The sequence below is a fragment of the Humulus lupulus genome, chromosome 2, assembly GCF_963169125.1.
Source record: "Humulus lupulus chromosome 2, drHumLupu1.1, whole genome shotgun sequence".
Lineage (NCBI taxonomy): Eukaryota > Viridiplantae > Streptophyta > Magnoliopsida > Rosales > Cannabaceae > Humulus > Humulus lupulus.
The window spans coordinates 163,112,904-163,184,992 of record NC_084794.1 but is presented as its reverse complement, the minus strand read 5'-3'; positions in this window follow the sequence as shown (position 1 = coordinate 163,184,992).

Sequence of the window (72,089 nt, the reverse complement as noted above, 5' to 3'; positions counted from 1 at the left end):
AGTGGTGAGAAAGTGTCAGTAAAACCTTGGAAATAAACAATAGATGGAAGTCGGTATCTTTGATGGACTAGAAACTATATGTTAGTCTTTTCAGGTGGATCTTTGTACCTGTTAGGCTACACATATTCAGATTTTAGACTGATGTTGATGACAAGAAGTCTACTTTTGAAAAATGTGTTTACTCTTGGGGGTGGAGCTATGATTTGGAGAAGCGTTAAGCTATCTGTCATTTTAGAATCCACTTTGGAGGCTGAGTTCATAGCTGCATCTATGGTGGCTAAGGAAATAGTCTGGCTAAGAAAGTTTATACGAATCTTGGTGTTATTCCAGAAATGGATAAACAACTCATTTTGTCTAGTGATAGTAATGAGGCAATAGCGAATTTGAAAGAACCTCGAAGCTACAAAAGAGCAAAGCATATAGAGAGAAAGTACAACACTATCGAGGATGTGTGGCAAAGGTGTGAAGTGAAGGTGATGAAGATAGCATTGTAAGGCAATCTTTCATATCCCTTTACAAAGATATAAGCAGAAAAAATAATTGTAAAGCATGTAGAATGCATGGTTTTGAGAAACATGTCCCATTTATTTTAAAAGGGCAAGTGGGAGTTTGTTGGGTTTTATGCCCTTATAAAACCATGTCGGACATGTAGCACGATTTCATAATATCAATAAAAGTAGTAGAAATCATTTAGTTTGACAACTGTGTTGCTTTCTTGTTTTATTACATGATTATTGAAATAATACAAACATTTATAAAATCCTGAACATATGGATAGTTACAATTATAGTGACTAGGTCACAATGGATTATAGTTGTAATTATATGTTCAAAAGAATGAGTCCTAAGATTAGATCAGTGCATTGGATTTTCTCTGATTAGGCAATCTATGATATGATCTACTTACACATTCAGGGTGTGATGTCTTGTCCAAGGCATCGACTAAGTAGATAAGATCGGATGTATTTAGTTACATCGGACTAGGACCGATATTGATTATTGATTGATAAATAAGTATCGTTGTTATCAAATCTAATCAATGTCACAACGTTGACCATATATTAAGTCGATCTTAATTCTGAGTGATAATATTCTGCTAATTATATTATTTAAATATTTTGACTTGTTCGTTACCAGCTTACCCTAGGGTCTAGCCCATACATACATCTTGGAGATTTACTAGTGTAATTGAGTGGGAGTATTATTCATAGATACGAAATCTATAACTTCTGTATGAGAAGTGAAAAGATGATTTCCTTAATTGCTTTGTTCAAAAGGTTAAATGATTGAGATCTCATTTCTGTGATTAAGTTCACGGAAATATCATTTATAAGGAACTTAGTGGGAGTTAAGGATAAAATACTGATGAGGGGTAAAACGGTAATTTGCACCCAGCTCGTTAGTAAGTCATCGATAGAGGATTGACTAATTGTAATGGTTATAACAATGGATAACGTATTTATGGTTTTGAAAATACGTTCTATGAATTCAAGAGTTCAATTCCGAGTCTATAGTGGAGTCACGAGGAATTAATAAGGTAGTGAAATTATTCGTAAATAAATTCACGGTAACTTGTTGGAGCTTGATTTCATGGATCCATGGTCCCCGCATCACCTTTGAGTAAATCATCTAGAATGTCTCAATTAATTGATTTAATTATCAATTAGGATTTTTAAAAGTTGGCTAGGTCAATTTTGGAAAATTTACAGAGATATGAGATTTAGAGAATAAAAGAGAATCTTTGGGTAAATTTATTAATATTGATAAATTGGTATCAATATAAATAAATAATATTAAATCAAGTTTCAAATTATAATTAGTTAATTTGAATAAGAATTTAATTAATTAATTCAAATAAATAAATAAATAAAAGGTTTTGAATTTAGGCCCAGTTGGGATTTAAATTCAAAACAAAGAGATTGGGCCCAAGTCCATTTATGGCAGCCCAAGGCTTTTATTTTTGTTTATTATTTTTTAATTAATTTAAATTTAAATAAATCTCATTCAGTTGCCTATATAAGGAATATGATATCTACGGTTTTCAAAGAGAAGCAAGTCAGTCTCAGTTGATTTGGGTAAGTGAAAACCTAGACACTCTAATCCTTTCTTAGCCACTCTCTCTTCTTCTTCTCTGCAAGATCTCTATCTCATGTGTTGAGAACCAGCCCACACTAGTTCTAGGTTGATCAAAGGCTTGGTGAGGAAGACTGTGTTGCTGATGTTGTTCAATCTCTTGATAATACTCTGCTACAGAAAGGAATCAAGGGTTAGAGAGATTGAAGGATGGAGTTGTTCCAGTTCCGCTGCGTAATGTAAGTTTTTACTTTACTTTGTATTTGTATCAATTTCATAGGAGCATGTTCTAGGAATTTGCATGTGTTGTTTGATAATATGTAAATTGCATGAAAATAAATAAAGATCCTGCAATGAGTTTTTCCTACAACTGGTTCTTTTTTTTATATAATATATATATATGAAAAAAAAATGGGGCAGCCAACTACCAAAAAAACAAAAAATTGTGTAATTTTTCAATGAGCATTTTATCAAGCATCAATTCAGATCTGAAAATGCATGAAAAAAAATGACAACTTAAATTAGCAATATGACACATAAACATTCAAAACATTCATATCAAATTTCATGTACCATCCAATTAAACTTTTAAAATCAAACATGTCAACAAACATATATAATCATGCATTCTTAACATCTAGATCTAGGCAACCTAGGCTCTGATACCAATTGTAGGATCTTGAAATTTAAATCTAGATGCATACTTCCTATTATTTTTCCAAACACATAATAGAAACATAGAATAACACGACATACATATGAACATTAGATTCGTAAATTAACATAAACACAATGATGTAGAAACTTACGAATACGCAACGGAACTAGAACAACTCCTTCCTTCAATCTCTCTAACTCTTGATTCCTTTCTGTAGCAGAGTATTATCAAGAGATTGAACTAGATCAGCAACACAGTCTCCCTCACCAAGCCTTTGATCAATCTAGAACTAGTGTGGGCTGGTTCTCAACACATGAGACAGAGATCTAGAAAAGAAGAAGAGAAAGTGGCTAAGAAAGGATTAGAGTGTCTAGGTTTTCACTTACCCAATGAATCAACTGAGACTGACTTATGAAAACCCTAGATATCATATTCCTTATATAGACAACTTAATGGGCTTTATTTAAATTTTAATTTTAAATTAATTAAAATAATAAACAAAAAGATAAAAGCATTGGGCTCCCACAAATGGACTTGGGCCCAATACTTTTACTTTGAATTTAAATCCCAATTGGGCCAAAAGTCAAAACCTTTTATTTATTTATTTATTTTAATTAATTAACTAAATCCTTATTCAAATTAACTAATTATAATTTGAAACTTGATTTAATTTTTATTTATTTATATTGACACCAATTTATCAATATTACTAAATTTACCCAAAGATTCTCTTTTATTCTCTAAATCTCATATCTCTATAAATTTTCCAAAATTGACCTAGTCAACTTTAAAAAATCCTAATTGATAATTAAATCAATTAATTGAGACATTCTAGATGATTTACTCAAATGTGATGCGGGGACCATGGATCCATGAAATCAAGCTCCAATAAGTTACCGTGAATTTATTTACGAATAATTTCACTACCTTATTAATTCCTCGTGACTCCACTATAGACTTGGAATTGAACTCTTGAATTCATAGAACGTATTTTCCAAACCATAAATACGTTATCCATTGTTATAACCATTACAGTTAGTTAATCCTCTATCGATGACTTACTAACAAGCTGGGTGAAAATTACTGTTTTACCCCTCATCAGTATTTTATCCTTAACTCCCACTAAGTTCCTTATAAATGATATTTCCGTGAACTTAATCACAGAAAGGAGATCTCAATCATTTAACCTTTTGAAGAAAGCAATTAAGGAAATCATCTTTTCACTTCTCATATAGAAGTTATAGATTTCATATCTATGAATAATACTCCCACTCAATTTCATTACTAAATCTCCAAGATGTAAGTATGGGCTAGACCGTAGGGTAAGCTGGTAACGAACAAGTCAAAAGATTTAAATAATATAATTAGCAGAATATTATCACTCAGAATTAAGATCGACTTAACCTATGGTCAACGTTGTGATATTGATTAGATTCAATAACAACAATACTTATTTATCAATCAATAATCAATATCGGTCCTAGTCCAATGTAACCAAATACATCCGATCATATCTACTTGGTCAATGCCTTGGACAAGACATCACACTCCTAATGTGTAAGCAGATCATATCGTAGATTTCCTAATCAGTGAAAATCCAATGCACTGATCTAATCTAGGACTCATTCTTTTGAACATATAATTACAACTATAATTCACTGTGACCTAGTCACCATAATTGTAACTATCCATATGTTCAGGATTTTATGAATGTTTGTATTAATTGAATAAACATGTAATAAAACAAGAGAACAATGCAATTGAATAAACAAAATTATTTCTACTTCTTTTATTGATAATAATAACGTGTTACATAAGAAATATGGTTTTATTAAGGGCATAAAACCCAACAAAAGGTGTGAACAAGAAGACATCCGAGATCGCTTTCGATGCCAGATTGACAAGGTCGAGGAGAGAAAGAGGAAAATACTCCGGGTTGCAATTTACACAAATCCAGATCACAAGGTCAGACCTGTCTCGCTCGATCCTAAACTCAAAGTCACCATTGCCTTCAAACCTGGTGCCCTGTCGTTCTCACTGATGGAATATTCTTCAAGCCGCCCTTCCACCTCGCAAGCTACTTCCATTCCTACCTCCAGAGAGGAATTCTTCGAGGCTGAGTATTATTGGAGCTCAGTCACATCCACATGCCAGATATCTAGTCTGCTAGCCTATCATGTCCTCAGGCTTTCGGCCTGCGAATGGAGCTGCCTCCCCCCAGGAGATGGCAATCCCAACAGTAAATGTAGAGTCCCAAATTTGCTAATAAGGCTTATGGCTTTGATTAGCGTGTCTGGAGGGAAATAATTGATTTGTTATCTTAATATGTAAATTTAATGAGTGTGTGATTAGAAATGCATGTTTAGGTGAATTAAATATGCATGTGGGCCCCATTTGGTTATTAGGGGCATGTTTGTAATTTTAGCAGTTGAGGGCATAAATGTAATATTTGTGTAAATTGTGATTGACACCACGTGTGAGTGGTGATATATTTGTGATGCACGATCCGAGACAGTCCTAGGGAGCAGTTTAGTTAGAAAGTCATAATGGGGTCAAATACCCGGCTCAGGAGGAGCTTAGGGGTATTTTGGGAATATTATAATGTGTTCGGGAATTATTGAGTAGCGGGTAGTAATTTAGTAATGACTGGGATATGTTGGGATTAAACGGAGATTTGGTAAATGACTCAATTTCCCTTGGGGTTACTTAAGGGTTAAGGATAGGTTTAAGGAGCAAAAGGGTAATTTGGCTTTAAGGATGGATAGACTTGGCTGAGGAGAAGTCATTCACGTTTTCTTCACTTAGGCATATATCTGATTTTCTGTTGGAAGTCTAGAGAAAACCAGAAGCTAGGAAAGGAAGGAGAAGAAAGTTGATATTCTTTGTGATCAAGGGAGGAATTCAAAGCTGGAACTTTGGGGGCTAGAAGCTTAGAACTTAGAGGATTAATTCAGAGACTTATTCAGGTTCAAGGTAAGCTTTTAAACCTGTTGATCAACTAAAATTTTGCTAGTTTTGATTGCTAGAATTTAGGGATGCATGGATTGGTTTCCAAGATTTGTTTTGAATGTTTGATGGGTGTAAGAATTAGTTTATGAGCTTGTTGGGATGTTTAGGCCATATGGATATGAATTCTACACTTAATTCTGGAGTTGGCTGAAGTTTGGGATGTGAGAAATGGAATTAAGCTCGGGGAAAAACTTGAGAGAAAAGCTAGTTTTTCTGGGTTTGCAGGTCGAGTCGCGGCCCTTGAAAGGGCATGTCATGGCCCGTGTGTGCGTGAGGCCTGGGGAGGCCTCTATTCTTGAGGTGTTCCGCGGCACTGGGCTAAGCATGTCGTGGCCCGTGTCTCCTTCCAGGGAGGCATTTTGCCTCTGTTTTGAGGCATGTCGCGGCCCTTTAGGGGTTGGGCCACGACCTTAGTTCAAAATGTTGGTTGTTTTGTAGGTTTTTGTCTTGGGAACCCAATAGTTAAGGCTCGGGATGGATTTTATCACCCGAATTGATAGAATCCAAGTTTCCAGAAACTAGAGTTGTAGCCCAAAGTTATTTAAGGGATTAGAACTGGATGGATAGACATTGTTGATGCGTTGTGACTAGGTTTTAAGCAAGGCTTGGACTAGGGGACTGTGCTCGGGACATCAGTGCTTGGAAAGCTTGGGACGCAAGTAAGAAGACTGTTGTACCCGTAGAGCAAGGCGAGGCCCTATAGTTTGTGTTGCAGAGCATGGCCCTATATGATTGTATTGCAGGGCGTAGCCCCATTGAATATGTTTATAGGTGTTTAAGTATTTGTTTAATTATGATATATGTGCACATATGTGAATGAACAGCGAAGGCCAAGAACGGCAAGGGTCGGGAACAGTGAAGGTCGAGAATAGCAAGACCGAGTACAACAAGGGACCAAGAGCAGTGTTAAGCACACGGAGTGCGAGTTTCCAGGGTGAGACCCCTATAGGATACCTGGGATATCCTCACGATGTAGACCGCGAACCCAGAGCCTGGTAAAGCACCTGGGACGGCATGGTCGTATGCGTTTAGCCTGTTGGCGGTTTTGTTATGTGCTGAATGATGCTTATGCATGTGTTATTTGCTTGTGTGGAGTTTTCTTGCTGGGCTTCGGCTCACATGTGCTCTATGGTGCAGGTAAGGGCAAGGGAAATTCAACCAACCATGAGTATGGGGAGCGTGAAGCGACGCGTACATGTTTGGCCTGCCTGGATGCCACGGCTACGGGTATTTTTGGGAGATGTTTGTATTAAACTTAATTTTGTCGTTTAGTCGAATTTAATCATATTGTGGAGTTGTAAATATTTCTAAACAGTATTTTGGGATCCTAAATGTATATCGTTTTATAATTTTCAATGGATCATGATATTTTCAAATTGTATAACTCTTATTACAGTTTAGCTACACTTTTAACCTAAAACCTCGATTAGCAAGTTAATTGCATGTTTTAAACTCACGTAGTAACGACTCTAAGGAAGTAGGGCGTTATAGTAAAGTCTAGCTCGCTGCATGGAGTTGCGAGCAAATGAGGGCAAGGGCTCTACACCCCCTGATGTCCTATTTCAAAGACTTTCTGGACTTCGTTGGACTTGCTCCTTTCCAACTCCAGACCAACTCATACAGGGTCCTCTTAGCCCTTAAGTCATTATATCACGAGCTGAAGTGGGAAGGAACCTCACCTCGAGAGATCTTATATCTCTTCTGCCTCAAGGGCAACCCCTCTCGAGCTCAAGGAGGAGATGGTTTTTATTACCTATCGAGCTATCCAAAGGAGAAGAAGCTTTTCGAGGACATTCCAAACCATCCTCCGAACTTTAAGCTTGCTTTCTTCTGGACGGATGCCCTCACTCCTTCCAAATTTTACTCCTTTTAGCGCAATAGTAAGTACCCTCAAACTATCCCCTTTTCCTTCTCTAAATCATTAGGTTTGGAATACTGATATGTAGTTGTCTCTATAGCCAGTTACCACCGTCCCACCCCCTCTGAATTGATGGTGGAGCATAAGGTAGCCCTGCTCCAACTACCTTATGGTTGGAAATATCTGTTGTATCTTCTCCATGAAGATCAGCTTCGAGCCTGCATCCTTTTGGAGGAAGGCCAATCAACCGATGACTCTGCCTACCGCAAATATTTCCAGTGGGAACACGTGCCCCTTCCTACTGACAAGCTTCCTCCCAGGAGGAGATCTTCAAGCTCGCGGGCTCGCCCCCTACAGCTCACCATCAGGACTGGCCTGCCCCGTGAAACGAAGTCCAAAACGAAGCTTCGCTAAGCTCGGGTAGTGGAGATAAAGTACTGCTTAGCTCCAATATGTGGTCCCCCTCTTTACTTAAGCACAAGCCCGATACACTGACCCTCTTTCCCGATCCTAGGGACTACTTTTATGTTTTGTGTTGGATAGATCATAGGGTGCGTAAGTTTGATAGCTAGTTAGGTCAGTTTCAATCCATGTATAGTCTGAACGAGGTCTGGGACGGGATCGTTGTTTAATACGGGACCAACATATATAGAGACCTCTCGAGGCTAACTCCTACATATAGAGAAGGAACTCCCCCAGCGTCCTCAAAAGATAGGGGAATTTCTTGGTCGCCGAGCTCACGCTCTATAAAGGATACCAGTTAGGTTTCTTTTCTCCTTAGTTTTGCTTCTTTTAGTGGCTTAGGCTCGATTACTAAATCATAACTTGTATGTTTTGCAGACGACATGGACTCCGACCTAGACAATGTGCTTAACCGTCATTCGAGAGCCAGGGGAAGCAAACGCCCAAGGGTATCGCAGAGAAGGGGGTATCCCTCCAAAGTCTTCAATAAATATGAGGTGCCTCCTCCAGCCTCGGATATTCAAGGCCCGAGCCTAGCTGCCGACTTAAACCCCGAGATCAGGGTATCTACCGAGGTCTCGTACCCCCCGCCTCCTCCTGAAGTACAGGTTTCCCAACAAACTACTTCGACCCCAAATAAATAGGTTCCCACATGGGAACATCTGTTGTCGGTCTTTACCCACATCCCCGAATATGTGATCGATAATGCTGCGGGGACAAATGGAGTCAGTCTGGGCTCAAATGTATTATTTCGAGTCGGCCAAAGTCTCAGCAACCTTGGCACTCCTCAATGGCAGTTCCTCACCTCTTGCCACAACAACAACACCATGTTTGACAAAGGCAGCGAACTCTTCACCTCGGTAAGTCTTTTTACTCTGTAACGTTGCTTATACGGACTTATCCTGTATGTTTAATAACCCATTTTTGTTTATACGCACAGACTTTCGCCGTGTTTTCTCAACTTAACCTAAAATTGAACAACGAGGTTTACGTGAGCCAAGCCTACGCTCAGGAGGCGAAGAATCTCTAGTTAAAGCTCGCAGACGAGTTCAAGGCTGTGACGTTGAGGATATCTGAACTCGAATCAAAGCTGGAGACCAAGGATTTTGAAATCAAGGAGAAGGACTCCAGAATCAAGGAACTTCAGGAGCTGAATGCCAAGCTTAAGGAGGATAAGAAGGCAACCTTTGATATAATCGAGGGTGAGAAGGCTCGTCTTCTTGGGAGTTCAAGAAGAAGAAGGATCATGCTGTTGACATGGCTATGTATTGGATCTGGGTCAACAACCCTGAACTTGACACCAGCTTCTTGGGCAACCTCGAGGATAAGTTCAATGCGAGGTGGCAGGTTCACCGCGACGAAGAGAATGCCAAGGATGAGGCAAAAGAGACGGCAGGAATGTCCAGAGCTACTGAGAGGGAGGTGCCTGCTTCATGAAGGTAAAATTATGGGTTGCATCCCATCATTATTTTTGTAATATTTTATTTACTTTATATGTGGCCTCGGGGCGAAGACAATTCACAGCTCGATTTTAGAGCAATTTTTTACTAAATATTAACATTTTTCCTTTATGCATACAATTTTGGGCCCGAAAATCTTTTGATGCATTTGATTTTGTTCTTAACTTCTTGCCTTAATATATGCTTTACATTTCTGGGTCGAAATATTTTGAGCATGTTATATTAAAGACTTGCTTTTATATTTCTTTATTTGTACAAATACTTATATTGGATTTAGGCTCGAATTTCAATGCATTCATGCACAGTTTATTCGAAATATCCATGTTCGACTTCGTTAATATCAAGGTCGAACCTTACTTTTACCATGTAGTCGAAAGTACTTAATTGGCGTGTAATTTTTAGTAGTTTAGTTATATTTTACTTTTCTAGTTACTTTTTCTCATCCTTGAGTAGCTCCTTGAGGTTGTGAGGTTGAAACTAATTTTTGTAAAATTTTCCAGCCTCGGGATCGACTTAATTTGTATTTGATTTATTCTTTATTCCAACTTTCTTGTTTGTTGATTAGTTTTAGCTGGTTTGTTCCAAACTAGTTTAGCTCGCTTTTGGTTTGTAATCCATCCACTTATAAAAAAAATTAATATGGTTAAGTCCAGATATCTTTACCTCGCGTGTTTGGTTATTATTCCATACACTTTTAGTTCTTACGCTGGGTTAAGTCCGGGCAATTTTAGCTCGCGTATACACTTATATAGTTTGCGTGTATACTTAAAATTTTCATGTTAGGTTAATGATCCAGACATTTTTATTCTATGTTATTTATTTTTTCAAACTTATGGTATGATTGTATACCACTGATGCCCCCTTAATATCCTATGAGTGTGACCATGGGTTATTGAATTAAGAGAGTTTGCAAAAAATACAACATTTATTAAAGATGTCAACTTTTGAACGAAACTTAACATTTTATTAACAAAAGTCTGAGAAATAAACAAGCTTGGTTACAATGAAAACACCATTCCTACATTATTGATAATAAGGTCGTAGGTGTTCACCATTTCAAGCTCGCAGAATCAACTCTCTGTTCAATCTCGCCAATTTGTACACCCCGGGTGGGATGACAGACTTGATCTAGTAAGGTCCTTCCCAGTTAGGTCCGAGTACCCCAGCAGACGGATCTCGTGTAGCCAGAAATACACGTCTTAGTACCAGGTCTTCCAATCTGAATTTTCTATCTCGAACCCTCTTATTGAAATACCTAGTAGCTAGTTGCTGGTATGCAGCATTTTTCAATTGAGCTTCTTCTCATCTTTCTACAATGAGGTCTATAATTTCTTTGAGGTGGGATTGGTTCAAGGCCTTATTGTACGCATGGCTCCATATTGTAGGGATTTCGACTTCAATAGGCAACATGGCCTCGCACCCATACGCTGGGGAGAAGGGAGTATGCCCCGTTGAACTCTGTGTTGTGGTTCGATAAGCCCACAAAACCTGAGGTAACTCCTCGGGCCACCTTCCCTTAGCCTCTTCTAACCTTTTCTTTATGGAGCTTTTCAGGGTTTCGTTGACTGCTTCGATCTGGTCTTTTGACTAGGGATGGGCAATGGAGGAGAAGCTTTTTATTATCCCATTTTTTCCGCAGAAATTGGTAAACAGGTCATTGTCGAATTGGGCTCCATTGTCCGACACTATCTTTCTGGGCATCCCATATCGACTGATGATATTCTTTACCACAAAGTCTAAACAAAATTTCGAAGTAATAGTGGCCAGGGGTTTAGCTTTGGTCCATTTTGTGAAATGATCGACCGCGACCACAAAATACCTTACTCCACCTTTGCCAGTTGGCAATGATCCTATAAGGTCGATTCCTCACACTGCAAATGGCCATGGGGAGGTCAACATGGTAAGTTTGGTAGGTGGAGCTCGTGGAATTGAAGCAAATAGCTAGCATTTATCACATCGTTTGACATACTCAAATGCGTCTGCCTTTACTGTGGGCTAGAAATACCCCTATCTTATCACTTTTTTGGATAGACTATGCCCCCCAGTATGATCTCCACAAAATCCTTCATGAATTTCTTCCAAATTTTTCTTTACCTCGGGTGGAGTTACACATCGGAGTAATGGCATAGAGTACCCCCTTCGATACAACCTTCCTTCCATAATAGTGTACCTCGGGATCTGATACATCAGCCTCCAAGCCTAGTTACGGTCTACTAGGAGACTCCCAGTTTTGAGGTAGTCAATTATCGAGGTCATCCAGGTTGGTTGTTAGTCGATCATGCATGCATCCTCCTCGTCAGGCTCGCTAATACTCGGGGTCGATAGAAACTCTACCGGGACCACGTTCAGTGTATCAGCCTCGCTGGTTGTAGCGAGCCTGGCCAACACGTCTGCATTTGAATTTTGTTCTCAGGGGACTTGCTCTACAGCATAGAATTCAAACTGTCCGAGCGTAGCTTTTACTTTCTATAGGTACGCGGCCATTTTTATGGCACGAGCCTGATAGGTACGTCTGCATTTGGTTGACCACTAGCTGCGAGTCACTATAGCAGTGTATGGCCTTTCCTTTGAGTTCTTTGGCTATTCGAAGTCCTGCTAGTAAAGCTTCATAATCAGCCTTGTTATTTGATGCTTCAAAGTTGAACCTTAAAGCGGAGTGGAATCGATTTCCTGCTGGGGTAATCAGTATAATGCCTGCCCCTGATCCGTTTTCCTTGGAGGATCCGTCGACACAAAGTTTCCACAGGTCTTGGGCTGGGGTTACAACTTCGACATTTGTAATTCCAGTACACTCGACAATGAAATCCGACAGGGCCTGTCCCTTGACGGTCATTCTTGGGTGGTACATGATCTTGAATTGTCCGAGTTCGATAGCCCGCTTTAACAATCTTCCGGATGCCTCTGGTTTGGACAAAACTTGTCGTAGTGGCTGGTCAGTTAGCACATGAATAGGGTGTGCTTCGAAATAAGGTCGGAGCTTTCGAGATGAATGTATCAAGCTAAGAGCCAATTTTTCCATCAACGGGTATCTCGATTCTGCCCCCAATAACCTTTTGCTATCATAGTACACAGGCTTTTGTACTTTTTTTCTTCTTGAAAGAGAACCGCACTAATGGCGTGTTTGGTTGTATCGAGGTATAAATACAAAACCTCTTTTGTGATCAGTTTTGACAAGATTGGTGGTTCAGGGAGGTGCTTCTTAAGGTTTTGAAATGCAAGCTCGCACTCCTCTGACCACTCGAATTTTTTTCCCCTCTCAAAAGGTTGAAAAAAATAAGACAACGGTCTGTAGATTTCAATATAAACCTACTCAATGCTGCCATCCGTCCAGTTAATCTCTGGACATCCTTGTGCTTCAAAGGTGAGGGAATTTTTATCAATGCCCTAATCTTGTCCAGATTAACTTCTATCCCTCGTGTATTTACTATAAATCCAAGGAACTTTCCCGAGGACACTCCAAACGAGCACTTTTGTGGGTTAAGTTTCATGTTGTACTTTCGAAGTAGGGTAAAGCACTCTGCGAGATCATCGACATGGTTATGGTTATGTTTCAATTTAACTAACATATCATCAACATAAACATTCATGTTATTTCCTATCTGCTCGGCAAACATTCTGTTCACCAGCCTTTGGCACGTGGCCCTAGAATTTTTGAACCCGAAATGCATGACATTGTAACAGTATAACCCTTTGCCAGTCACAAAGCTCGTGTGTTCCTAATCTGGTGCATGCATGGAAATCTAGTTATATCCAAAATAATCATCCATGAATGACATGATGCCATGACCTCCAGTGGCATCTATGAGCTGATCTATCTTATGTAAGGGGAAACAGTCTTTAGGGAATGCCTTGTTAAGATCTGAGTAGTTGAAACAGATTTGCCATTTTTTGTTGGGTTTCGGGACCAACACTTGATTGGCAATCCAATCAGGATAAAAGGCATCTCGTATGAATTGATTTGCCATTAACCTGTCAACCTCCTCTTTGAGAGCCTTCTTTCTATCATCATCCAGAAGTCTTTGTTTTTTATGCTTAAGGGGGAAGCTTTTATCAATATTGAGCGCATGGCTCATGACATTCGGACTGATTCCTACCATGTCCGAGTAGTAGTTAATTGCTGGTTTTCTTTCAAGAAGCAAATTAATTGCTATCTTTCCTTTTCAAAAAGGTTCTTACCCACATTCACCACCTTTGTAATATCTACTGCATCGAGCTTTAGGTCCTTGAGCTCCTCCAAAGGTTCAAGATCAGCCCTCTCATCTACTCTAGGATTGATCTCCTCATCAATTTCAAAAACTGCTCCATTTATTTCTTGGATAACCACTAGAGCTTGCGCACTTGTCTGACTTTTTCCTCTTATGGAAATGCAGTAGCATTCCCTTCCTGCGAGCTAGTCTCCCTTCAGCGTCCTGATGCCACTAGAGGTCGGGAACTTGATGGCCAAGTGCCTGACAGATGGCACTACCCCCACCCCAATCAGGGTGGGTCTCCCGACCAGTACGTTGTAGGCTGATGGGAGGTCCACCATGACAAACTCCATCATTTGGTTACCGGGACTGGATAGTCTCCCAAGGTTACAGGGAGTTCGATGGATACCATACAGGCAATCCCCTCTCCGGAAAAACCGTACAACGTTGTTGCACATGCTTTCAAATCACGAAGTGTGAGTACCATCTTTTCTAGAGTGGCTTTGTAAAGGATATTCACCGAGCTCCCGTTATCAATCAGGACTCGGCGTACCCTCTTGTTCGTGAGCTGGGGATTAATGACCAAGGGGTCGTTTTGAGGAAATTGGACATGCATCGCGTCCTCTTCGATAAATGTTATGGGTTCAGTCTCAACCCTCTATTGTTTTGGAGCTCACAGCTCGGGTTAGTAAGGACAACCGTCTCTGGTCTTGAGCTCGTTTACGTATCTTTTCTGGGCGTTCCTGCCCAGACCTGTGATATGAGGTCCCCCCCCCCCCCCGAGATGGTTACTACATCCTCTCCATCAATCAGAGGGCGTCTCTCATCCTCCCGAGCTCGGGAGTTATTGTGTTGGGCAGGCTGCGCGGCTGCTGCCCTCTGGCTTGCTGATGCTTGGTTGGGATTTCGGTTTCTGATGTACTAACCAAAATATCCCCTCGAGATCAAACCTTTGATCTCTTCCTTTAATTGTCGACACTCGTCGGTTGTGTGTCTAATGTCTATATGGAATCTATAGTATTTATTTGAGTCCCTTTTCACCTTCTGATTCCTCATGGGGTCAGGCCGTCTGAACGAGACCTGGTTTTCATTGGCCAGGTAAATATTTCTCCTGAGACTCATTGAGCTCGGTATACACCTTGTATACGGAGAAGTATTTATCCCCTTTCTTCTTTTAACCTCCATCAGCCTCGGGATTATTCCCTTCGCTCTTCTTCCTTTTAGAAGGGTTATCCTCAGAGGGTTTTGAAGTTGATGGGGTTGCTGAGGTTGAAGCAGAGTTCATGTTTATCATTGTAGTTATGGGTGGAGAGGTCAGGTTCAGTGCTAACCTCGCTTCTTCTACATTGACAAATCTCTGGGCCCTCTGATTGAACTTGGTTAGTGACCTGATAGGTTTCCTTTGTAAATCTTCCCAAAGGGGACTTCTTGGCAAAATACCCACTCTAACAGCCATTTGGTGGGCGCTATCTTCAACATTCCGAGCTCAGGCCACTTCTAGGTTAAACCTCGTGAGGTAACTCTTTAATGGCTCATCTTGTTGTTGTCGGACATTGGTTAAGGCAAAGACCTCGAGCCTGATGCCAATCATTGCTCTAAATTGCTTCTTAAAGTCTCTAGCTAATTGATCCCAGGACGAGATCGAATGTCTTCTAAATTTCTCAAACCAATTTTTTGCTAGTCCTGTTAGTGTAGCTGGGAAGAGCATACATCTGAGCTCGTAGCCAACATTGCTGGCTCGCATGATGGTGTTGAAGGTACTCAGATGACTATACGGGTCTGAGTTTCCATCAAATGGTGGGACATGGGGTATTTTGAATCCCTAAAGAAACAGAGTACTGGAGATATGCGGGGCAACAGGCTCGAGCTCCTCATCGGCCTCTTCAGCTTTGTCCCTGTTACATTCGTCTTGCAAGAGCCTGAATGCTCTTTCTAACTGGTCAATCCTTTCCTAGACTAAATCCACTGGGGGTCGAGCTTAGACCTGAGGTGGCTGGTTATCGTTAATAACTACTCCAGCTCCCTGTCTTGGTATAGGGTTATACGTTGGCTGTTTACAAACATTTAGATGATCACGCATATCAGGATTCGGGGATTATCTCGCCCTTGGTTAAGATGATTCTGAAGATCAGGGTGATTCCCTTGATTTCTTGTATGCCTTGGCTCAGTGTTATAGATACTTACGGACCGAGTGTAGTCTGAGCTTTCGCTTACGTAACTTGTAGCCCTTTTTGGATGTGTGGCTCGGTGATTACGAGGTGGGTCCCCTGCTGGTCTCCTTGTTCCAGCAGTTTGTGATCTTGACATTTGGCTTCTCGAGGGCTATGGAGCCCTGCAATTTTGGGTAGCCTCTCTTTTTTCCCCCTGTCCAAGCCTAGCCTATCGGTTTCCATCTCGACTGCCACTACGAGATGGCCTCTGGGTGCAGGTCGTGGGACCTCCCAGAGTGGCGAGGGGTGTCTTATTGGTGATGGTGGATGCCTTATGGGCGATGGTGGCTGTCTCCCATTGTCGGGCCTAGATGGCCCAGAATTCACCCAAACAGGCTCTGGGTTGTCTCTTGCAGTATCCGGATTCGAGTTCTGAGCCATTGGAGGGGCTCGGTTATTACACGTTCCAGTAGGAAATCCTGTAGTCGGGTTGACAATGGCCTCAGCCCAGGTACTCCTCCAGGGCCTTGGCTGATTCGGCTACGATGCTTGTCCTGCCCTCCTGGCAGTCGTGCTCCCACGGCAGCGTCCCCTAGGCCTCCGGGGAGGTGCCTAGGTGTCAGCTGCCTGCCTGGCTAATTCTTCATTTTGTTTTGTCGCCAATGCCAGTTGTTTGCGCAATTGATGATTTTCAAGTTCCATAATAGGAACATATCTTTCAGGGTTGTAGTATAAATCCTCATCAGGCCTGGGAGCAGGTGGCCCTTGAGAATTGGATGAATCACTCCTCTCCTCAGGGTCCTAGTCTACCATAGGCTGCTTTCCAGGTCGTCGGGGATATTCCTCAGTAGGAGGAGTTTGTTCTTCAGGTATCGTGGGCAATGGTCGCCCACCAGTAATGATTCAGGAGGTTTTCTGACTAAACAAGCACACGTCATGTTTAATAGCTCTCAATGAAAGCACCAAACTGTTGACGTCATTTTTCGTCAACTTAGAAATGAAGAGCAATTAAATAAAATACCAAAAGAAACAAACAATAAAAGATACGATTTTTACGTGCTTCAGCAATTAAAATCTGCCTAGTCCATGAGTCGGTGTTATTCACGTTATGGAATTCTCTCAAAGCTTTTTGGAAGCAATTTTACAGTCTTCCCATTACAAATTTCTCAATCCTTTCAAATGAATTGCTCCACACTATTTATAGAGTGGTTTACTGAATATCTCCCATCATATTTCGCGGAGTTATTATACAAATCAATTAAATAAATGTAATTAAATGTGTGTAGTTACTACATACGCGTATAAATCCCATGATATTTGGGACTGAATAACAGATTACAACCAATCCCTTAAATATATGGGTTTTATAACAAAAAATATGTTCACACTCAGCTCGCGACCTTGAACATTCAATTCACATGCCTTCGAGACCGATCAACCATCACAAGTTCACTACCTCGGTTCGCCTTGAATTTTTAACATTATTGAGATCATCCTTTTCAAGCTCACAACTCCCCGAGCTTGAACCATCTTGTCTAATGGTGGGAGATGAATCAGGAAATTTATACAAGTGTTGAACCACTATCATTGCAGCTTTGAGCTCGACTTGTAACCTCGGAACACGTCCGAGCTCATCAATTTCAACGTCGTCATTTTAATACTCAGCGAGACTGTCCCTGACATTCTCATTAATGCTAATTATATGACGAATCTACTTATTTCGAGCTTACACTTTACGAGCCTATTGTAGAGATAAAAATTTCTATTCTCGAAATTTGGGTGTAACATATTCAAATAACTAATCCAAAACCTTTATGCGAAATACTTAAAGCAAGTTCTTCTAAAATGTTCTCTACACCTCAAGACGTGAATGGGAACATAGAGAAATACTGGATATTGTTGTGCCCAAAAATTCAAGCTAGAATTATGCTTAGCTAATGGTTCCTATATCTAGTTCGCCTCTATTTAAATATGAGGCATAACAGTCTTTCAGCCTTAGTCATGCAGAAAGAAAGCTTAAGGACACACGAAACACCCAACTCGCTACCTCTTCTCTATCTTGGATAAGAAGCAACCCGACTCCATACTCCAAGGTCAGATATGCACCTTCTCAAATATTCAAGTCGACCTGAAAGTTAGTTCAAGGTCACCAAGCTAAGTGGTGTGCACATAACAGAGACATCAATAGCTACTTCCTTCAAATGTGGGATTCTTACCAATTTAGACATATTGAGCGCATCTTATGGGAATTGAGTGAATTATGGGGAATGTCTGGTGTTTATTATATTTAATTTGTATTATTTGAAAAAGGTAACTTCTCTCCATTTTTATGGAAATCCTAGATATCACAAACCCTTATAAATATGAGGGGTTTGCTTGTAATAAAGGATGCACCATTTTTACTGCACCAAAATCTTATAAAATAGCCCTAGAACTTTAAACGGAGAAACTAAATAATAGTGACTCATGGAATAGGTGGATTTAAACCACTTGTAATGCCCTAGTTAGCCAAGACCGTTACACTATGTGTTTGAAATGGTGCTTAGCCTACTAAGCGAGTCATTTGGACTTAAGTGTGTAACTAAAACTAAACAAAGGTTAGGTATTAAAAAATTTGGTCAACAAATTAATCATTTTCCATTAAAAGTGTTTATTTGTACACGAGATCCAAAAAAGTGTTTACAGATTGATAAAAGACAAATAAAATACAAACTAATCGTCCTAAGTGGCAAAACAAGGTTCAACCCTAGTTCATCCCAAGCAATCCCAATCGTGGCGGTCGAGCAGGCTGCATATGTACACACCGCCCCTGAAGCTTTCCAACTCATGGCTGGTCCAGCTTACTCTTGCCCTTACCTGTACCATAAAGCACCCGTGAGCCAAGGCTCAGCAAGAAAACTGTACTGAGTATAACAATACCACAAATATTCAAAGCAATAAGCACATGTTTCAAAAATAACAGATGCAATCATTCCAATCATATAACTTGTAAACACATTCTACAGTTTACAAAAGAATACTCATCTTAGTCATATAATTAATTAAGCGGCTCGAGGAAAACAGCCCGATCGAGTGGCTCAACTGAGCGAGGTGCATATGTAGGCACTCAACTCACGGTTCATACTAGGCAAGTAGGGGTCGCAACCCCAATTTGAACTTGCCTTCACGACCAACATTTTGCACGCTTTGCCGATCAGCTCCACGCTCAATGCGATGGTTGATTATCAGTCATACCATACATTCACAGGTAATTCAAGGCTAATAAGCAACCAACCAATATCTCTATGTGCATATATACCAATTTTCTTACCTCTGGTCCAAGCACTCGATAAATAGAAACGACCCTCGAGCACGATCCTTTTTCGAGCCCTAGTGGCACCTTAGTCACAACCATAGTAACGGAAAATCACCAAGAACTAAACCAATTAAGAGCTTCAGAATTCATTCCTAGCCCCCAAGACCTCGAATTATACTAAACTAAATAGTAGAATCCTTCCCGAGCCTTTAGGTTTCAGTTCCTGCAACTCAAAACCTTATTTGGCCTTTTTTTTCCCCATTTAGAGTCACGGCACCCCCACAAAACAGTCGCGGCGCGTGACTTGGCAGAGAGCCCTGACTCAAATATCCCTTGTTCTTGTGCCGTGGTGCAACCTACCAAGTGCTGCAGTGCTAAGGAGGTTCGAGGCACCCCTACCTCGACTGAGTTCATGCAGGTTGCGGTGCTCCAAGAACAATGACACGACACGACCTTGCGACTCCAAAATTTCCAGCTATTTCAGAAATAACAAATCCTTCAAAAACTCACAAAACAAATCCCAAAATATAATCCTAGTAGATTTGTAATGCCCCAAATTTCCTAATAAGGTTTAGGACTTTGATTAGGAGGTCGGGAGGGCCATAATTGATTTATTATGATATTTAATGATAATATGCATGTTTAGGTGTATTAAATATGCATGTGAACCCATTTGTGATTAATTGGGTGATTTTCATATTTTGGCCATTTCGGGCATTTTTGGCATATATGTGAAATGGGCGTGGTGCTTTGTTATTATTTGGTTATGCCAGGGTTACCCAGCACAAGACGGTCCTAGGAGGTAAGCTAGTGGGAAAGTCACAACGGGATTTAAGCTTGACTTGGAGTAAGTCAAGGGGTATTTAAAGCATTACCGGGTTATTGGGTAATGGGAATTAATATTTGGTGATAAATTGGGAATTAGTAAGATCAGGGGGAAATTCTGGAAGTTTTGACTATAATGTCCCCAGGGGTGTTTTTGGGACCCCGAGCATTAGGTTTTATTGGAAGCTACTTAAGCTTGAAGTAACCTTTTAAGAAAATAAAAAGAACGTTATGTACGTTCTCTCTCCCTAAAGTTCCATTTTCGTCTCCCGATCGCGTTTTCAAAGATAACTTGAGTTCTAGGACTCGAATTCAAGCGAGGATCGAGGCATAGCAATCCTAAGGAGAATTAGAAGCTTATTAGCCAGAGGATTTAGTTGGAAACAACTCAATCGGAGGTAATTCAAGTTTAAGTTTTTAAAAGTTTTTAAGCTTGAATTGGATTTTGTGAATCATTGAGTTTTTAGTTCGTTTGAGCCTCAGGTTTTGGTGGTTTTGGACCATTGGGGAGTTTAGGAACTTTGATTTGATAATTGGGAATGTTTAGACATGTTTTTGGGAGGTTTTAAAAGGTTAAAAACGAAGGAAAATGGCTGCCCCGAAGTTGGGCCGCGGCCCTGTTCTTGGGCGCCGCGGCCCTTGCTCGATGAAGCAGGTGCCCTGTTTTGCTCTTGCTGGACGCTGCGGCCCTTGGTGTTGGGTGCCGAGACGCTTGCCTCTGGTTTTACTGGGGGCCGCGGCTCAGGCAGGCTTTTGAGCCCGTTTGGGTGTTTTGACCCCGGGAACATGGTTTTAGGCCTCGGGATCATTCCTACTACCCGGATTAGTGAGGATTGATGTCTTGGAGGCTAATTTTTAGTTCAAGGTTTGGCTTTAGAACTTGCACTCATTGGATCACCATTTGTGGTTGTGACTAGGTTATCACTAGAGGCTTGGAATCAGGATCGTGCTTGTGGCTCATTTGTTGGTAACCTGTGCTTGGACCGAAGGTAAGAAAACTGCACCCCATATGTGACATGCATGGTTAAGTTTGATGCATGTTGGATGTTTAAATGTAAACATTGATAGCATAATGAATGCTTGGCAGTCTTGCCCATTTCCATATGATTATTACTGAGGCATGCTGGATGATTAAGTGTGATGCATGTGATGCACGAGAAACATGTGATTAAGGCATGCCATGAGTGAGGAATGTGAGATTGGTCAGAGCTTGAGTCTCTGTGTTTGTGCATGATCATTATTATGCTCGCAATTGTTAAGTAAGCATGATGAATGCCCATCTTTGGATGTTTGACATATGATACATATTGATAGCATTGCTTACTTGTGCATGGCTCTGACTAACTAGTCAGAATTGGCAAAGGATTCAGTTTCAACTGTGAAGCTATGACTCACTAGTCAGGTTCGGAAGTGGTACTAGGCACTGGTCACATTGTGCTGACTCACTAGTCAGGACGGCCTTAGCGTGTTTCATGCAAGCCAACAAAGATTAGATCTAATCAACTTTCTGCATTGAATGACTCAAATGAGCATTAGTGCCGGACCGACCTCATGATCGATGAATACTATAAAGCGCTTGTCTAGCCAAGGGCTAGCCATTTAGAGCCAGGGCTAGTGTGCCCCGTGACTGTTATGTCACATGGCTATGGGCACCGGCCCCACAGTGAGGTGCTTGTCAGTCACTCATCTGATAAGAGCCATTGCAGGAAAGCCCAGGTAACGGTGTCATTACACGGCTATGGGCACTGAGGCCCTAGTGACTTGTTTGTCAGTCACTCAGTATGGTTTACCAGAACCTCAAGTGATATTCACTCATCTGATCAGAGCTATGAGCTCTGTATGATCATTTTGATCATCATATGCATGGCTATGGGCACCGGCCCCGTAGTGACTTGCTTGTTGGTCACTCAGCATGGTTTACCAGAACCTCAAGTGCTGAGACACTCATCTGATTTAGATTGACTTTATAGTCATCCAATCAGAAGGGCAGGATTTCTTATCCTGGATACCCCAGCATTGGTTTGAATTCATTTGCATGCTTGAATAAAGCTGTGTTTGCTAGGCATGCCAGATATGATTCGATATCATGATATGTCTGTTCATGAACATATGAGTTTTCTTTCTGGGCTTCGGCTCACGGGTGCTTTGTGGTGCAGGCAAAAGGAAGATGGACCATCCTTGAGTTGGAGAGCTTAGGTGATGACGTGTACATATGCAGATGCTCGACCAACACTTGGGCGAGGTTTGAAAGAGGAACTAGGGTTAAACCCTGTTTTGCCGCTTAGAACGGCCTGTTGTAAATATTCTCTTATAATAGACTCTGAAATTATATTTTTGGGATCCCAATGTATATGGTAGACGTTCTAATGAAACTTTATATCTTAACCAAAATTTTTAATCCCTAAACCGCAAATCATACTTAGTTACACATTTATGGCCAAATGACTCGATTAGCGAGTTTAGCACTGTTTTCAATGTGCACTGTAGCGGTCCCTGGAGTTGGGGCGTTACAAGATTTTTACCATAACAGCATCTCTATCAACTTAAACACACCACAACACCACCTATAATCCTTTAGAAACCTCATTATACCAAAAAATGCAATAATACGCTTGAAACTCAAGGAACAACTTAAATCACTTAAATCCTTAGCAAAACAAAGCTTAAAACCATACCTCATCCATGTAATTCTAACTCCAAGCTACTGCTAATCCTGTTCCTAGCTCCAACCTTCAATTTCCCAAGCCAATCTCTCAAAGATATCAAGAACTCCAACCAAGTAAGAGGGAGGGAGAGCGAGAACGAAAGAGAGAGTGGGCTGAGAGAAGTGCTTTGTTTTGTTCCCCTAATTTCCTAATTCTTCTAGGTGCCTAAGGTAATCCAAGGCTAGGGAAATGACCAAGTTACCACTGGCCTTAACCTTAGTTCTCTAATGCCCCAAGAGCAAAATCATCTTTTGCCACCATTTTCCCCCTAAACCTTAAGTATCACTTAAGATTCTCAATTAATCTCACTAATCTTCCAAACAACAATATTTTCCCTCAACTATAACTCATACTCTAATACCCCTAGTAATTCACCAAATTACTGAAATACCCCTAGGCTCACCCCGAGCCAGGTATTGGACCCCGTTGTGACTTTTCCACTATGTTGCTCATAAGGATCAACTCAAGCTGAACATCGCAAATATATCCACGTAATAATGTGGTCTCAATCATAAAGCATATATAATTACAAATATACCATCATCGAGTCAAAATTATGAAAATACCATTTTTAACAGAAACAGGCCTATAAGCACATTTAATACACTTAAACATGCATAAGCAGTCATATTATAATATAACTCATATAATTCACATAATCGCACATGTATAATCACCATTAACACAAAAAATCTAATTGTGCTCTCTTGGCACAGTAATCAAGGCACTAAGCCTTATTAGCGAATTTGGGACATTACAACTATCCCCTCCTTATCCAAATTTTGCCTTCGAAATTTATTCAAACGTCTCAGGATATTGGTCCGGCATATCTGACTCTAACTTCGGAGTCAATTTCTTTACCTTTTTATTTCTTTGTAACACTCTCACTAAATTGACAATCTTATTCCTTAAGACTTTATCCTTTCTATCCAGGATTTCCACTGGCTTCTCTTTACGTAGTAAGTCCCACTGTAATTCCGGGGTCTCTTAACCCAAACAGGTGTAGTACTCGACACATATTTCCTTAGCATCGACACCTGTAACACCTTATAAACCTTCGTCCATGTCGGGGTAAGGCTAATCTGTAGGCCTCTAGCATAATCCTTGTTAGGATCTCAAAAGTCTAACAAACCTAGAGTCTAATCTTCTCTTTCTTTACAAATTATCTTATCTTTTAATCAACAATACTCAAGGAGGCACAAAGTCTCCTATCCTAGAACTCCACGTTCTCATATTTGAATTTGTAAACTTTTATGTCTTTTCAATAAAGCAAATAATCCTGCTCTAACAATCCTTAATAAATTTATTGGTCTTCTTGACCATTTTAGAACCAGAATACTTCCTGTCACTCATTTCGTTCCCCAGAATAGGTAATTTTCATTTCCTATCTCACAATATCTTATCCAGAGTCACTCCAGCTGCTGACCGATATACATCATCGTAACAATCCAATCAAGGGACCGTACTTACCTTGATGTCCCTAAAACTTACATACTCGAAGTATAATGCTTAAAGTCTGGGTTGTTCTCTCAGGTTGTCAATCTGTTTGAAGGTAACCAATAATTCAAAATCCCAATCTTATCCTCATCGCCTTCTATGACCCTTTCCAGAACTTAGGAAATAAATATAGGGTTCAATCCAGCAGTATTGACTCTGTTGTCCCATGGAGATGTACTATCTCCTTTTTCATATATTCATTCTTATTATAACTCACTCACACAAGCAAAAAGTGCATTAACTTAGTATGCCGAGTCACAACTACTCATACAAAATCATTTTGCCTGCAATCTAGGGTGATCCATCCATAAGGTCCATAATTATATCCATCCATACTAACTCTGGATGCCCTAAAGTCATAATGACCTCGCTGACCTCTGATATGCATCCCTCACTTGTTGAAAGGTTAGGCAGTGAGCGCCCCCCCCCCCCCTTGTATACAAATGTTAGGTCTTAACACACATTCAAAATTCTTGGATACAACAAGCATGAAAGGTGGTAAAGGACTCGTCTAGAATCTCCACCTTGATGCCAGCACCCATCGGAACATGTATCTGATCCTAATATCTTAACCTATCCATGTTAAAATAGTAGGGTTCTTAGCCATTCCTATAAGATTTTCTTTCTGTATTTTATTGTTTGTAGAGGCATACCAATCCTAGTAGTTTCCTCATCTGAATTTGTTGTAATTCGTTGTGAATCATACACCTAGCATGGACCTTTCCAACTCAAGGTGTCTGTAATGCCCCAAATTTCCTAATAAGGTTTAGGACCTTGATTAGGAGGCCGGGAGGGCCATAATTGATTTGTTATAGTATTTAATGATTATATGCATATTTACGTGAATTATATTATTATATGATGGTAAATTCATGCATATGGGAGAATTTATTATTGTGAGGGTATTTTGGTAATTTGGCCTGTTGAGGGCATATTTGTAAATTGGGTGCATAATGTAATTTGTGAATGAGATTTTATTATTATGGAGATATATTCGAGCTATTTGACATGAGACGGTCATATATAATGGATTAGCGGTTTTGTCATAACGGGGTCAATTTCGGGGTAATAGAAATGTTTATTTGGTGATAGATTGGGAATATTTGAGATCAGGGTGAAATTCTGGGAGTTTTGACTATAGAATCCCCGGGGGTGTTTTCGGGACCCCGAGCACTAGGTTTTATTTGAGGTTACTTAAGCTTGAAGTAGCTTGTCAGATAAGAACGTACGTTAGAAACCTCTCGTTCTCTCTCAAGGACGGTCCGTTTTACCGTTTGAGCGTTTTCGAAGATATCTTGAGTTCTAGGAGTCGGAATCAAGCGAGGGTCGAGGCATAGCGATCCTAGGAAAGAATAGAAGCTTATTAGCTGAAGGATTTGACGGAAAACAACCCAATCAAAGGTAATTGAAGTTTAAGTTTTGAGTTATTTCGAGTTTCTAAGCTTTGAATTGATTTTGTGAATCGTTGAGTTTTCGGTTTGTTTGAACCTTGGGTTTTGAGGGTTTTGAGGGTTTTGAGGTATTGGGAAGCTTGGGAACTTTGTTTTGATGGTTGGGGAATGTTTAGGTGTATTTTTTAGGACTTTGAAGTGTTGAAAACACGTTGGAGAATGGTTCTGGGTTGGGCGCCGCGGCCCTAGCTCGAGTTAGCAGGTGGCCCTTCTGTTTCGCTGGGCGCCGCGGCCCTTGTGTGGGACGCCGCAGCGCTTGCCTCTGGAAATTCTGGGGGCCGCGGCCCAAGGTGCTAGGGCCGCAGCCCTTGCCCTGTTTTCATCCCCGTTTGCTCGTTTTGACCCCGGGAACTTAGCTATGGGCCTCGGGAGTGTCCCTACTACTTGGATTAGTTTGGATTGATCTCTTGGGGGCTAGATATTGGTTTGGAAACCTTTGGGTTATCATGTTATTGATGGTGTTCCATGTTTGGTTATGATTAGGTGACCGTTAAGGGCTTAAAGGTTGACTGTTCTCAAGGGTCGTTCTTATATTGGTTCTAGCTCGGATTTGAGGTAAGAAAACTGCACCCTGTGTATATGTGACATGCATGGCTATTATGATGCATGTTGGTTGATTACTGGGTATGACATGCGTGGTTATTATTGATGCATGTCTGTTGATTATTATGTATGACATGCATGGCTATTCTTGATGCATGTAGGCTGACTATTAAACGTGACATGCATGGCTGTTATTGGTGCATGTTGGATTGTTGAATATATTGCATATGATGCATAAGAAACATGTGATTAGGACATGCTTGTATACTGGTGTGATATCGTTCAGAGCTTGAGCCTCTGTGTTAATGCATAGTCCTAATTGTTCTAATATCTGTTAAGTAAGCATGCTGAATATCTTGTTTATGGATATTGGACATGTGATATATGTTTGGTGGCATGGCTTACCTGTGTATGGCGCTGACTTATTAGTCAGAACCGACAATGGTGTCAGATCCGTCTGTGAAGCTGTGACTTATTAGTTAAGTTCACCACGGGCTGAGCACTGGTCGTGTTTTACCGACCTAAGGGTCAGAGGTGGCAGTGCGTTGTGAACGCCGGGCCAAATAAAGATTAGATCTAATCGAGGTCGGCATTGAATGACTCATATGGGGTGTTAGTGCTAGACCGACCGGAAGGTCAATGAGAACTATAAGCGCTTGCCTGGTCTACGACCAGATGACTATAGCCAAGGTATATGACCCCGGTGACCGTTTGTCACATGGCTAAGGGACGTTGTCCATAGTTTCGACTCTAGAGTCGTGAGGAAGGTTATGTTGGTGACTAATCACCTTGCACCTGTCCTAAACAAGCTTAATCGAGGCCGGCATTGAATGACTCATATGGGGTATTAGTGCTGGACCGACCGGAAGGTCAATGAGAACTATACGCGCTTGCCTGGTCTACGACCAGATGACTATAGCCAAGGTATATGACCCCGGTGACTGTTTGTCACATGGCTAAGGGACGTTGTCCATAGTTTCGACTCTAGAGTCGTGAGGAAGGTTATGTTGGTGACTAATCACCTTGCACCTGTCCTAATCAAACTTATGAGAGAATCACTTATCAGTTAAGCCCTGGTGACCCTATCGTCACATGGCTAGAGGGAGCGATGCTCGTTATTGTGACTTTTGGCTATTGTCACCTATCTGTATGGACCGTTGGTTCTGAATGGTTACTTTGATTATTGTTGATATTATATCATGATGTATTGTGTTTTCTTGCTGGGCTTCGGCTCACGGGTGCTACGTGGTGCAGGTAAAGGCAAAAGGAAGTTGGACCATCCTTGAGTTGGAGAGCTTAGGTGATGATGTGTACATATGCAGCTGCTCGTCCGCCACGGCCGAGGTTTAAAGTGGAACTAGGGTTGAACCCTGTTTTGCCGCTTAGAACGGCCTGTTGTAAATATTTTCTGTAATAGACTCTGAAATTATATTTTCGGGATCCCAATGTATATATTAAACGTTCTAGTGAAACGTTACATCTTAACCAAAAATGTTTAGACCCTAAACCGCTAATCATACTTAGTTACACGTTTTGGCCAAATGACTCGATTAGCGAGTTTAGCACTGTTTATAAGGCACACCGTAACGGTCCCTGGAGTTTGGGGCGTTACAGTGTCAGCCTCCACATTAGTTTTGCCTGGGTAATAAAGCATTTCATTGTCAGTCCTTCACCAGTTCTCACCAATGCCTTTATCTCATGTTCAACCCCTATGGGTAATAGAACGCTTTAACTTTTATGCTAGTGTATGCACTTCTTCCCCAAAAGTTTTGTTGCCGAGTCCTAACCGCAACTATCTGGTATTATTGTCAGCTCAAAGTCTCGTGTAAAACATTTATATTCTTATTCCTTTAACCACTATGAAGCATGAACAATCACCTTTCCAATCTACACACGGGCACACCCTAGCCCCTAACGCGCCGCACTATGAACTCCTCATTTTTAAACAACAAGGACAGTGTCCATTGTACCATCCTCAAATGTCTGTCCACCACATGCTTATACTAATACCATGGCGTGATAATCAACCTTTATTTCAGCTTTTGAAAATCAGGTACGCAACTATCCATTCAGACAAACTTTAGGTCCTTACGTTACTTTAATTAAGGGTATGCAGTCCTCGAAGATACTTCAAGTAAAGGCCGATATGTTTCGCCAGTCCCACAGTTCTTCTAACCTCTAAAACATTCCTTTGACCAATTCCTTACTGCTTCTATCTTAACTAAATCATGCACAATCCCATCACTTCTCATAATGTGACCTTGAACATCACTTAGAGAAATTAGAATTTATACCTTCTGAAACCTTAACAGAAATCCCCACTTCCTCAGCCTCTGTAATATCAACAACAATGTTACTTGTGTTCCGTTTCTACTGGAAGTAGTCCAAAACATTCTCAATCGATCCAAATAAGACTTGTCCAAATCATCCCTATACTCTCTATTGGTTGGATTTACATGGGTCACTGGAGGATTGGTCAGTTCAAGAGCCTTCACTGAAAATCCATCACATCATACTTGGTGCGAGAGGTAATTCTTGAAATGTCTCTTTCCTTTATTCTCAGCTAGTAATAACAAGATCGAGGGTCAATTCCTAAGAGCATTGTCTTACCTTGCAACTAGACAAATGAATCATCCACCCTGGGCAATGGATACTTATTCCTTACAATTACTTTATTCGGCTATCCATTTATGGTACATGTTCTCACAAACTTGTCCTTCTCCTTAACAAATGGTGTCGACATATCCCGTGGTGAGAAGCTTAGTCTAGTCAATCCCTATGTCGAGTAACTTCTTCTACTAAAACTTTAGTTATTTCAACTCAGCTGGTGCCATTCTATATGATGTCCCGTAGACTTGTAGCACACTCAATCCCTAGACACGACAACAATCCCAACAAATCCTTGGGAAACCCATCTGAAACCTCACTAGCAAATCTAGTTTCCCTCTGGTGTAACTGGTATAACCCTGGTGGTATCCACCACAATAGCTAGGAATGTCGTGAATGCAAATGGGTCATTTCCTTTTAACTGAGAAGTCACCGTCCCTTCTTACAATCCATGGTTGTCACTTACTTGGCAAACTAATCTATACTCATATTCATATCAAAGTCTCCTATAACAAGCTCAATCAATTTTTTCTGCTAACTCTCTTCTAGTAATATTCTGACCCATCTCCTAGACTAAAATCCCAAGCCTCATAGCGTAATAATCCCATAATATGCACAACATATATATGCCTCTACTAAGAGATATATATAGTACCAGAATCAATCGGCATAGTATAAAAGATCGAGAATTAGAAAGTCGACTTGTCGCTACTGAGGGACTAGCCTCAGGCTCTGACTGCATCAAAGCAAACACTCGAGTTAGAGTCAAGCTACCGCACTCTTTGGTCTTCCTTCTTCGATCTTGGGAAATCCTTCTTGAAGTGCCCAACTATTCCACATAGGAAACATGTCTTCGCTTGGCATTCTCCCAGATGGCATCTTCTACACCTGACACATACTGGATAACCTCTCTAGGCCTTGTTGTCGTCCTAGCAGCCACCCTAAGTATAGGACCAGAAGTAGTAGAACTGTCATGAGTCTTTCTTTTCTGGTCACTAGGGCCTCAGCCCCTATAAGATCCCTTGATAGCAAGGGCCCTCACTACTTCTTGAGCATAGGTAGAAATCTCATGTACTGGGGTGACCTTGATGCCCTGGGGTACCCTAGATTTTAATCCTCGAATGAATCGCTCCCTCTGAATCGCATCTGTTGGTACCAAATCAAAAGAAAATTTGACCAACCCATCAAATTTGTTGACATACATCACTGTCATACTACCCTGAACCAGGTTCATAAACTCGTTGGTCTTCGCAATTCAAATTGTGTCACAGTAATACCTCTCATTGAACAAATGTCTGAATTCTTCCCAACCCATCATAACAACATTTCGGGTTTGGGATACCACTTCCCACCACGTTCGGGAATTTTCCTGTAACATGTGTGTTGCACAAACCATTCTATCATTGGCAACCACTCCTATAATGTCAAGGATGGAGCTAATCATGCCCATCCACTGTTCAACTTTGAACAAATCTAGGCCTCCCTCAAAAGCTAGAGGATAATACTTCTGGAATCGTTCATATAGTAGTTCCCATCAATTCTCACCCCCAGGTTGAGCCAAAACTGGGGCCTTTACTGGCAAAACAAATGGAGCAACGCTCCCTGGCGAAATCTGTTGTCTCAGCCACTTAATCTCTTCCTCTTGCCTCTGCAATCTTGCTTGCATACTAGTAAACATCTGCTACCAATTCTAGGGGGCAGATGGAGGCTTCTGGCCCTAATTATCATCTGCATCCTCGATATTAACATTGCCTGATCCAATTGACTGCCCTGGGTACATAACCTTCGAATTCGCCTTTATCAATGACTTAACCTATCAGGCATGATAATCATATCTAGAACTATCCCACAAGTAGAACCAAATAACACAGCAACCACATACAGTAATAATACCATAACACAGGTCTATAACATTCATGCATCAGTTAATAGGCCTTGCACCCACAAGGTATATATATGTCATGCTCTCTATTTTAGCATCCAAATAAGGCACATATGTTTAATTAAGCACATAACCACATTATTGGATACCGAACCGTGAGTAGAGCTTATCTTTAGCGGCGAGTGTGCATGCCCAGCCCGTCTTCAGGAATTCTTACACCTAGACCGCTTTGATACCAAGTTCTAATGCCCTGGTTAGCCAAGACTAATACACTGTGTGTTTAAAATGGTGCTTAGCCTGCTAAGCGAGTCATTTGGACTTAAATGTGTAATTGAAACTAAACAAGGGTTCAGTATTAAAAATTTTGGTCAACGAAGTAATCGTTTTCCTTTAAAAGTGTTTAGTTTGTACACAGGAACCCAAAAAATGTTGACAGACTGATAAAAGACAAATAAAATGCAAACTAGCAGTCCTAAGCGACAAAACAGGGTTCATTTCTAGTTCCTCCCAAGCAACCCTAGCCATGGCGGACTAGCAAGCTGCATATGTACACACCGCCTTTGAAGTTCTCCAACTCATGGATGGTCCAGCTTACTCTTTCCCTTACCTTCACCATAGAGCACCCGTGAACCAAGGCTCAACAAGAAAAACGCATAGAGTATAACAATAACACAAATATTCAAATAAGTAAGTACATTTTTCACAAATAACAGTTGCAATCATTCCAATCATATAACTTGTAAACACATTCTACAGTTTACGAGATAATACTCATCTTAGTCATATAATCAATTAAGCGACCTAGGAAAAACAGCCTGGTCGAGCGGCTTAATTGAGCGAGGTGCGTATGCAGACACTCAGTTCACGGTTCATGCCGGGAAAGTAGGGGCTGCAACCCCAATTTGAATTTTCCTTCATGAATAGCGTTCCGCACGCTTTGTAGATCAGCACCACGCTCAATGTGATGGCCTAGTATAATCCATACCATACATTCATAGGTGATTCAAGGCTAATAAGCATACCAACCAATAGCTCTATGTGCATATACTAGTTTTCTTACCTTTGGTCCAAGCACTGGATAAATAGAAACGACCCTCGACCATGATCCCCTTCCGAGCCCTAGCGGCACCCTAATCACAACCATAATAACGGATAATCATCAAGAACTAAACCAATTAAGAGCTTCAAGATTGATTCCTTGCCCCCGGGACCTCGATTTATACTGAATTGGGTAATAGAATCCTTCCCAGTCCTTTAGGTTTGAATTCCCGCAACTCAAAACCTTATTTGTCCCTTTTTCCCCATTTAGAGTCGCAGTGCCCCCACAAAAGAGCCGCAGCGCCTGACTTGGAAGAAAGACCCGACCCAAAAATCCCTTTTTCTTGCACTGCGACACAATCTGCAAAGCATCGTGGTGCTAAGGCAGTTCAAGGCACCCCTGCCTCGACTGAGTTCATGCTAGTTGTGACGCTCCAAGAATAGCGCTGCGGCGCAACCCTGCAACTCTAGAATTTCCAACGATTTCAAAAATCGCAAATCCTCTCAAAACTCACAAAACCAATCCCAAAACATAATCCCAGTAGTTTTCGACTATAACAACATCTCTGTCAACTTAAACACACCACGGATAGTCCTTTAAAAACCTCATTAAACCCAAAAATTCAATCATAAGCTTGAAACTCAATGAACAACTTAAACCACCAAAATCCTTAGCAAAACAAAGCTTAAAAACTTACCTCAGCTATGTAATTCTGACTCCAAGCTGCTCCTAATCTAGTTCCTAGCTTCAACTTTCAATTTCCCAAGCCAATCTCTCAAAGAACTCAAGAACTCCAACCAAGTAAGAGGGAGGGAGGGAGAGAACGAAAGAGAGAAAGAGAAAGTGAGCTGAGAGAAGTGTTTTGTTCAGTTCCTCTATTTTCCAAATGCTTCTAGGTTCCTAAGGTCATCCATGGCTAAGGAAAAGACCAAATTAGCCCTGGCCTTTAACCTTAATTCTCTAATGCCCCTAAAGGCAAAATTGTCTGTTGCAACCATTTTCACGCTAAACCTCAAATTTCATTTAAGATTCCCAATTATCCTACTAATCTTCCACACACCAATATTTTCCCTCAGCTATAACTCATACTCTAATACCCACGGTAATTCACCAAATTACTGAAATACCCCTAGGCTCACCCCGAGTCGGGTAGTAGACCCCGTTGTGACTTTTCCTCTAAATTTCTCATAAGGATTGACTCAAGATGAACATCGCAAATATATCCACATAATAATGTTGTTTCAATCAGAAATCATATATAATTACTTATATACCCTCAGCAGGTCAAAATTATGAAAATGTCATTTTTAATAGAAACGGGCCTATCAGCACATTTAATACACTTAAACCTGCATAAACAATCATATCACAATATAACTCATATAATTCACATGATCGCACATGTATAATACCAATTAATACATAAAAATTCTAATTATGCCCTCCTGGCATAGTAATCAAGGCACTAAGTCTTATTAGTGACTTTGGAACGTTACACCACTGAACCACGTAAAATCCTTGTGTTCTTCTTCTTTGTGTTCATCGTATTTTTAGAACTCATTGATGAAATTTTGTTTCAATAGTTTTTGGCTTTCATTGAGAGCATTAGGTTTTTTCTCTCATTCGATTCTTTTCTTCAAATGATTTTTTCTAAAAAGTTGTGAACACGAGACAATCCCACCATAATGGAGAACACCTCCCTACAATTCATGAGGACTATTACTTGCAGTGCCTGCTAGAGAGGGCACTTTGCATCACTAGGAGACACGACCTTAGAATAACACTGGAAATAACTAGCGAGAGGATGAAGGGAGTGCAGCAAACCATTGTACTATGTGTCAATTGTTGAGCAAGAAAACAGATAGCTAAAATCTTAGTTCACTATAGCTAAAAGGAGGATTTATGAAATCATGGCCAAATTTGAACCTGCAGTTGGTCAGAATATTCGACCAATACCTACAGTCTCTCAAAAGACCTAGACTCAGTGAAGGCCTTGCGAGAGTAGGAAAAACTCTGCCAAGACTGATACTCAAGGGACTTAGAATGTTAGAAATTTGGGTAAACCGCCTCGCAGGGAAAAAAAATCCCTATGCAAGGTGGTCAGATATCCACCAACTTCTGAAGTCCGAGACAATAGCCCCCTCCCCCCCCCCCCCCCCCCCAGTCGACATCAGAGAGATCCCAGTCGATACAACCTACACAAGGTATAGAATGAGATAACTTATGAGCTCCCCCATCATTAATCCACTATCCTCCTTCTCCCCCAAGAGCTGAGATTCCACGTCAAAGGTCTATGAAAATTCAGCTCATAATGGACAAAGGTGTGGAGAAGTCCTACAAAGATTTGTTCAGTATGAAAGAAGAGCCAATGCTAAGATTCCACAGAACCCAAGAGCAGAGCTCCCACAACAAGATTCCCATGAAACTCTGCTCTGAGAGAAATGCGACATGGAACTCGAAACAAACCTCGAAAAGATGCAAGCTATATTTCACAATCTTATAATACAATGATCATAATTCATGTTAACAATCCCCCACAATAGCAATAGCGAGTTGTTAGCTTCACATAAAGGTGCAACTGGATGGACAGTAATTAAAAAGTATATCAATGAGTGTTTATTACACAAATCCTGAGCCTCGGTATAATAATAATCAACTTGTTATTAGTAGGGATCCGACCTAAGAGATAATTTGAACAAAGGTCGTGACTATAATGATAAAGCTATATCGTACTTATTCAGGCATCTAAATGTTCAAAGGGGGCCTTACGATAATGAACTCGATTAGCATTACGACCAACCAGAACATGCTCGGGTGAATCCACAGGAAAATGGAAATATCCACAACAACCGGAGACTAATCTAGGTGAATCCTAACCCATATATGGACCTTATGGAAGCTGGAGCCCCTCAAGCAGCAAACAAATTCCCTCAGGCCTTATATTAGCCTTTGTTGAAGAAACAAATGAGATGTTTGTTTGCAGAGAAGAATAAGTCTACAAACTATGTCTTACATGAGGAGATCGAGCCTTTTTTCTCCTCTTAACATTGTAGCTCCATATCCATAAGGAATTAAAATGCCCCAAATGGCCACATATGACAACAATACCGACCTAAGTAATCATGTGAGTATGTTTAATACCTTGATGCGAGCCCATAATGTTCGTCTAGATCTGAGGTTTGTTATGTTCCCAATGACTTTAACTGGAGCAGCCAACAAATGGTTCGACAAGTTCAAATGACAAGCAATAGTCTCGTAGGAACAACTATTGGTTGATTTCATAAAGAAATTTCAGGCTGCCAAAGAAAAAACAGTGAAAGCTGACACTTTGGCAAACATTAAACAACTGCCTAGAGAACCTAAAGGTTTTCATGAACTGTAATGCCCTAGTACTCTAGAGTCGTTACCACGTAATTTTAAAATTTTCCATTAACTCGCTAATTGGGGTTTTACACCAAAAAGTGTGATTAAATTAAGGTGAAGACTCATTTAATGGAACTTTAATTAGAAAAGGTGTGGACATTCATTAAGATCATAAAAGTGTTACATTGGGATCCCAAGACATTGTTTAAAAAAATAGTTACAACTCAAAAATTATTACACAGTCAACCTAAGCGAATAAATTGTTCATTTGCACAGTGCTCCACAAAACCACCCCAACCGTGGTGGCCAGGTAGGCCAAACATTTATGCACCACTCCATTCCATCCAACTCATGCTTGGTCGCCCTTTCCCTTCCCATACCTATACCATAGAGCACCCGTGAGCCAATGTAGCGTCTCAAATTTTACTTAGCTCGAATTTTACTTAGTAGCTTGTAGTATTTTAGTTTTACTGGATATTGGTTCAAGCCGGGATTTATTGACTCATAGATGTTATGGATTTTATAAGTTTAGCCTATAATTTAGAAATACTAATTTTAACATAAGGTTTGATTAATATAGCTGGTCCTAGAAATATTATTTATTGTAACCTAAGGTTTAGATAGAATTATTAAGAGCATGACACTTGTCACATGCATGTTTATTTAAGAATTTTAGATGAATAAATTAATAATGGATGAATCTAGAAGCTCTAGAACCCTCCAGCAGCTGTTAGGATCACGTTTTACTCAATCAAAGTTGTTATAACAAACTTCAAATATGCTGAAAGTGTGCAAAAACATGTTTAAAATATCAGTGTATGCTGATATATCGCAGCTATAGGGGTCGATATGTCACCTATAGAAGATACGACAAATACGTCGACTTCGCACCAACGAAATTACGAAAGCTCGGGGCATTGGTAGGGGCGATATATCGCCTAGGGTAGGCGATATATCGGCTCCTGAAGCCATTTTTGAAACTTTGTGGATTTAAATTAGAAACAGCCCTCAACCACTTAGACTTGCTCTTGAACGTTTTGACCGAGTTCTGGGCATCTGTTGAACCAAAAATTCAAATATATTCAGTTATTTATTCATTTTAAAAGGGGTTAGTTTCACTCCTTGAACTCTAGAAATAGGATCTAGGACTCAGCCATTTCATTCATCATTCAAGCATTCTTTAGAGCCTCCAAGCTGCTAAGTTTACTCTAGAAAGAAAACACTAGGGTTTGGGATCTAAAAGCTTTTCAATCTATGCTTTATAAACACTTGGGAAGTAAGATAGAGTGACATTTCAGTATTGAGGTGTAGATCAAAGTTTTAGTCTATCAAGGTATTCTTATCCTCAGGTTTAATCCATCATAGTTCTTTTATTTTCTTTCATTTTCTTTCATATCCTAACTTGATTTTATGACTTCTTGGTTAGGTGTCTAAATTTCTTGAAACTTAAGGTTATTCGATAAGTTTCTATCTTGATGGTTTAAATCTCCTTTTCATCTCCATTTCTTCGGAAACTTATGATTCTTATTGTTGATTTTAGGAGTTTTCCAATCCCGTTCTTGTCTCCAATATCCCGGTTTTTGGTAAGGAAAATAGGTTAGATTATATGTGTTATGATATGTGTATATGCTATGATATGTTATGTGCTATGTATATACGTATGAATATGTTTTTAGTCGCTTGGGGCTTATAGTTGCTTAGATAGCAAACCCCAAGATTTTTATCATTATCGTGGTTTAGAGTTATGATTTACCCTACCTCGATTAGTAGACTGAGGTTCTAGATGGGTTATCATATACTACCTTGTGATCTAACCTACCTTGATTAGTAGACTGAGGACCTAGATGGTTTTATCACATGCCACGGTAATGAGTTAATGGCCATTAATATTGTAGTCCTATATGATATATGTTTTTACGTCATATGTTTTATAGTATATGTTGTATGATATAAACTTATGATTTATGATATATGTTTTTTTAGTAGATTTTCCTTGCTAGGCATTAGGCTCATTCCTTTTATTTTAGATGGTGTAGGAAAATGAACTTGGAAGGCGGGATGGATTCGTGGCAGCTTGGCATGTGTATTGGGGATGGACTTATTGAATGGACTACTGGAAGATCGAGGATGACGTTGTTTCGAGTCTTTTAATTTATGTTCTTATGTATTTCTGCACTTAGTTTTTAAACAATTAATTAAAGTTTATGTTTATGTTTTTTTTAACAATGGGATCCCATACCATAATTTGTATTTTGTACCGTATTTTGGATTTTTATAATAAAGTTTCTATAATTTTATGCATTGCTTCCAAAATAATAGCTATGTATTAGTAGTTTTTAATGGTCTGAGGTCTTAGAATTAGTCGAGTCGTTACAGTTGGTATCAAAGCAACAATTCATATGCATGAAGTTCCCCTTGATACACACGTACAAGCTCCGGATCTACCTGCCAATGTAAGTGTTTATGTTATGAATAGTATGTTTATGTTAATAGCTAATGTTTTAGTCATTATGTATTTAGTTAAGAATGAATGAAGCTTTGACCTATCATGATATCTGAGCCATTAAGGCATTGAAAAGGATTAGAAAGCCAAGGAATACAATAGGAGTGCTAGAAAGAATCACTCAAAGATTGATCTTGTTTCACAAAGAGATAGTTCACCTTCAAATCAATAAGCAAATTATGAAGAGAGCCACGGAACAATATGTCCTAGTAATTAGGCTTTTTAAAGATCTTCCTTTTGTAATTTCAACATTAGAAGAATTATGGGAGACTATAAATGATGAAGATGATTTACCGGTAGCCATGAGATATTATTTCCTTATACTAAGGTTCACCTCTAAGTTTGAATTTCAATTCACTAATGAACAAAAGCATAATATTTTAATGAAAATTCCCCGAGCTAGTTTCGAGGCTCATAGTAATGATGATTATGAAGAAATAAATGATGATGATATGTTAGATGAAGGGTCACATGTAAAGGATCCTGATTTTTAGATTTTACCCTAGTTATTTTAGTTAAGTTTATTAATTTCTTTATTTCTTTATTTATTTTATTGAATTTACGATTGTACTTAGTGAAAATCTTTTTTTAAATGAATAAAGTTGTCATTTTTTTTTAATGACATGTATGAGTTTGAATTTTTTTTACAATCATAATAAATTTAGAATAAATTCAATAAATAATGTCTGAGTTTGGTGAGGGTGGATACAAATCAATAGATCGGGTTCTGTATTGAGAGTTTAGGGGGCCATAGTAGTGGGAACGATTTTACTGATCCCAGCGCTCCCTCAATATGGTTAACTTTGGAACAGCGACGAGTTTCGAGCCTGAGAATTTAGTCATATAGGATGGTTAGAAACAGACTTAGAAAATAATAATGATGGCTTATTTTTCTAAGTATAGAAACACACCCTAATTATAAAGATGGCTTATATAATTTTTCATAAGAAATCATAACTGATAGGTCCGAGTTATGTTTGCTTAGACTAAGTTTTGCCTTAGAGCCTATTAGGGTAGGTTCTAACATGTTTTTCTCGGCTGTTAGATCTTTGCCGAAGATGTCGCTACGAAGGTCTGCACGCACGAATGCCAATGCCTCCAGTGCCGCCAATGAGACTAATGAAGCCCCTCTAGTCTGAAGAAGGGGAACGCGTGCTGCCAATGTTGCTGCCAACAGAAATGCACCACCTCCTGTGGACAACACCGCTGAAATTGTCCGACTACGTCAACAAGTGGAAGAATTGTTGTAGAAAAAACGACAACAGACTCAGCCTCAGCCGCAACCACAGCCTTAGCCAGCGGCTCAAGAACTCCAGCAAGAAGGTCCATATGGGGGATGGTCGATAGCAAACTATGCGCCTTATCCAGCTCAGTACATAGAGCCAATCTACGAGTGTTTTCATAAGCAGCATGCTCCAAACTTTGAAGGGAAAACTGACCCCTTTGAGGCTAAAGAATGGCTCAGGAATGTAGAGTCGATCCTAGCACACATGAACCTCGGCAACGCAGATCGCATATCCTGCATTTCGTCTCTTTTGGAAAAGGATGCTAGAATCTGGTGGGATTTAGTACAGCAAACTCATGACGTCGCCACCATGACTTGGGCTATATTTTTGGAGCTATTTCACAAAAAGTATTACAACTCGGCAGTCATCATTACGAGGGTAGAAGAGTTCACCAGTTTGAAGCAGTGCAAATTGATGATAGTCGAATACACTCGACAATTCGATCGACTAGCCAAATTCGCGCCAGAGTTGGTCCCAATCGATTTCTTGAGGGTTACCAAGTTCACCAGGGGACTCAGACCCAAGATTGAGCTAGGATTCAAGCTTGCAAACCTTGGAAACACTTCTTACGCTGATGCTCTAGAAATGACTATAGAGGTGGAAAGACTCCAAGCAAATGTTAGTAAGGAGGAGGCCAGCAAGTCTGAACCCAAGCAGCAGAATCAGACTCAGAATGGTCGAAACCACCACAACAACCACCAGCACAACAATAATGGCCAGAAAAGGAAGCATCTTGATATTAAGCAAGCCAACAATGACAAAAGAGCACAGACAAATAATGGAAGTAATAGGTCGGGTTATGTAGAATACCCGCAATGCTCCAAGTGTCAGAAAAGACATCCTGGGGAGTGTCGTGCAAACACTAAAGGTTGTTTCAATTGTGGCCAGGAAGGTTATCGAAAGAAGGAATGTCCACAGCTCAAACAAGAAGAAAAGAGGGACAACAAGATGGTTCCAGCCAGAGTCTTTGCCTTGACCCAGGGAGAAGCCAAAGCTAGTAACAAAGTTGTCACGGGTCAGATTCCTATCCTCGATAATATATGTTTAGTATAGTTTGATTCGGGAGCAACACACTCATATATCTCGTTAGGAATGATAGAAAAATTAGACAAACCTTGTGAAAGATTTAGAATTAGGTTTTTAACAGAATTGCCTTCGTGCGAAGTAATATCATCGCGAATAGTACGAGGAGTATGATCAAAATTGAGCGCATAGAACTAGAAGGAGACCTAATAGAGATAGAAATCAAAGAGTTCGACATAATACTGGGCATGGATTGGCTAGCAAGGCATGGTGCAACCATCGACTGTAGATGTAAGCAAGTGACGTTTGAAACTCCTGACGGTCAAAAATTATGTTTTATGGGAAGGTTTTAGGACTACAGACACCGCTTATCTCAACTCTCAAAGCTCAGATGATGATAGAGAAAGGACGTCACACATTCTTAGCAAGTGTCATGGATGTGGCAAAAGAAACACCATGAAAGGTTGGAGACGTCCGCGTTATAAAGGAATTTCCAGAGATATTTCCTAACGACTTACTAGGGTTACCGCCTACTCGGGGAATTGACTTCACAATCGAACTAGTACTGGGAACTGAGCCTATCTCAAAGGCATCATACCAGATGGCACCTACAGAACTCAAGGAGTTGAAAATGCAATTGCAAGAACTCTTAGACTTGGGTTTCATCAGACCAAGCCATTTTCCATGGGGAGCACCGGTTCTATTTGTGAAGAATAATGATGGAAGCATGCGAATGTGTATAGATTACCACGAGCTGAACAAGGTGACAATTAAGAATAAGTACCTGCTACCCCGGATCGGCGGCTTATTTGATCAACTCTGAGGAGCGACTGTGTTTTCAAAGATTGATTTACGGTCCAGCAATCACTAGCTCAAGGTACGAGAAGAGGATATACCAAAGATAGGTTTTAGAACTCGATATGGACATTGCGAGTTTCCAGTTATGTCTTTTGGTCTTACCAACGTTCCAGCCACATTTATGGATTTAATGAATCGAATCTTCAAGGATTACTTGGAAAAATTCGTCGTAGTGTTCATTGATGATATTTTTGTGTACTCCAAGGACGAAGTCGAGCATGAGGAACATTTAAGATTGACCATGCTGCGACTAAAGGAACGTCAACTTTACGCAAAGTTCAAGAAGCATGAATTTTGGATTTCGCAAATAGCGTTCCTCGGCCATATAGTATCCAAAGACGGAGTCACAGTAGACCCAGCTAAGATAGAAGCTATGAAGGATTGACCAAGACCTATGAATGCATCAGAAGTTAGAAGTTTTCTCGGGCTAGCAGGCTATTATTGGAGATTTGTAGAAGGCTTTTCTAAGATAGCCAATCTGCTTACCAACCTGACCCAGAAACTGCAAAAGTTCAACTGGATGGATAGATGTGAAGAGAGCTTCCAGTTGCTCAAGGATAAATTATGCTCAGCACCAGTACTTTTTGTACTGACACCCAATGACAAGTTTGTGGTATAATGTGATACGTTGAAGCAAGGTTTGGGTTGTGTGCTGATGCAGAATGACAAAGTGATTACCTACACCTCAAGGCAGCTGAAGGAATACGAGCAATGCTATCCAACACATGATATGGAATTGGCAGCAGTGGTCTTCACTTTGAAAATCTAGCGCTACTATCTTTATGGAGAACGGTGTGAGATTTATACGAACCACAAGAGCATAAAGTATTTATTCACTCAGAAAGAGCTCAACATGAGGCAGCGCAGGTGGTTAGAACTAGTAAAGGAATATGACTGTGAAATCCTATACCACCCAAGAAAAGCAAACGTAGTTGCAGATGTGCTAAGTCGAAAGAGTTAAGGAAATCTAGCAGCATTATTTGGAATAGAAAAGCCGCTTCAGCAAGAGCTGATTAATGCCGCAATAAAACTAGTCATTGGTCAACTGGCTAACTTGTCCATCCAGTCAAGTCTATTAGAAGATATACGAATTGGGAAAGGGCATGATGACACGTTAGTATCACATATGGCTGCAGTCAAAGAAGGCAGGACTACGAATTTCTCCTTATCAGGACAGGGTTTCTTGAGATATAAAGGATGGGTGTGCGTGCCGAATGACCATGGAACTAAGATGAAAATTTTAGAAGAGGCACACACTACCCCATACTCTGTTCACCTAGGGTCAACCAAGATGACTGACGACCTTAAGGCACTATATTGGTGGCTGGGAATGAAGAAAGTCGTAGCAGAGTGTGTGTCCAAATGCCTAGTATGCCAGCAAGTAAAGGCGGAGCATCAGTGACATGTAAGCTTATTGCAACCGCTTAGTATTCCATAATGGAAATGGGACAATATAACCATGGACTTCGTGACAGGATTTCCACGAACATATAAGCAGCACAACTCATCTTGGGTTGTGGTAGATAGACTCACCAAGTGAGCTCACCTCATACCTGTCAAGACTACGTACATTGCAGACCAGCACGCAGACATTTATGTTTGAGAAATAGTAGGACTACATGGAATCCCTAAGACCATAGTATCAGATAGAAGATCAGTGTTTACATCGAGATTTTGGGGAAGCTTGCAACAAGCCATGGGTACCAAGCTTCTCTGTACAACATTTCATCCTCAGACCGACGATCGGTCCGAGCGTACCATACAGATTTTAGAAGATATGTTGCGCGCTTGTGTATTGGACTTCAGAGGATCGTGGAGTAAGTATTTTCCACTTATAGAATTCTCCTACAATAATAGCTACCATGCAACAATCGGTATGACACCCTATAAGTTAATCCATGGAAGGAAGTGTCGATCGTCGTTGCATTGGGACGAGGTAGGAGAAAGACAAGTTCTTGGACCTGAAGCTGTTAGAGAGGCTCATAATGCAATGGCGCTAATTAGAAAGTGTGTGCTCGCTACTTAGAGTCGCCAAAAGAGTTATGTAGATGCCAAGCAGCGAGATGTGGAAATCAAAGTCGGAGATCAATTCTTTTTAAAGATATCTCTTATGAAAGGAGTGAAGCGGATTGGGAAGAAAGGAAAACTTAGTCCCCGGTTTATAGGTCCTTTTGAGATATTGGACAAGGTGGGAACAGTTGTGTTGACGCGGTTCTTCGCCAACAGGTAATTAAGAAAAGAAAGAGGAAGGGATTAGTGCTTATGTTGAACTGAAATAGATGAATGATCTTGGAAATGGAATGGTGACACAAAATACGTTTTCTAGGTGGTTCAAAGGTTAAAATCCTTCTACTCCACCAGTCAATATTATTGCTATATGCTTGGTATTCTTTTACAGGGTATTTCTTACACAATCGAATCCAACCCTTTGTAACTCCCAGGGTCTCCATATTTATAGGAGAAGGCACCTGGGAGTTGGTAAGAGGGTCATCCCGTGACCTTCTTACCTATCATGTCAACTCTGTGACATTCATGATTAATTCCTAAAACCTGACACATAAGTGTGGTCTAATCAATAGGTAAGGGGATAATGGGCCGCACGGCCTAACCCAGTCGTGGGTGTCTGAATACGCACGTTCATGCTGCGTGTCCAAGAAGTCAGGGATATATCAGACACGTGATGTCTGATATATGCACGTTTACCTTGCGTGGTTGACTTTATAAAGGGTCACAGCCTCCAACTCTAGCTTGTACCATGAGCTGGATGCTTCCCTCGTCCTGTGGCCTTCAGAGTGCAAACTAAATCTACTCTTGGCGAACCCTTAGGTTACCCCGAGCTAAGGAGGTAGGATCTTTCTATGGCAGCTCCGGTCTTGGGGATGTCCACGTGGAAGACGTGATTAGGTCGAATCTCATGATTTAGGCCATATCTCAACTTGCTAACAGCCTGTGGGAAAACCAGGGCGTACAAGTTGCATATAGATTAGCCCTACCACCAGCTCTAGCAGATAACCACAATGTGTTTCACATCTCGATGTTGCGTAGATATTTGTCAAACCCATCTCACGTCCTCATGTACGATACAATAGCACTCCAAAAAAACCTGAGTTATGAGGAACGACCGGTTAGCATCCTAGAGAAGGGGATGAAGGAATTACGGTCTAAGAGTATTCTGATAGTCAAGGTCCTATGGAGTATTTATCTGGAAACTCATAAAAATAGTTATGGATTTTATAAGTTTAACCTATAGTTTAGAAATATTAATTTTAACATAAAGTTTGATTAATATTTCTGGTCCTAGAAATATTATTTATTATAACCTAAGGTTTAGATAGAATTATTAAGAGTGTGACACTTGTCACATGCATGTTTATTTCAGGATTTAAGGATTTTAGATGAATAAATTAATAATGGATGAATCTAGAAGCTCTAGATACTTCCAGCAGCTGTTAGGATCACATTTTACTCAGTCAAAGTTGTTTTAACAAACTTCAAATATGTTGAAAGTGTGCAAAAACGTGTTTAAAATATTAGTGTATGCTGATATATCTCAGCTATAGAGGTCGATATGTCGCCTACAGAAGATACGGAAAACAGGTCAACTTTGCACCAACAAAATTACGAAAGCTCGAGGCATAGGTAGGGGCGATATATAGCCTAGGGTAGGCGATATATCGACTCCTGGAGCCATTTTTGAAACTTTTTGGATTTAAATTAGAAACAGCCCTCAACCACTTGGACTTGCTCTTGAACGTTTTGACCGTGTTCTGGGCATTTGTTGAATCGAAAATTCAAATATATTCAATTTATATTCATTTATTTATTCATTTTAAAAGGGGTTAGTTTCACTCCTTGAACTCTATAAATAGGATCTAGGACTCAGCCATTTCATTCATCATTCAAGCATTCTTCAGAGCCTCCAAGTTGCTAAGTTTATTCTAGAGAGAAAACACTAGGGTTTGGGATTTAAAAGCTTTTCAATCTATGCTTTATAAACACTTGGGAAGTAAGATAGATTGACATTTTGATATTGAGGTGTAGATCGAAGTTCTATTCTATCAAGGTATTCTTATCCTCAGGTTTAGTCCATCATACTTCTTTTTTTTCTTTTTTTTTCTTTCAGATCCTAACTTGATTTTATGACTTCTGTAATGACCCAACTAATTCTAAGACTTTGGACCATTAAAACTACTATACATAGACACTATTCTTAAGAAAACATACATATGAAACATTCATAACTTTATTAAAAAAACTATAAAGCAAATGTTGAAATTCATAAATTCGGGGTATGGGATCCCATTGTTTGAAAAATAAAACATAACTTTAACTTAACTAAAATTGTATACAAAACCAAGTAAGGAAAATACATAGAAAATTAAAAAAAAAAACTGAAAATAACTTCGTCCTCGAATCATTCACACAGTCCACTGAATCCATTCTTCCTCAATACACAACCCCAAGCTGCCAAGAATCATTCCACTGCCATAACTATTTTCCTGCATACATAAAAATAAAGGAATGAGTCTAATGCACAGCAAGGAAAATCTACTATTAACGTAAAACATACACATAAACTATATCATAAACATATACATATGTCATATACTACTACAATGGCCATTATACTACTTGGGGCTTGTTAACTAAACAAGTCATATGCCCAATAGATTTGTGGGGCTTGCTAGCTAAGCAAGTCATATGCCCATAAATTATTGGGGCTTGTTAGCTATACAAGTCATATGCCCAAGGTCTATCAACATACATAATATAACATAATGTAACATACCATACATAAGATAACATAACATAAGATTAAATATAAACATATCATATAAACATATAAATTTATATCCTATTTTCCTTACCAATACCGGGATATGAGAACAAGGATGGGATTTGGAACACTCCTAAAAACCAACAATGAGAATGTGAGTATTTCTAAAAGAAGGAGATGAAAAAGAAATGAATCGAAACCACATTGAGAGGAAGAGCTTACCGAAAGGAAACCTTAAGTTCAAAGAACTTAAATACCTAACCAAGAGTGGAACAGCGAGTTAGGATTTGAGTAAAGAAAACTAATGGAAACTAAAGAGTCATACAGAACTGAACATAAGATTAGGAATACCTTTGGATGTACTAGAACCGAACTACACCTCGATATAGAAAAACACACTATTTATCTTACTTCCCAAGTGTTTATAAAGCTTAAATTGTTAAAGCTTATAACCCAACCCAAGTGTTTATCACTCAATAGTAAACCTAGCAGCTTGAAGGCTCTAAACATAGCTTGAAGAATGAGAGAAATTGCTGGGTACTAGGTCCTATTTATAGAGTTCAAGGAGTGTAAAGATCTTCTTTTAGCTTGAATAAAAATAATGAATATTACTTGAAAAACATTTGAATATTCGTTCATCAGAGGCTTAAGACTCGGTCAAACGTTCAGAGGCTTGCTAAGAGGTTAAAGAATAAAAATGAGCTTGGTTTCAAAAATGTTTGAAAAACTTGCCCTAGGGCCACTATATCGCCCATGGTAGGTGATATATCGCCTAGGCTTATATCCCGAGGCTCGTCGATGCGTTTGTGCAAATTTCACGTGTTTTTGTATTCCCCGTGTGGCAATATATCACCCCTATAGCTGCGATATATCAGCATACGCTGAAATATTATACACGTAATTGCACTTTTTCACCTTAATTTGAATTGGGTAAACAGCTTTGACTAAGTCATAAAATGATTTTAAAGCTGCTGGTAGGTTATGGGGTTTTCAAATATTTCTCTTATAAAACTATTCATCAAAATGCTTAATTTCTCAATAAACATGCACCCGACAAGTGTCATGATCTTATTGGTTATATCTAAACCTTATAGTATAATAAATAACATCTTTATAATCAGCTATATTAATCAAACCTTATGTTATAATTAATATTCTTAAACTATAGGTTAAACTTATATAATCTATAAGTGTTGCTACGAGTGTTCAACTAAGTCCCGACTTGAACCAAAATCCACAGTAATAAACATACTATAACTACTACTACTACTACTACTACTACTACTACTACTACTATCTAACTAGCTAAGTAAATTCTGGAACTCTACAACTTCTTAGTTATGTGTCTAAATTTCTTGAAACTTAAAGTTATTTGGTAATTTTCTATCTTGATGGATTAGATCTCCTTTTCATCTCCATTTCCTCGGAAATTTATGATTCTTATTGTTGATTTTAGGAGTTTTCCAATCCTGTTCTTGTCTCCAATATCCCATTTTTTGGTAAGGAAAGTAGGTTAGATTATATGTATTATGATATGTTTATATGCTATGATATGTTATGTGTTATGTATATATGTATGAATATGTTTTTAGTCACTTGGGGCTTATAGCTGCTTAGATAGCAAACCCCAAGATTTTTATCACTATCGTGGTTTAGAGTTATGATTTACCCTACCTCGATTATTAGACTGAGGACCTAGATGGGTTATCATATACTACCTTGTGATTTAACCTACCTCGATTAGTAGACTGAGGACCTAGATGGTTTTATCACATGCCATGATAATGAGTTAATGGCCATTAATATTGTAGTCCTATATGATATATGTTTTTACGTCATATGTTTTATAGTATATGTTGTATGATATAGTCTTATGATTTATGATATATATTTTTTTAGTAGATTTTTCTTGCTGGGCATTAGGCTCATTCCTTTTATTTTAGATGGTGCAGGGAAATGAACTTGGAAGGCTGGATGGATTCGTGGCAGCTTGGCATGTGTATTGGGGATGGACTTATTGAATGGACTGCTGGAAGATCGAGGATGACGTTGCTTCAAGTCTTTTATTTTATTATGTATTTCTGCACTTAGTTTTTAAACAATTAATTAAAGTTTATGTTTATGTTTTTTGTAACAATGGGATCCCATACCATATTTTGTATTCCATACCGTATTTTGGATTTTTATAATAAAGTTTCTATTATTTTATGCATTACTTCAAAAATAGTAGCTATGTCTTAGTAGTCTTTAATGGTCTGAGGTCTTAGAATTGATCGGGTCGTTATAGCCAAGGCCCGGCAGGAAAACTCCACAAACATAGCACATAACAATTCATTTGAGTAAATGCATAACTAAGCGCAAACATAACAGACAATTCATAACAACGGCCTGAGCCAATCAGGGTGCATTACTAGGCACCGAGTTCACGGTCCTAACTGAGCAGGTGAACACAACACCCTAGATGGCCATGCCATGGTGGCCTGCATTCAGCATGCTTAACGGCGATTTCGGCCCTTGCCGATCCTGGCCTTTGTCGATCCTGACATTGCCGATCAGTCTCAACATACATACATGGCATAATAATTATAGACATTCACATATAACACTAAGTATAGATAATCGGGTCATGCCCTGCTCTATGGGCACAAACATCTTTCTTACCTGAGTCCCGAACTGATAGAATAGGGTGATCCCGTGCACGATCCCTAATCTCGAGGCTTAGCGGTAAAACCTAGTCACAATGTAATAATAAATAACCATCACAATCTAAACTGATTAAAAGCTTTCAAAATAATATACCAGCCTCCGGGACCTCAAATTCTACTAAATCGGGTAGTAGAATCCCTCCCGAGACCTTAGGTTTGAGTTCCCGAGCTTAAAAATCTGTTTTGGCCATTTCCCTTAATTAGATTCGTGGCCCAACGCGAAAGGCCATGGTGTGCTACAAGTCAGAGAGCCTAAGGCTCTCTCCTGGGGGACACAGGCCGCGACACGCCCTAACCTGCGCTGCGGCACCTAGGTAATTCAACAACCCCCTTTGGCCTTCAAGGTTCATGTGGGCCGCAACGCTGAAGAACAACTCCGTAGCAAATTTCTCGAGCCAATTCCACTTAAATTCACCCTAATCAATACCCAAACCCAGAATTACATCTAGAATTCATATCAATGCAACATAATTAGTATAACTACCCCAACAACTATTCCATAGTCTCACCAAAATCCAAAGTCAACCCAAGGTTTAAACCTCAAGAAAACCCCTAAATTACAGCATAAAATCACCAAAAATCATAGTAAAACCTTACCTCAATCCGAAAATTCGACCCTCAGCTGCCTCCAAACTTTCTTCTAGCTAAAATTACCCAATTCCCAGCCTCAAATCCTCCAGAAATTCAGAAAGAGAAATGAACAAGTATGCCTAAGGGAGAGAGAGGGAAAAACGTGTGTGGGAGAGGGAGTATTGTTTTTTTTATCCCTTGTTCCTTCTGTCTTCCTTCCACAGAGTCCTAAGGCTGAAGTCTATCCCTTTGCAAAAGACTAAAATGCTCCTTGTCCAAATGCTTCCCTTCAACGCCCCCAAGGGCGAAAACGTCAGTTACCACATTCACCAAGGCAATGGTCTTTTCCGTAAGACCTTATCCTTTCTATCTAGAATCTGGACTAATTATTCCTCATAAGATAAATCCTTAACCAATTCTAGGTTTTCATAACTCAACACATGTGCAGGATCTGATACGTACTTCTGGATCATAGACACATGGAACATGTTGTGAACCCCTGATAAAGCTAGAGGCATAGCTAATCTGTAAGCCACCTCTCCAACCCGTTCCTGAATCTCAAAGGGGGCAACAAATCTAGGACTTAACTTGACTTTCACTCCAAATCGTTTCACCCCTCTCAAAGGAGAAACTTTGAGAAACACATGATCACCGACTTGAAACTCTACATTTCTACATTTCAAATCTGAGTAATTATTCTGTCTACTCTGGGAGACGAGCATCCAAGCTCTAATCCTCCCAATTGCCTCGCTACTCCTCTAAACAGCCTCAGGACCTAAGTACTTCCTCTCACCCATCTCATCCCAATGAATGGGCAACCTGCACTTCCTCCCATACAACATTTCATACGGAGCCACTCTAATAGTCACCTGGTAACTGTTATTATAAGAAAACTCAACCAAAGGGCGATATTTACCCCAAGATCCCCCAAAATCCATCACACAAGCCCGCAACATATCCTCTAGTATTTGAATCGTCCTCTCAGACTTTCCATCCGTCTAAGGATGATAGGCTGTACTGAACCACAAATGCGTGTCAATAGCCTTATGTAGGTTTTCCCAAAACTTAGAGGTTAAGGTGGGGTCCTTGTTGGACATTATCGATCTCGGAGCCCCATGGACACGCACAATCTCCTTTACATACAACTCAGCATACTGCTCCATCGTAAAATTTGTTCTAACTGGAAAAAAGAGGGCTGATTTGGGGTACCTATCCACAATCACCAACACAGAATCGTGTTGCCCTACTATCCTCGGCAGACCAACCACGAATGTAATGCCCCAAATTTCCTAATAAGGTTTAGGACCTTGATTAGGAGGCCGAGAGGGTCATAATTGATTTATTATGCTATTAAATGATTATATGCATGTTTAGGTGTATTAAATATGCATGTGAACCCATTTCTGATTAATTGGGTGATTTTTTTTTTTTTTGCCCATTTCGGGCATATTTGGCATATATGTGATATGTGTGTGGTGCTTTATTATTATTTGGTTATGCCAGGGTTACTCAGCATGAGATGATTCTAAGAGGTAAGCTAGTGGGAAAGTCACAACGGGATTTGTTCTTGACTCGGAGTGAGTCAAGGGGTATTTAGTGCATTACCGAGTTATTGGGTAATGGGAATAAGTATTTGATGATAAATTGGGAGTTAGTAAGATCAGGGGGAAATTCTGGAGGTTTTGACTATTTTGTCCCCGAGGGTGTTTTTAGGACCCCGAGCGTTAGGATTTGTTTGAGCCTACTTAAGCCTGAAGTAACCTTTTAAGAAATAAATAGAACGTTCAGTAAGTTCTCTCTCCCTCAAAGTTCCATTTCCGTCTCCCGATCGCATTTTCGAAGGAAACTTGAGTTCTAGGACTCGGATTCAAGCGAGGATCGAGGCATAGCGATCCTATGAAATATTAGAAGCTTATTAGCCAGAGGATTTAGTTGGGAAACAACTCAATCGAAGGTAATCCAAGTTTTAAGTTCTAAGTTTTTAAAGTTTTTAAGCTTGAATTAGACTTTGTGTTTTGATGAGTTTTTGATTAAATTGAGACTTGGGTTTTAATGATTTTGGATCATGGGGATGTTTGGGAACTTTGATTTTTTAGTTTGGAGATGTTTGGATAGGTTTTTGGAAGGTTTTAAAATGGTAGAAATGGGGTTTTTGGGCTGGTTCGCGGTTGGGCCGCAGCCCTGTTCTAGGGCGCCGCAGCCCAAGCTTGAAGAAGGAGGAGGAGGCTCTACCAGGGGGCGGGCCGTGGCATGGTGCATGGAGGGCCGCGTCCCTTAAGGAAAAAGTTGCCTAGATTTGTGTTTTTGTCATGGGAACGTAATTCTGAGGGCCTGGGATCGATCCTACTACCTAGTTTAGTGGGATTCGACGTCCCAGAGGCTTGGGTTGGGTTTGGAAGTATTTATTTACTCATTTTGATGAGGTTTTATATGATGGTTGTGACTAGGTTATCCCTAAGGGCTTGGAATCAGGATCGTGCTTGTGGCTCATTTATTGGTAACCTGTGCTTAGACCAAAGGTAAGAAAACTGCACACTTGTGTATGGTTATTCTTGATGCATGTTGGATGTTTAAATGTGAACATTGATAGCATATCAAATGCTTATCCATCTTGCTCACTTGTGTATGATTATTATTGAGGTATGTCAGGTGATTAAATGTGATGCATATGATGCACGAGAAACATGTGTTTAGGACATGCCATGAATGTTGAATATGAGACTGATCAGAGCTTCAGTCTCTGTGTTTGTGCATGATCATAATTGTGCTAGCAACTGTTACGTAAGCATGTTGAATGCCCTACGTTTGGATATTTGACATATGATATATGCCTGGTAGCATTTCTTACTTGTGCGTGGCACTGACTCCTTAGTCAGAATTGGCAATGGTGTCAGTATCAACTGTGAAGTTGTGACTCGTTAGTCAAGTTCAGCAGTGGTACTGAGCACTGGTCACATGGTATTGACTCATAAGTCAAGAACGGTCTTAGCGTGTTTAACGCAAGCCGATAAAAGATTAGATTTAATCGACATCTGCATTGAATGACTCAAATGAGCATTAATGCCAAACCAACCTCAAGTTCGATGAAAATTAAAAGCGCTTGTCTAGTCTAAAGGCTAGTTATTTAGAGCCAGAGCCAGAAAGGCTAAGGTGACCTACATGTCAGATGGCTAGGAGGGTATGGGACCTCCAGAGTGTGACTCATTAGTAACCTATGCAAAGTGTGAATCATTAGTCACTAATTCAGAGTGTGATTCATTAGTCACCTGTACATGGTATGACTCATTAATCATCCACACAGAGATAGACTCATTAGTCATCTATCCAAAGCGTGATTCATTAGTCACCTATACAGAGTGAGACTCATTAGTCTTTTATACAGAGTGTGACTCATTAGTCACCTATACAGAGATAGACTCATTAGTCACCTATACAGAGTGTTACTCATTAATCACCTATACAGGGTATGACTCATTAGTCATCTATACAGAGTGTGACTCATTAGTCACCTAGACAGAGATGGACTCATTAGTCATCTACACAGAGATAGACTCATTAGTCTTCTATACAGAGTGTGACTCATTAGTCACCTATGCAGGGTGTGACTCATTAGTCACCCACTTTGAGATTGACTTACAAGTCATCTATTAAAGAAACAGGTCCCCTGTTTTGCCGCTTAGATCGGCTAGTTGTAAATATTTTCTTGTAATAGACCTTTAAATTATTATTTTTTTGGATCCCAATGTATACAGTAGATGTTCTGGTGAGACGTTATATCTTAACCAAAATTTGTAATCCCTGAACCGCTAATCATACTTAGTTACACGATTATGGCCAAATGACTCGATTTGTGAGTTTAGCACTATTTATAATCTGCACCGTAACAGTCCCTGGAGTTTACGGCGTTACAACGAAGTCCATGGTAATATCCTCCCACTTCTACTTTGGAATCCCTAAAGGCTGCAGCAACCCTGATGGCCTTTGGTGCTCAGCCTTCACCTAAGGTTAAGCACTTGGCCACATAATCCACCACATCCTTCTTCATTCTTGGCCACCAATACAGAGTCTTTAGATCTTGGTACATCTTCATCGTACCTTGATGTAAGGAATTGGGAGTGGTATAAGACTCATCCAGAATCTATCCTGATACCAGAATCCATCGGAACGCAAATCCGATTTTGATATCTCAACAGATCTATCTCTGAAATAGAAGAGTCTCTATCCAATCCAACTAAGACATTCTCCCTGTGTTTCCTCAACTGAGAATCCTCCTTCTGCGCTTCTCTAGTTCTCTCAAGGAGTGTGAACTGAAAAATAATGTTGGCTAGCTGACCAACTACCAATTCAATTCCCGCTCTCGTCATTTCTTCAGCTAGCTTTTCTGATATTTGTCTCGAACTGAACAGTTGCCCTGGGCCCTTCCGACCAATGCGTCACCCACCACGCTGGCTTTCCCTGAATGGTACAAAATCTCACAATCGTAGTCCTTTACCAACTCCAGCCAATGCCTTTGGCGCATATTCAATTCCTTTTGAGTAAATAAATACTTCAAACTTTTATGGTCAGTGTATATTTCACACTTCTCTCCATACAGGTAATGCCTCCATACCTTCAGTGTGAATACCACCGCTGCCAGCTCCAAATCATGAGTAGGATACCTCTACTCATACTTCTTCAACTATCTAGACGCATAGGTTGTTACCTTTCTCGCTTGCATCAGTACACAACCCAATCCCTACCTCAAAGCATCACAGTAGACCACAAACTTTTCCTTGTCTTATGGAAGGCTCAATACCAAAGCGGTAACCAGTCTCTGCTTCAACTCCTTGAAACTATTCTTATATCTATCTGTCCAGACATACTTCATCTTTTATGTGTCAGCTCAGTTATTGGTGTTGCCATTCTGGAGAATCTTTCTATGAATCGTCGATAGTACCCTGCTAACCCTAGGAAGCTTCTAACCGCTGGTACACTACTCAGTCTCGGCCAATCTCTCACTGCCTCTATCTTGGTTGGGTCCACCAGAATCCCCTCCTTATTCATAATGTTGCCCAAAAATGTTACTTGGGGTAACCAAAATTCACATTTACTGAACTTAGCATATAACCTATGCTCCCTCAATCACTGTAACACCAAACGAAGATGTCGCTCGTGTTCTGCTTCTGATTGGGAGTACACCAGTATATCTTCAATGAATACGATCACAAACTTATCCAAGTAATCCCTGAAGACCCAATTCATCAAATCCATGAAGGTTGTTGGGGCATTGGTTAACCCAAAAGACATGACCAAGAATTCATAGTGTCAATACCTCGTACGGAATGCGGTCGGCATGTCCTCCTCCTTAATCCTCAGCTGATGGTAGCCAGACCGAAGGTCGATCTTACAGAACACCGTCTTCCCTTGTAGCTGTTCAAACAAATCGTCGACCTGGGTAGTGGGTAGTTAACCTTAATAGTCAACTTATTCAGCTCTCTATAATCGATGCACATTCTTAACCCATCCTTCTTCTTCACAAACAGCACTGGAGCACCCCACGGTGAAGAGCTGGGTCTAATGAATCCTAGATCAAGTAACTCCTGCAACTGAATCTTCAGTTCCTTTAACTCTACTGGAGCCATTTTATAAGGTGTCCTCGATATTGGTTCTGCTCCTGGTGCCAATTCTATGACAAATTCGATCTCTCGTGTAGTGGCAATCCTAGCAGCTCTGCTGGAAATACATCAGGAAACTCACACACCAACCTAGTCTCACCCGGTCCAACTGAAACAACCATAGAGGTATCCACTATGTTTGCTAGGAATCCTATGCAACCTTCTTGCAATAGGTCTCTAACTCTCAACGCATAGATCATAGGTACTCGTGGTCCACTCACTGTCCCCATAAACACAAAGGGTTCCTCTCCTTCCGGCTCAAAAGTCACCATCCTTCGTTTGCTGTCTACCGTTGCCCTATACTTTGCCAACCAATCCATCCCCATAATCATATCAAATTCATCCATCACAAGTTCAATCAGATCCACAGACAACTCCCTATTGTCTATCTCTACTGGTTACGCTCTAACCCACCTTCTACAAACTACCAGTTCCTCAGTTGGAAACAAAGTCCTAAATCCTCTAGCATACAGATCACAAGGTCTACACAGACAGTCTATCACTCTCGTGGATACAAATGAATGAGTAGCTCATGAATCAATCAATGCAGTAAATGAGGAATCAGCACTAGAAATATGACCTGTCACGACCGAGGGACTAGCCTTAACCTCGGTCTGGGTCAAGGTGAACACTCTGGCTGGAGTGAGACTGTCACTCCTCTTTGGTTCCTCTTTTTTGGCTTGTGGACAGTCTTTCCTCAAGTTCCTAACACTCTGTAACACCCTGGATAGCCAAGACCGTTACACTATGTGTTTACAAAAGTGCAAGACTTGCTAATCAAGTCGTTTAGTTAGAAATGTGAATTGAAACTGTAGTTGAACTAGGGTTAAAAGATTTTGGCCACAAAAGCTACATTTTATATAGTCAAAAATTCCTTTACATGGGATCCCAAAAACAATAACGTTTAAAAGACAGTTTACAAAAATTCCAAGTTATAAGTACGGCTAATAGCCACTCTAAGGGCAAAACAAACATTTAGGCTTTTCTCGTCCTGTACCACTCCTCGGCTGAGGCGGCCGATCAGCTGACTATGTACATTCAGCCCCCAAAGTTCTCCATCTCAGGACTGGTCCACTTTGCCCTTGCCTTTACCTGCACCACATAGCACTCGTGAGCCAAGGCCCAGCAAGAAAACATAATAACAGAGCATAATCATCAAACAAACAATCAAATAACTCATACAGTATAATCATATACTCAACAATCCAAATATTCACAAATAATCGAGTTTTCAGCATACTAAGATCATTATTTCACATTAATAACCAATTCACATATGATAACCAGGGTCAACGCCCTTAGGTCGCACCCCCTATTTATCTCACTGACTCCAGCTTGCTTAAACCGAGCTAAGTGAATATCAAGATGTCCTCAGCTACCAGTGGCCGAGCCACGCCCTGTGCGCAAATATTGATTCCAGCACCCTTAGGCCATTTATCACATGTCCCATGGCATAATACCATCTATGGCATTATACAAATATAGGGAGCTCTTAGTCCCAACATAATCACATATCCGGATGCAGCTTTCTTACCTTTGAATTCCGGTAGTTTTGATCAATGATGGCAACCCTCAAGCACAATCCCTTCCGAGCCCTAGCGTACACCTAGTCATGGTCACAAGTTAGAACCATACCAACCTTCAATTCCAAAACCTAACCTCGGGACCAATCCCGAGCCCTCGAGAAGCTCTAATTCCACCAAACTTGGTGGTGGAATCAAACCCCGAGCTCCCAGGCAAAAACCCTAAGAAATATCCCAAAAAACCCCTTCTGGAAATAGGGTAGCGCTACAGTGCCATAAGGAGGGCACTATAGCTCTAAAAGCAGAGCCAAAAAGCTCTGAAACATCAGGGCCTAGCGCTGTAGCGCCCAATGACTAGCGCTACAGCGCTAGTCACAGCACAGCCCAACTTCAGATTTTCTTTCTTCGAATTTCCCCGAGCCAAACCTCTCCAAAACTCAACCAAACCTCAACCATACCCCAAATCAAGCCTACCAACATCTCCAACTTACCCCAAATGACCTAACCATATATGATTCAATCACATGCACCCCAAAATAAAGAAATCACCATGGTTGAGCTTAAAGCTCAAAACTCAGCAGAACATTAGAAATTTTAGAACTTCAAAGCTAGAACTTCTTACCTTTGATGGAGGATTTCGACCTAAGTTATCTTCCACACTCCCTTAGCTTTCACCTTCTCAAATCCACAAGCTTAATTTCCTAGAACTCCCATCAAAACTCAACTTAGAACAACCTTTTCAACACCAAAAACCAGAACTGAAAAACACTTTAAAACTTACCTCAAATGGATGAACTACTCTTGCTAACTCCTCAAGCCAAAACAAGGACTCTAGCCCCAAGCTCCAGCCCAAACTCTCCCTGAGTTACGGCTCCAAATTCCTTCAAGAAATGGGGAAGAAACCTCAAACCAAGAGAGAGAAGAGACTCCTACTTTTCCTTCTTTCCTTTTCCTTCTTCTTTTCTTTTCTTCAGACTTCTAAAGCTTTCTACATATTCCACTAAGGCATAAAGCAGTATAACACTTATCTCTGATTCCATACATCAAAAGACCATATTACCCTCCCAATTATAATTAAACCTTTGAATCATTCTAAGGGAATTTTGGTCATTACTCCCGATTCCCGCTAATTCCTCGAGTGTCTCTAATATTTACTGCTTACTTCCCGACACCTAACTAATTACCAATTATATTTCTCAATATCAAATAGACTCTCCTAAATTCCCATAAATACCTCCAGGCTCACCCCGAGCTGGGTAGAAATCCCCGTCGTGACTTTTTCGCTAAACTGCTCACTAGGATCGCCTCGAGTCACAAGCTACAAATATATCCACATAATAATGTGGTCTCAACAATTTATCATAGATATTTACATTTATGCCCTCAACAGGCCAAAATTACGAATATGCCTTTCTAACCTAATCAAGGCCTACATGCATACTAATACACATAGTCATGCATCACTGATATCCAAATAATCATATAAACATGCTTTTAATCATTTAAATCACATATAATCCAGTTATGCCCTCCTAGCACACTAATCAAGGCCCTTAAGCCCTATTAGTAAATTTGGGTCGTTACACACTCCCACAGACAAAACAGGATCTGACTCTGCAATCCCCCAGATGTCGTCACCTACACTATGAACACTCTGGGAAGCTTCTCTAGTTCTCTCCCCTGCCCTTACGGCCATCAAAGGCACCCCGTGCCCTCCTTTATGAACCAAAAGGAACAAAAGAATTTGGGGCCTTTCTCTTCTGCTCACTGGGGCCATTACCTCAGCTATAACTAGTGAAGGGAGGCACCATCCTCTAAGCATTGTGCCTTGCGGTGCCTTCTTTCTAGATCTGGTCTACAATACCCTAAACAGTAAGGGCTTTTTCCACCACTTGAGCATAGGTAGTAGTCCTTGGATCCAATGCTGTCTTGACATCTCGGGCTATCATTACGTTTAACCCTCGTACAAAGTAATCTCTCCTTGCCATATCAGTAGGCACCAAGTCCAGTGCGAACTTAGCTAACCAGTCGAACTTCATAGCATACTCAGTTACCGTCATCCTGTTTTGAGTTAGGTCGATGAATTCATCCAACTTTGCAGCTTGAACTACAACACTATAGTACTTCTCATTAAAATATCCCTGAATTCATCCCAAGTCATAATAGTCACATCTCTCCTCTGAGACACAACTTCCCACAAAATGGGAGGGCATCATCCCTCAACATATAACTGGCACAAGCCACTCTCTCATTTCCTTCCACCCTTATAAAATCAAATATGGAAGAAATCATGTTCATCCACTGCTCTATCCGCAGTGGGTTTGGACAGCCCTCAAAGGTTGGAGGGTGCTGCTTTCTAAACCTCTCATACAGAGGCTCCCACCTGTTCTCCATCACAGGATGGGCTGGCACTGGTGCCACAGCCAGTGGGGCCTATAGTCAAACATCCCGAGGAGGAGCATGTTGTCTCAGCTCTTGGAGTTCATCTTCAGTTCTCTGAAGTCTGGCTTGCATTTCTGGAAACATCTATTGCCAGTTCTTGAAAAGAATGGTTCCTAGTGCGCAGCGGAAATTGCGGTAATGGTATACAACAAAAGTTTTTCATATAAACAATCTTTATATGAGGATCATTTAATATGCAATATGTTAATCAATATATATAATATGAATATATAAAAATAATACGAAACGATTAACCTTTTGTAGCCTATCAAGAATCCTTGAATCTTTTCGTATGTATTTCGATCTTCCTATCCTTGCTTGAGTACTCACACCTAGATCTTCCAAGACGTTCTCTACACCTCAAGATGTGGGTGGGCACATAGAGAATAAGGATAAATTTTGTGAATCAAAAGTATTCTCAACACATGAGACTTTTGATTATAGGCTAGAGAGAATAGGTTTTTCTCTTTTGTGAAAAAGATGATAGTTTTTCTTCTTGTACAAAACTTGTCAAAAACTTGTTGTTTCTATTTTCTATCAAATAGAATATATAGACATTATTACTAGAATAATAATAATGAAGAAAAATCAATCACCCTTTATAATAATAATGATGATAGACAAAAATCTAACATTCCATTTTAAAACCCCTTTTAAAATGTTTAATTAATTAATTAAAAAATAAAAATGAAAAACCAATATCAGATAACATCTGATGTGCCACACGCATAGAGCAGTCCAAGCCCTATGCGTGTGGCCTATCCCTGAAAAATGGGATTTTGATTTTTAATGTGTTTTTATTTTTAATTAATTAATAATTAGAAATTCAAATAAGGTGTCATCTTTTTAAGGAAAAAGATAACAACTTAAATTTCAAATTTCAAAATTCAAAATTTCAATTTCCATCATCATCTTATTATTAAATATATGAATATAATAATCAAAACAAATTTTGACAATCCATATTTATTTATTTACACTTAAATAAAATAATTGATTAAAATAAATTTCTTTTATTTCTACACAATTTCGAAATTGTACAAATGCAATAATAAATTGTGCAACTTTAATTATCACATAATTGCACATTTATCACGTAGAATAAATATTCTCTCAAATATCTCATTCACAGTTTAACCCTTGTATCAACTCTTACCTTGATTAGTGTTGCTAGAGCCGCCCTGGGGACCTATGGACCAATAATTCCAAGCTCCAATAAAAAAAAGATTATTAACCAAAACTCTTTGATTCAATAATCATATTTATCAATATTATGATTATTCCACTATAAATATGAGACTGGACTCTTGAGAATTAAAGACATATATTTACTGAGTACTTTATTGTAATCACAAAGTGTCCATTGATATAATCATTACATACAAATTAATCATATATTGATGATTCATAATTAAATGGGAATAAAATTATCGTTTTATCCTTTTAATTATATCTTGATTCCTAGTGTACCATTGACTTTACTAGTGAAGGTTAATTCATAATCTGATTATGAATTTGACACCAATAACCTTTTCAGTTCCAAAAGCCAACCCAAAAGGGAATCATTATTCAATCTATAAGAAGGTATAGATTCCATATCTATTAAACTATGTCCCCAGCCATATACATCATTGAGTCCACAAAACAAGTGTTCTTAGCATGATCATTCTGACAAAATGTAATGCATGAATCAAAGGAGAATCAAGTAACATATATAGGAGTTCATAGTAACTTCAGGATTAAGATCAGTTTGTATATGATCACCAGTTGATGTGTTTTATAATACTACGAAACGGTATTTAAACAAGGATTATTAAATCACATCTAGTCCAGTTCTACATATTCTCAACATACAAAGTACCTCCAATAAAGTGTCCTACTACACTAGTAACTCGGATCTAGGTCACATGTGGACCGTACTGGCAATAATTAATATAAAGATTCCATATCTTTATTTTACTGCGAACTATTTAAGTTCATTATCTCAATCTCGATCCCCTCATACCAATATGAGATTGAGACCACATAGATGAACTTGGGAATTTTCTTATATTTACTTAATATTATTATCAATAATATAGTACATAAGCTACATATATACAATAATTCAATTCATTTAAAAATTTCATTAAAACCATTGTCTACTACAATTGCTTTTAGGGCACAATTCCCAACAGTTCTGTGGGGCAGGTGGAGGCACCTGACCGTGGTTGTTATCTTCGGCCATATTGTCGCGGAATCTAGCTAATCGCCGAGGCATAACTTCAATATGCCTACAATCAATGACGTTGCACATCAGGCACGATAACAACATCCAAAGAAACCACCTCCCAGTAAATCAATCAAACACAGATAACAAACCAACACAATGCACACACAACATAATCATATAACAGTTAAAAGGGTCATGCCCTAGCATTATAGACGCATCATGCTCTATATACATCAATCAGGCAAACAGGGCAATTTAGATAAGTTATTAAACATATATTTCACTTAATATCGACCAACCTGAGTCGAGCTTGTCTTTGGCAGCGAGCATACATGTTTGGTCATTCTCTAAGAACCATAAACATTGGCATGCTCTGATACCAAGTTGTAACGCCCAAAAAGTGTGATTAAATTAAGGTGAAGACTCCTTTAATGAAACTTCACTTAGAAAAGGTTTGGACATTCATTAAGATTATAAAATTATTATATTGGGATCCCAAAACATTGTTTAAAACACATAGTTACAACTCAAAAGTTATTACATAGTCGACCTAGGCGACGAAATTGGTCATTTGCATAGTGTTTCTCAAAACCACCACAGTCATGGCGGCCAGGTAGGCCAAACATGTACGCGCCGCTCCATGTCATCCAACTCATGCTTGGTTGGCATTTCTTCTACCCTTACCCTGCACCATAGAGCACCTATGAGCCAAGGCCCAGCAAGAAAACTCCACAAACATAGCACATAAAAATTTATTTCAATAAATGCATAATTAAGCGCAAACATAATAGACAATTCACAATAGTGGCCTGAGCCGATCAGGGTGCATTACCAGGCACCGAGTTCATGGTCCTAACCGAGTGGGTAAACACAACACCCTAGATGGCCATGCCATGGCGGCCTGCATTCAGCATGCTTAACACCGATTCTGGCCCTTGCCGATCTCGGCCCTTTCCGATCAGTCCCAACATGCATACATGGCCTAATAATTGCAGAAACTCGCATATAACACTAAGTACTAATAATTAAGGCATTCCTTACTCTACGGGCACAAATAGTTTTCTTACTTGAGTCCTGAGCTGAAAGAATAGGGCGATCCCGAGCACGATCCCTAATCCCGAGCCTTAGCAGTAAAATCTAGACACAACATAATAATAAATAACCATCACAATCTAAACTGATTAAAATCTTTCAAAATAATATACTAGCCTCTGAGACCTCAAATTCTACTAAACCGGGTAGTAGAATCCCTCCCGAGCCCTTAAGTTTGAGTTGTGGCCCAGCCCCTAGGGTCGCAGCTCACTACAAGTGAGAGAGCCTAAGGATCTCTCCTAGGGGACACGGGCCACAGCGCGCTCTAACGTGCGTCACAGCGTGACCCTGCGAACCCAGCTTTTTCCCAACATTTTCTCGAGCCAATTCCATTGAAATTCACCCTAATCAATACCCAAACCCATAATCACGTCTAGAATTCATATCATTGCAACATAATCAATATAACTACCCCAAAAAATACTCCATAGTCTCACCAAAATCCAAAGTAAGCCCAAGGTTTAAACCTCAAGAAAACCCCTAAATTACAGTAGAAAATCACAAAAAATCATAGTAAAACCTTACCTCAATCCAAGAATTTGACCCTCAGCTGCCTCCAAACTTTCTCGAAGCTTGATTCCCCAATTCCCAGCCTCAAATCCTCCATAAATTCAGAAAGAGAAATGAACAAGTGTGCCTAAGGGAGAGAGAGGGAAAAACATGTGAGAGAGAGGGAGTGTTGTTTTTTTTTTTTGTCCCTTGTTCCTTCTGTCTTCCTTCCACAGAGTCCTAAGGGTGAAGTCTATCCCTTTGGAAAAGACTAAAATGCCCCTTATCCAAATGTTTCCCTTCAACACCCCATGGGCAAAAACGTCATTTACCACATTCCCGCTAATTCCTCAAGTAGTCCTATAAATCCCCAATTAATTCTGGCATACCCAAATAACCACTAAATAACTACCTATTACCCGGTCAATCCCGAACACGCACCAACTCCCCAAAATACCCCTAGGCTCACCCCGAGTCGAGTATTTGACCCCGTTGTGACTTTTCCGCTAATCCTCTCCCTAAGACCGCGTCGGACCACACATCTCAAATATATCTCCACAATATTGTGGTCTTACTCATATCGTATACATAACACATATATAATTATATTTATGCCTTCAACAGGCCAAAATTGCAAGCATGCCCTTATTAACAAGAACGGGCCTACATGCATATTTAATTCACCTAAACATGCATATATATTCACATTATAATATAACTCGAGTAATTAAGTATTGATACACATATATCATGATTAATCGCGTAATAATATAATTAAATCAATTATTGCCCTCCCGGCACGCTAATCAAGGCACCAAGCCTTGTTAGCAAATTTGGGACGTTTTATGAACAGATTTACAAATGTTGCTGCCTAAGCTCGCGATGTTGATGATAGTGCCTAGGTGATGGCGATAAGGCCTGGAATAACCCCAAGAGGTTCGTTCTAGGAAAATCTCAAAAAGAAAGAGGCCAAGGACATTGATGAATTCTTGACCTGAACTCAGGAATGGATCAACCTGGAAGAGGCAAAGTTGAACATGAGCAGGTCGGTAAATCTGACAATTCAGTCGGCCCCAATGGTGACACTAGCAAGGACTCCACATTGGGCACAAAATACTAATCATGGTAAGCGAAATGGAAATAAAAAGAAGAAAAAAAAAAGAAGAATTTTAGAGGTGAGCATACCAATGGGTATTCTGAGAAAAAATAAAGTGGATGAAAAGTATGTTGCGATCTATACGGCTTATACCGAGCTAACAGATATTCAAGAGAGCATATTCATGGAAAATGAAAATTGTCCCATTCAAGAGGTCGGAGCCAATGAGAAATATAAAATCTAAAAGGGATCCCAATAAATGTTGTTGTTTTCATAATGACATTTTTCATACAACCAATGACTATCAACAATTGAAGGATGAGATCGAGACCTTGATCAAGATTGGTAATCTTGTGAATTACACAAGAAATTGAATTATGCAAAATTCGCAGCCCACAACTCCTCAAAATGATTAAAACACTACTCCAGCATAACCTCTAGCCCCACAACCCACTCGTATTGATTACCTGGTTCGCCAATCAAAGGAAATGATATTATAGTCATCTTTAGAGGTTCCCATTTGGCAAGTTCAAACAGAGGACACAAAAAGAGATATGTCCCCATTTTACATTCCAGTCACTATGAAATCACAATGACTGGCATGTGACGCATGTCACTTCCCAATGACATGTGTCCCAACCTCTTTCGAAAAAAGTATTTTAAAAATAATTTCCTAAATTATATTTTAAGTGATTGACTTGTTCAAACCATTATTCAAATAAGATTTTTTAATAAATGATAAATAGATAGATAAATTATTATTAATTAATTAACCTAATAATTAATTATTTGAACAAATATAATTCAAATCCAATTTGAACTGACACACAGTAATATCATAAAGAAAATATAATTAATTTAATAATTAATCTTAATCATCTTATAATTACATATGTTTCCAAAGAATAATTTTCTTTTCAAATATGACCCATCACAAATTTATCATTTTCTACTCTTATCTTAAATAATGTTTATACAGCCGGTTAGGAGGCCTATGGACCTGTAATTCCAAGCTTCAATCAATTTAGATTATTGATTAAACTCTTTAATGTAATCAATCTTATTTATTCATCCAAAGTATTACTCCACTATAAATATGGGATTGCACTATTGCAATTATAGACTATATTTATTGAATACTTTATTAACAAGTGTGCATTAATATAATCACTTCATACAATTCAATCCATTAATGGTTCATAATTAAAGCTAGGATAAAATTACTATTTTAGCTCTTTAATTATCTCTTTATCCTTAAGTACTATTAATTTACTAGTGAAAAATTTATTCATAAACTGATTTATGAATTTGAGCTCAATAACCGTTCAATTCCAAAATTAACTCTTAAATGAAACATTATTCAAAGAAGTAGGTATAGATTATGTATCTATATATTATGCCCCAGCCGTCGACATCAATGAGCCCCTAAAATAAAAATTCTTAGCTTGATCATAATGACAACCCCTATTGAGTAAATCAAAAGACTTGATTGACGTAAACAGGAGTTCATAATAACTTCAGGCTTTAGATCGATCTGTATATGATCATCAATTCATATGTTTTATTAATTCTTTATGATAAATGATATTTGACATAGAATTAATTACATATCAAGTCCATTTATGTATAATAATACATAACACCTCCACTAAGATGTCTTACTACATTAGTGATCCAAATCTGGATCTCTTGTATTCATAATACTAGTGAACCACACTAACAACAGTTAACTAAAGATTCCTTTTTAACTTTAATTTACTATAGGCTATTTAAATGTATTCCCCACAATCTTAATCCTCACGTAACAATACAATATTCTAGTTGTTGACTCTGAAATACGTCAACCTAGAAAGAAAAAAGATTAAGCAAGAAAAGAAAAAAGAAATAATGAATCTCGAATATTTTTACGTGGTTCAGTAGTTAATTCTACTTAGTCCACGAGTCAATTTTATTAAGTTCTGAGTTACAAATATAAATTTATTTTTCCAAAGTTTCTTACTACAATAATTTGTGTGTCCCCTAAATAATGATGATCAATCTTATTTATAGTGGACTTGGGTTAGATCCTCTTCTCATAAAAATAGTGGAAGTTACAAGATATTTATTTAAAATATAAATAAATAAGATTCAAATAAATATCAACAACTAATCAATCCCTTAAAACATGGAACTGATTTATAACTCAAAAGAGATATTTATTCTGGTTTTTGTTTTTTTTGCGATTATGCATTTTCGAGTTGGAGGCCATACATTTGATCTTCCTAAGCTAATTTATGGAATATTTCTGAGCTGATAATTCTCAAATTTCCTAGCTCTTATGCCACTCGAAAATTGGGTACTACATCTGCCCCCCAAAAGTGTCTGCTCGCAACATACCAGGAGAGACTTTTGAGTTTCATTTGTTGGAAATCATGTCCACCTACTATACTCAAGTATAGGGACACATGTCATCCCTATATTTGGAGGTCCCATATTTGAGTATTGGTGTAAAGGGTTTCACGTCTTATCTTTTCTTCTTTATATTTGCCACCATTTAAAAATTTCCCATAGTCGTCCTTCTGTCCTTTAAACCGATCTCGCAAGCAAAATTAATTCCCGCTTTTTCCTTATAAATATCACCATGTTCACCTTTGACTCTACTATCCTTCTTCATAAATCCCTTAGTCATCTGGTGATTTCTTCAAATAAACGATATGTTTGAAATACTCTCTCAGAGATTTTTTTTATATCTTATCATTCTCTTCGATAGTAATCGCAATCAACCCTTACTTCTTCTTTGCCAAGAACAAGCATTGTGTAAGTTTTCTTAAAAACTTCTTTTGTGTGATAATTTTTCAAATATTCTTTGTTTTCATTATTGAGATTCTTAATTAAACTGAGAATATACACAGGTTTAATTTATTTTTCAAATGGTATTTAGGAAAAAAAAATATGTTTTTTTTTCTTTTTATGTTTCTGGCTTTTTACACGATTCTTGGGTAGTAAGAGAGAGGGTAAAATAAGCAAAAAATTAAAAACATGCGCAAAAAAATGGAAAGACTAGTTTAGGTAACTGTGTAATTCTTAGGAATCGTGCATTAGTGGGTTTACTACACCGACTATTATGTGCGAAGCCCATTCACAAAATTATTTCCTTCCTCTCAAGGCTTTTAGGTTTTTGCTCTTATCAGGTTATGGAAACTTATATTTTTCAATTCGCTCTTCTAAGAAAATCTATGTCGAATTTAGTCTTACCTATGTCTCTCTTGCTAAAGGTCTCAGTTCACTGCGAGAAAAACTGGTGGGGATCAATAGTCTATGCACTCCTTCTTCAACCTCAATCATGTAAACTTGAGTCTTCATTCTGTCGTAATTAATGTCAAATTCGAGAACATCATGAGTGAGTTTCGAATACTAACCTTTCCAGCTATCTCCGTCGTCAAATCGACAAAGTACATGAGAAGAAAAGATGACACATTTTCTTTGCCGCCTGGCCCGAGCCTAATTTTGTAAAGCACATTCCCGAGCTTGCCCTATAGATCCAACTCTTAGGGTTACAATTGTGTTCAAGACTTGACAATTACAATTTGAGCTAATGGCAGAGTCTTCTTGAATACAAGCCCCCCACAACCCAGATCTTGCTTGTCCCACAGAACCCGAGTCTCCAGTTCTGGAATTCGGTCCAAAAATAATTCCCAACACCATGGTGGTTAGGTTAAACTTCTTTGAGGCCAACTTTTATACCTCTTCTATAAAAATATATATAAATATATAGGAGAGGTCAGCGGTATCTTAGCGAAACATGGCCTTAGACAAACATCCAAAGTGATTTTTCAAGCTCCTAGAGATGAAGAACGGAGCTGCTTCCCTCTGGCTAACCACATTGGGGCTTGGTGCGACAAGCATATCAAGGTTGGTGCTTTTCTCCTTCTAAACCAGAATTTTAAGGATTTTATTGATTGGAATGGAATAGCTCATTTCCAACTTCAAACCAACTTTTATCACTTACTAGCTGGTTTAAAATCCTTGTACCACGAGATGAATTGGGAAAGCCCATCTCCCTATGAGATTCTTTATTTATTTTTTGTTAAACAAAGCTTGTCCAGAAAATTTGGTGGTGACGGGTTTCACTACCTTGCAAGCTACCCAAAGGACAAAAAATTGCTTGAGGACATCCCAAACCATCCTCCAAACTTCACGTCTCAATTTTTTTGGACCACAAGCTTGTCCAAGTCAAGATTTTTCTCATTCAAAAGCATAGGTAGGTCTTTTCTTCTCAAACTACTTTTTGAAGATCATCCAAGCTATTTAATTATGCTTCGATATTTTTTATTTCTTTACAAGGAATCTTTGAAAGACCTCCCCCCATCTAGGGAATGGATGACTGTCTTGGGGAAATGAAAAAACTTCCTTACAGAAAAAGGTATTTGTTTACCTTCTTCACAAATGGAAACTATATGACTACGGACTTTCTACCAAGGTGCTACCATGGCTGATGACATTCAGCAAAAATTTCAATGAGCTGAAGACATACCCCTTCCTTCTTCCCTTAAAAGGAAAAGATCAATCGTTCTTGGGTCCTCGCACCCAACATGCCAAAAATGTCACTTGTTGTTGTAGATTTTGATTGGCCTTCAGATGATAGGATATAGAGAGAGTATGAGGCATCTACTAGTTGGTATAGAGGATCTAAACAAGATTTTAATATTAACTGAGAAGAATGGTCTTCGACCCTTACTAACCACGAACCTTCATATTACTTTAGTGACACAATTCGTGGCCTTTTTCTTATCATGTGGGAAGAAGTAGACTCTTTAGTCCATAGGTTTGATCACAACCTTAAACCTGATTCTATTAAATATTCTACCGACCTTTCTTGGCATAATCTTGGCTCCCCAATTGTTTTAAAATAAATTTTAAAACAAAATAAAAGTTGAACCAATCAAAATATGACACATGTCAATATTTTTTTTGGTTTATTTATTTACTTAATTACTTATAACTGAGGGTAATTTGGCCATGTTAAAAAATTTGTTTACTAAATTTGAGCCTAGGGTACCATTTTATACAGATTTTGTATTTCAGAGTACCACATGAGAATTAATAATAATAAATGGTCCAAATTTTTCTATGTAAAGGGTAAAAGAGCCAAAGTCCCATTTGAGCTAGTACCTAGTGACATTTATGGATCGATCAATGTATAAGAAAGATGTGGATATAAGTACTTTGTCACTTTTATTGACGATTACTCAAGACATGGTTATATTTACCTAATCCAAAGAAAGTATGAAACTTTTGAAAAGTTTAAAGACTTTAAAGTTGAAGCTGAAAAGTAATTACATAAATTTTGTAAAAATACTTCGATCAGATTAAGCGTGTTAATACTTTAATTTAAAGTGCAAGGATCATTTATTGGAGCGTGGAATTCTATCCCAACTCACAATACCTAGAACGCCACAAAAAAAATGGTGTTTCAGAATGGAGAAATAGAATCTTATTTGATATGGTTAGGTCGATGTTAAGCTACTCATCACTACCACTCACATTCTTGCGATATGCACTTCAAGATACAACTTACATTTTCAATATAGTTCCATCTAAGTCAATAAGCAATACACCTTTAGAGTTATGGGATGGCTCTAAACTTAGTTTATACCATTTCCGTATATATGGTGTCCAACTCATGTACTTAGACCAAAGACTGTATAGATAAACTCAAGGTCTGAAGTGTGTATATTTGTTGGATATGCTTCAAAGACTAAAGGTGGTTATTGTAATGCCCTACTACCTTAGATTCTTTACCATGTGGTTTATAAATGTGTCATTAACTCACTAATCGAGGTTTTAGGTTAAAAAGTGTGATTAAATCAAAATAAAGACTATTTGACAAATGTTATTTATAAAAGATTTGGACATCCATTAAAGTCATAAAAGTTATACATTGGGATCCCAAAATACTGTTTCAAAAATGTATTACAATTCAAAAGTTACAATATAGTCAACCTAAGCGACAAACCCAACCATTTATAGTCAATTCCTCAAAACAACCCCAGTTGTGGCAGCCAAGTAGGCCGAACATGTACACGCCGCTCCACGCTCTCCAACTCATGGTTGGTCGACCTTTCCCTTGCCCTTACCTGCACCATAGAGGATCCGTGAGTCGAGGCCCAGCAAGAAAACTCAACACATAGCATATCACAATTCAATCCAATAATAAACAGTTTAAACAAATAGAAAATTAAACATATAGCAGCCTATGTCGTTCCAAGAGCTTTACCAAGCACTGGGTTCGCGGTCTTTACCGATCGGGTGAGTACAACACCCTAGCGGCCTACATTCAGCATGCTTAATGTCGATCCTGGCCTTCACCGTTCTCAGCCTTCGCCATTCTCAGCATTCATCGTTCCCGGCCTTTTCTGTTCATTTATAATCATGCACAACATAGCATAACATTTACAGGTATTCACACACACATTAAACACAAATAATAGGGTCATGCCCTGCTCTACGGGTACAAGCAGTTTTCTTACCTGTGTCCTAAGTTGATTGCTTAATGTGATCCCGAGCATGATCCCCTAAACCCGAGCCTTGACGTAAAACCTAGTCACAACGCATCAATAAATAGACATCCATCAAGCCCTAACCAATTAAGAACTTCAAATTAATATTCTAGCCTTTGTTTTCCATGACAAAATGTCCATTTGGACTTGGTAAGCCAGTTTGAACCTTTCTTGGTCCAAGAATGATTTTATGGATGTGTGCAAAGCCATAGTTTGTACCTCGACAGCTATGGTATAAACACTGGCCAAATACCAAAAAAAGTGAGCTACTGGTTTTGGTGTGAAGATAGCGTCTTGAAGTGGTAGGATTTGATCAAATGGATACTTTGGATGGATTCCAAAGTCATTTTTTATAGAAGGTCAAAGTTTGGAAATCATAAAATTTTGAAAGAAGATTGCTATGTGAGTTGCTCTTTCTTTGGCTGATTTGTGGGACATCTTCGAAAGGATATTTTTTGCATCCCGGAGAAAAGATTGATTGTGTTTGGTAGAAGAGGAAGAAGCCATCATGAGTATGAATGGGATTGAATGTGATGATTTTTGGGAGACAATGGGGATGGTTCTTGGTGCGTATTCTGAGGCTGGATTTATAGCAAGGGGTGATCTGGATAAGAAATTAACCATAGTATTGTCTTTGCCTTAGATGTGTTTAATGTCAAAAGAGTACTTGTCAAACCAAACTGCCAATCTCAAAAGTTGGGCATTTTTCGTCTTACTCTTCTTTAGACCGATCATTCCTTTTGACGCGGCAAAGTCTGTTTCTACCAAGAAATGATGACCTATCAAATGGAATTCATATTTTTTAATACCCATCTTTATCGCCAATAATTCTTTTAGGGTAGAATGATAGTGGAGTTGAGAATCTTTGAAGTGGCCACTCTTGTGTCCACATATTTTTCTTTTCCCTGTCTTGTCCTGTTTAAGTAGGACAGCTCCACAATATCGATTACTAGCGTTTGTCTGCAAGATTCTTTTTCCATCAGAAGGAATCTGCAAAGTTTGTAGTGTCTACATCATCTCCTTTATTTTTTTAACTGCTATATTTTACTCTTGTGACCATGGTGGAGTTTGCTTTTTAAGCATGTCGCTGAGTGGTCTTGTCTTTTCCGAAAGCCGCAGGACAAAATCCCATAAATAGTTTACAATTCCTAAGAACTATTGGATTTGGACCTTTGTGAAGTCTTTTTTGGAACTTTAGTAATTCTTGAGGTTGGTTCTCAAATTGGCCTTTAAAAAGCTTCATTCCTAGAAAGTCAATTTGGGCTTTTCCAATGAGCATCTTCTTTTCGAATAACATGACCCCATGGACTTTTGTGAGAGAGATGAACTAGGCTAGTAAATTGTGATGGGCTTGTTCATCTTGTGAGAAGAGCAATATATCTTCAATGTAGATTAGGGCCTTATCTAGAATGGGGTCGTAGATTCTAGTCATGGCCTTTTGGAATAGTGATGGGGTTGTTTTGAGACCAAAAGGAAGGACAGTCCATTGATAGTGGTGATTTGGAATGCAAAATGTAACGACCTGAATTTGCTAATAAGGCTTAGTGCCTTGATTAGTGTGTGTTATCCAATAAATTAGCATTTGTGACGTGGCGAATAATCTCTTGACACGTGCCTGACACCTGGAGCGTCTGCTAGAGTATCGACCAGGAGACACACCAGAAGCAGGACAGACCTGTTTTTACCATGACCAGACTGGTCGGTGGTTCCGCTGGCAAAGCAACATTTATGGAAAGATCTTATGTATCCCGAATTTATTTCATGCAATCTTCTGAATATCCCATGATTCAGGGGATAATATCTGTAACAATTTTGGGCAACCCTCCATGAGCCTATAAAAAGCAAGAGATGGCTCATGGGAAGGGACCTTTGGCAGCTCAAAAACCATAGAAATATAGAAATTATCTGTAAAAACTAGATTGTTTATGAGGAGTGTTGAAACTCATTGAGCCCAAGCTCTCTGATCACACTTTTGTTCCCATATCAATATCATTCTAAGTGGATGTAGGTCATTACCAGATTCTGGGGCCGAACCACTATAAATTACTGTGTTTTCTTTACTTTTGTCATTACGTTATTATCTATACATATTCGCCTATATCATTCATATTTTGACTCCGTGTCAGTTGGCTAAATCGAGGGTCAACATTCTGGTGCTTTCATTGAGAGGGCGACTCATCATTGTTGATAAAACTAATGGCGAAAGCAGGGAAGAAAGCTGCTCAGACCGCCGCCGCTGCACTGTCGAATCTGCCAC